Here is a 72,089-nt window from a genome sequence, read left to right as displayed (position 1 = left end):
CCCAAACTTTCGCAGCACAGGCTGGTGCACTGCTGGTGCCGATCACTGTGCTACATCTTTCATCATGCTAAGTCCGCCAATCAAATGCTAATTTTTACGCTAATTCCTTTGTCAAGGCACCTTATTCCCTCTCACACAGCTTAAAGGTGCACTGCCGCGTGCTACACCTTTCATCATGCTAAGTCCGTCAATCAAATGCTATTTTTATGCTAATTCCTTTGTCGAGGCACCTTAATCCCTCTCACACAGCTTAAAGGTCGTAGTCTGAGCTAGGCTCTGTTTCACTCCAGCGCAGTCTTCGAGACAGGCTGGTCCCTTCACCTGATGAAGGCTGCTTGTGTTGTGGCCGAAACGTTTTGATTTTTGTTGTTTTATTTTTTTACCTTCGTGACTTTACCGAATAGAACCAAAGAGTATCTATGGGCAGTGTTGAGTCTATGGGCAGTGTTGAGTCTATGGGCGGTGTTGAGTCTATGGGTAGTGTTGAGTCTATGGGAAGTGTTGAGTCTATGGGCAGTGTTGAGTCTATGGCAGTGTTGAGTCTATGCGTAGTGTTGAGTCTATGGGCAATGTTGAGTATATGGTTAGTGCTGAGTCTATGGGTAGTGTTGAGTCTATGGGCAGTGTTAGTCGTGGACGATCGAAGCATTTTGTTGTAGGATTAGAATCACGTTCTTCGGAGTAGAGAAATAACAGAAAAGCGTAGAACGGATTGTGCAGTGAGAATGAAATGCAAAAAAATATCCGCAGAGTAATCACAGATATTCACACAACCTTTGGCGAGCGAAACTTACTTTAGTGTATCATGATGACAACGTATCCATGATTGATTGGTTTTGTTTATGGGCAAGATGTTTGACGCGATCTAACAAACCCTCTATTTATGAGAATTGATCGTGAGTGCCAACTGTGATGAAATTCTAAGGCGTATTCTTGTAAAGTTGTAGAAAAAAGCAGCAAATTTAAAGTGCTTACCCTCTTCGCGATTCCAACCGGCTGTGGTGGTTGTAACTTCAAGAGCGAGAGGTATTTATACCCTGCCTGGCTGGTTTCAACTTGAACTGTGGCACAAATCCCGGACTTGAACAAACGAGAGATCTTTGTGTGTGAAAGATAAGTCAAAGTCACACACACACCTATGTGTGTGTGTCTTTGTGTGTGTGAAGAATAAAACACACACAGCTGTATATATGTGTGTCTTTGTGTGTATGTCTGTGAAGGATAAGACACACACATACCTGTATGTATGTGTGTGTTTTCGGATGTGTATGTGTGATGGATTAGATACACACACACACCTCTATGTGTGTGATCAATTGGCTCCTCCCCTCATGGCGTCTGTGTCCACCACAGTGGCTAAACGGGGGCTCTGGACGGGTGCGAGGGGCTGGTAACCCCTCCACCTTCAATTAATTACAACTAAACCACGAGTTAAACTGAAATATGTAATATTCTTAGTTCTTTCGGTAAAGTCACGTTGAAGGGAAACAATAAAATAATAAAATATATATAAAACAATAAAAATTCTCACGACGTTTCGACCATAACACAAATGGTCATCATCAGGTGTGTCGGTTTGCATAAATGTATTTATTTTTAAACGGTGTATTTATTTATTTATAAAAAAACGTTAGCGCCACGCGCAGCGATTTGGCAGTTTATTTAGAAGGACTAGTCCATCTATGTTCTGAAAAGAGGAGGGGGGAGACGAAATTTTTTAATGTATGCTGTCTGAAAGCCACTGTAAGCGAGAACAATCAATTAAGACCTGAAATGGTTTAAAACATCTTTCAATGATTGCTAAGCCAGAATCCATCTTCTCGGTTGAAATTGTCTCTGTGCTTGTATATGTGGATAGCCTCATGAACGAATCTCTCATGGTAGCCAGATGGCTTACAAAGAACCTCTGTCTTGGAAAAGTCAATGTCATGTGAGCCTACTGAATTATAACAATGATCTGCCACGGCCGAGGTGTTGGTCCTACCGTGTTTAAGGTCTGCTTTGTGTTCACGAATGCGGTCCGAGACATGGCGTTTGGTTTCTCCAATATAACTACTACCACAGAGGCAACTTAGTTTGTAGACACCAGGGTATTGTATGTCCGGAATCACATCTTTTACAGACGGAACCAGATCACGGATTTTATGTAATGTGTTGAAACGGACCTGATGTAGTTTCCTTATTCACCAAGGTTCCTGTACCTGACACCATCGCAATCAATGAAGACTTGGTTCATCAAGGACTAAACACTGACGTAACGTTTTTTATAAATAAATAAATACACCGTTTAAAAATAAATAAATGTATGCAAACCGACACACCTGATGACGACCGTTTGTGTTATGGTCGAAACGTCGTGAGAATTTTTATTGTTTTATATGTATTTTATTATTTTTTTGTTTCCCTTCAACGTGACTTTACAGAAAGAACTAAGAATATGAATTACTGCAGTCACGAAAGCTTTAAATCAAAATTTAACCGCCTCTACGGGGAGGGTTTTCACATAACTTTAAGATCCTTCAACAAACTCCGGGATAAGAAGGCTCAGCTGATCGAGTCTCTCACCTTTCTGAAGAGATACCGTGACTCTGGAGTAATACCAATCGCATTTACACTGACCTCTGCTGCTGTAACTTCTTCTAATGCGAAACAAATTCTTTTCAAAACTAGCTTAGCTCTTATCTCAGAAAAAATCAGACTTATACGCACCGAACTAGATCAGTTAGACAAGACACTCTACAAATCACACTTATCATTGACGACAACAATGTCCACATCGGATTGGGAACATGTAGACAATATGACTGCCTCTTCAGCTGCTACTATGTCGACCAAATGTAAGGACAACCTGATTTCCAAATTTAACCTCCTCTTCAACAAAAGACCGGACCCACACACCAAAAAGTTAGACGTTAACAAAGTCATAATTAATCGCAGTAACAGTTCTATTTCCGATGGTCTGAAATCCGTTTTAGCTAAAGGTCTAAACTTTGCAGTCACACCTAAACACATACCAGTTAATGATATAATTGCCCAAGTAGACGTTGCTCTCAGGGGCCTGGGTCACATCGCTGCAGACGTAGCAAGATCTGAAATCGCTGCAACCCTCAAAAACGCTAAGATGCCAGCTAGCAACCTCAGCAAAGATAAGCGTTTTGAATTATATAAATTAAAAAAGAGAGATGATATTGTAGTCCTCTCAGCTGACAAGGGCTATGCAACTGTCATCATGGATAAAATAGAATACAACAATAAAATTAAAGAATTACTCGACGATGGTAGTTATACAAAAATAAAAAGAGATCCCACCAACAGCCTCGTCACACAAACCAACAAAATAATGTCTGATTCAACCGCATTAATTGATTAATCTAAACATTTTTCGTTGAAACCTTCTGCTGCCAGGTCACCAAGAGTATACGGCTTACCAAAAATACATAAAGTAGATACACCCCTTCGTCCCATCGTCTCTACTATCAACTCCCCCACCTACAAACTGGCTCGTTTTTTGTCTGAAATCCTGCGTCCTTTCACTGGAAAAACAACCTCTGCGGTACAAAATTCTACTCACTTGGTATCGACAATCAAGGGTATTTCCCTGTCCCCAGACGACCTGCTTGTCAGTTTTGATGTAGTTTCCTTATTCACCAAGGTTCCTGTACCTGACACCATTGCAATCATTGAAGACTTGGTTCATCAAGGACTAAACACTGAGGTACCCCCCCTGGTGAGACACTGTTTAACCAATAAATACTTCACTTGGAATGGAACTTTCTACAAACAAACTGAGGGCACCCCATTGGGCTCCCCCCTATCTCCGGTTATAGCTAACATTTTCATGGAGAAATTTGAGACTGACGCCATCCAGACTGCTACTCTGCACCCAACCTTATGGAAGAGGTACGTGGATGACACTTTTGTCATCTGGCCACATGGCCGGCCTGCTCTAGGCCAATTCTTCGACCACATCAATTCCATACACCCAGCCATCAGATTTACCATGGAAGTCGAAAAAGATGGCAAGCTACCTTTTTTGGATGTCCTAATTAAAAAGAGACCTGATGGTTCAATGAGCCACTCTGTCTACAGGAAAGCTACCCATACGGATGCTTATCTGAAACCGGATTCCCACCACCATCCATCACAGAAGAATTCTCTCATCAAGACGCTGTATCATAGAGCCCAATGCATATCCGACCAGGAACACATAGGCAGTGAACTCAAGCACGTACACCAAGCTCTTAAGGCTAATGGTTACTCCGACTATACAATCCGCAAAGCTATCACTCAAACCATGAAGAAGGACGCTCTTGAGGAGCCTTTCAAAACCACCACTTTACCCTACATTGCGGGGATCACAAAAAAGATCTCCAAAATCTTGAATAAACAAAAGATCCAGGTCCGTTTCAACACATTACATAAAATCCATAATCTGGTTCCGTCTGTAAAAGATGTGATTCCGGACATACAATACCCTGGTGTCTACAAACTAAGTTGCCTCTGTGGTAGTAGTTACATTGGAGAAACCAAACGCCATGTCTCGGACAGCATTCGTGAAGCCATCTGGCTACCATGAGAGATTCGTTCATGAGGCTATCCACATATACAAGCACAGAGACAATTTCAACTGAGAAGATGGATTCTGGCTTAGCAATCATTGGAAAGATTTGATAAACCATTTCAGGTCTTAATTGATTGTTCACGCTTAAAGTGGCTTTCAGACAGCATACATTAAAAAATGTTCGTCTCCCCCCTCCTCTTTTCAGAACATAGATGGACTAGTCATTCTAAATAAACTGCCAAATCGCTGCGCGTGGCGCTAACGTTTTATTTTTTATTATAAATAAATAAATAGATACACCGTTTAAAAATAAATAAATTTATGCAAACCGACACACCTGATGACGGCCGTTTGTGTTATGGTCGAAACGTCGTGAGAATTTTTAATGTTTTATATATATTATTATCTTATTGTTTCCCTTCAACGTGACTTTACAGAAAGAACTAAAAATATGATTTACTGCAGTCACGAAAGCTTTAAATTGAAATATGTAACTAATAAGCTTGTGCCGGAGGCCCCGGGGGGACAGGCGTCTATGACATCTCCTGGCCAAACCCCAATTGGCGGAGCCAGGAGATTGAATCTCTACCCTCGGGGCTCCTCCAGAAACAATGAAAAGCCACTACGGATGGCCACGTGGGAATGTTCGAACACTCACTGCAGAGGAGAGACTGCCACTCCTCTCTCAGGAGCTGGACGGGTACCGCCTGGATCTCTGTGGCATTCAGGAGGTTCAGTAGACTGGTTCTGACTCTTGCCACCATGAGGGGCGGACAGTCCTCTACTCGGGGCAGCAGACTGCCAAACAACAGGGTGTGGCTCTTCTTTTGAACAAAATAATGAAGGGGGCGTGGGAGCGTGGCGGTGAGGTGTGGGAAGCTGTAAGCCCCAGGCTACTTTGGGCTCGCCTTCCCATCAACCGGAGGCGAGGAGTGGTGGTCGTGGTTACTTATTCCCCCATCGAAGACGAACATCCATGGAGGGATGCAGGCAAAGTCGATGAGTCAGATGCCTTCTATGACCTCCTGTCACAGGTGCTGGCTAAAGTGGCACCTCGGGATAGAGTCATCATGTTGGGTGACTTCAATGCCCGAGTTGGTCATGATGCTGGCACCTGGTCTGGAGTGATTGGAGGGCATGGGCCAGATCAGCTCAATAACAACGGTAGGAGGCTGCTAGATTTTTGTGCAGCCCATGGGCTTGTAATTACCAACACGCTGTTCCGGCATCGGCACATCCACAACATCATGGATGCATGCCGGGTCCAAGCAAGAACATCTGCTGGACTACATAGTGACGGACCAGCGGATGCGAGCCCATGTCCTTGACACCAGGACCTACTGTGGAGCTGATCTGCCCTCTGACCATCGACTAGTCATCTGTAAGATGCACCTGCCATTCTTCCACTCCGGTGGTGGGTGTACACCCAGGACCCCATTCCAACCTAAAGTGGCCTGGTCTCCGTTATTTGATGAAAGTTGCAAGCGAGAATTTCATCATCACTTGCGGCTGGGATTGGCATCGTCCCCGACTCCTCCTGATGTCGAGGGTAAATGGGCGAGTTTTAGGACTGTGACTCATGGAGCTGTAATGGCTGCTTTCGGTACGTGGTCCAGACCTCCCCAGAGACCCTGGCTGACAGAGGAGGTGTTCAGGATGGTTGAGGAAAAGCGACAGGCCCACTGTCATCGGCTACGGAATCCCACGTCAGAGAATGAGGAGGCTTACTGCAGCCTTTGCTCGGAGATTCGGAGAACCGTGAGGCACTGCAAGGTTGGGTGGTGGTCGCGGGTTGCTGAGGAGATGGAGTCGGCCTCAGTAGCCCGCGATCACAATTCTCTATTTAACTCCATCAGAAAAGTAACCTGCAGCGCCACACCTATTACCATCATTAGGGGAAAAAACGGTGATCCAATCACCGACCCCCAGGAACAGGTTTGCAGATTTGCTGAGCATTTCCGTGAGGTCCTGGGGGAGGGAAAATCCCTCAGCCAGGAAAACATCGTGGCACAAAGTGAGGATGACCCTACTGAGGCTGCGGTGCCTCAAATATTGAAAGAAGTCACCCCCTGTGAGTGGCTGGCTGAGGTGCCATCTGTTGAGGAAAATCTGAAGGCGATCTGGAGTTTGAGACGAGGAAAGGCAGCGGCAGAGATGATTTCCCAAGGGAAATGCTGAGGGAGGGTGGCGTTTGTGCACAGACTGCCTGGGTGCGGTCAAGGGATGGCTCCCTATTGCTCAACCACGTTATGTATTCTGATGATTCGGTAATAGCTGTTCATTCAGAGGAGGAGTTGGAGACGCTGCTGCTGAGACTGGAGCGTCCACTAAGAGGTGGGGCCTTACCATCAACCCCACCAAAACTAAGCACCTGCCTGAGTATTTTGTGCCATCGCGCAACTCCACCCCCACAACTCACAATCGGTGATGGGGCAGTTGTGGAGAGAGTGGAGAGTTTCCCATATCTGGGCAGTGTGTGCATGACTGGCTCCAGTTTGACAGCAGAGCTCTCACTCAGAATCAGTCGAGCAGCATTATCTTTTCATCGGTTGTATAACCCTGTGTGGAAGCTACCTGGTCTATCGCTTCGCACGAAGTCTTCTCTGCCACGGTCATTCCCTCGCTTCTCTATGCTTTCGAAACGTGGACCCCCCTAATGAAGCATGTTCGCCGATTGGAAACATTTAGGCTCGCCTACCTACGATCCATCCTGGGTTTAACCAGGCTGGATTTTGTGAGTTCACAAATCCTTGAAAGATCCCATCGGTGAGCTCCTCCAGCAGACAAGGCTGCGTTGGCTGGGTCATGTAGCCCGCATGCCCAGTCACTGTATGCCTAAACAGCTTTTGTTCGGCAGGATAGAGGGGGCTAAACGAGCACGGCAAAGGCTAGAGAGGAGATTGACTGATGTGGAACAGGAGGCTTTGGAGCTGAATGGACTAGCTGATGACTGCTACCAGCGGTGTCAAAATCGGCCTCTGTGGAGGAGCCAAGTGAAAGATGCTACTAGGCAGTTGGAGGCAGTCGCCCTCCAAAACAACGGAGGGCTCAGGAGTTATGCTCACAACAACGAGCGGAGTGCCGGGTGGCTAAAGCACAGCAAGTTGGCACAGTAGGGGGCACAAGTGGTGCATCAGCCAGTCATCTCAGTCAGTCGACCCGTGGCACCTGAGTCTGCCCCGTGACCTCCTGCCAGCGGGCGTTCGACACTTCACGTGGCCTCAAAGTGCACATAGCCTGGCACAAGTGTCGTGGTGACGTCACCACCACTTAGTGGCGAATGGCGGTTGTTGTTATTGTTTGAAGGATAAGACACACACATCTAAACTCTTTGGTTCTTTCGGTAAAGTCACGTAGGTAGAAAAAAACAATAGATCATGATGTTTCGATCGCAACAAAAGCAATCGTCAACTACAGCACGAAAAACTGAATGTGTGTGTGTCTTTGTGTCTGTTTGAAGGCTAAAACACACACAAACATTTGTACATGTGTGTGTCTAACGGATAAGACGCAAAAATCTGTATGTGTTTGTGTCTTTGTTTGTGTGAAGGATAAGACACACACACACAAACCTGTTGAACATAAAAAAACAATCCGACACCCGATGACCTCAAGCATGACGGCCCAGAATGACGAACGAGTGGAATGAGCCATCTCACCCGAACAACAACAATAATTTACAACATTAGCCATCACGACTGACCGCAATATAAAAAAACAACAATAATAATCATAATCCAACCGCCCGGGTCACTAACAAGTCCAACTCGAGGTTGCAGAGCTGCTCCCGCCACTCCATCGCCCGTGGCGGATCCCTGTGGCCCCCTGGGCCATGAAGGGTTCCGCAGTCCATGGGCGCCCCAACGCGTTTCCCCCGACGCGCAATTTACTTTGGCTGACTGCTCAGGCACGTCGGACACACCAGACCCCCGGCCATGAAGGGTTCCGCAGTCCATGGGCGCCCCAACGCGTTTCCCCCGACGCGCAATTTACTTTGGCTGACTGCTCAGGCACGTCGGACACACCAGACCCCCGGCCGTACAGGACATGGGGACGAGGGTGTATGGCCGGGGATGTGCGTATGGCTTGAGGCGTGACGGGTGGATGAACCGACGGCGACGCCGTGCTTGTATTGGCAACCACCGCGGCCGCTTCACTTCTATTACCTCCACCGGTGTAACTTGGGGGACGTGCGGCAGCGGCACCTTGCGGGCAACGTAACCATGCCCTGTGCTGGACTGCCCATGGAAGCACGTGATCACCCTGCTCCGTGTTCCTTTCGTCAGCGGAATGCGCCCTGGCAGTGTTTTATCTGGCTGATTCGTGCGCTGCTGATGTAGGATCCAGCGTAACCTGCGGGGGTACGGGCATGGCTACTTTCTTTTTCTCTGAGGTCGTACCCAACTGAGCCTCTATGGGGGGGTTCATTTTCCCAAACATACATTAGAAAAAAAGGGAGAATCCCGTAGAGGCGTGTGGAGTCCTTCTGTACGCCGCCAGGACCCCAGGGATATGCAAGTCCCAGACCGTCTGTGCCTCATTAACCGCTTGACAGAGCGTGGTTGTTACGTTCCTGTTCAAGCGTTCTACCATCCCATCCGTTTGAGGATGGTTTGGCAATGTTCTAATGTTGTTTTTGTACCCAGTGCGTCACACAATTCGCGCGGCAACTTAGACGACAAATTCCGACCCTGGTCGGACAAAGAGTCACAAGGAGACAGCCACAGAGTCACAAGTGTAGTGATTAGGGGCCGTCCATAAATGACGTCACGCACCTAGGGTGGGGGGTGGGGTCAGACATTTGTGACGATGTGTGACGAGGTGGGGGGGGGTTCAGAAATGTGACATCACGTAAAAATATGCAACTTTATAATAAATGTTTTCTCCTACATCAGAGTGCAGCGCCACATTAAATACGCAACTACAATGACAATAGTTTAAATCGATTTGAAGCGTGTTTTTTTCTTTGGAGGGGGGGGGCAGAGCTTTGTGACGTCATATTTGAGGGGGGGTCTGACTTTTTGTGACGCCGTGTGACGAAGGGGGGGGGGCAAAAATCGTCCAAAATCGCGTGACGTCATGTAGTGTAGTGCATAGTGTATGGTAGTGTAGTGTAAAGTGTAGTGCATCGTGTAATGTATAGTATTGTATAGTGTAGTGTATAGTCTTCATTGTATTACATTTTTATTTATTCAATTTAATAACCAGGCTACAGTCTACATTATAGACTGTCAGTACACTCACCCAGCTTAATAACCAGGCTACAGTCTACATTATAGACTATCAGTACACTCCCCACCGGCCCATCGGCCTGCGGCGGAATAAGCACAGGAACACCGGCCCGGTGGTAGGAGCAGTCCAGCAGAGGGCGACAAAGCCGGATCAGCGCAGGTGGCCACGGTGGAACGGCGACATCCTCCAGTCCCGCCATCTTTTTTTTTGTTGCGATCAGAGAGGAAACAAGAAGAAGATGCTCGGTGTAGTCGGCACTTTGCTTCGTTCATCATTTCGTTTTTTTTTAATGATTTGCTTTATGAAACCCTCCCCCCTTTTAACTGAAAGACCCAACAAAGGATTGTATTTTTTGAAAACTACGACAAGTGCTGCATCTGCATGCAGCCCTTCCCACAGTCAAACGGCCTCTCACTCAAGGGCACTGCGAGGAGGCAAAGAAACAGACGTCGGTCTTTGGGTGTGAAGGATAAGTCAAAGTCACACACACACACCTGTATGTGTGTGTCTTTGTGTGTGTGTTTGTGTGAAGGAAAAGACATACATTTGTAAGTGTGTGTTGTCTTTGTGTGTGTCTGTGAAGGTTCAGACACACACACACACCTGAATATGTGTGTATATTTGTGTCTGTGTGCCCAAGCAAGTTGGCATAGTAGGGGGGCACAGGTGGTACATCAGCCAGTCATCTCAGTCATCTCAGTCAGTCAACCCGTGGCACCTGGGTCTGCCCCGTGACCTCCTGCCAGCGGGCGTTCGATACCTCACGTGGCCTCAACGTGCACCTAGCCTGGCACAGGAGCAGCAGGCCGGTTGGCCACGTCAGGCACCGGGATTCCGGGATTTGGAGATGCCGATGGCCCCGCGGGAGCAACAAACGGTTTCAATCGCTGATGGGTGAACGAACCAACGCAGGCGACCGTGACGAACGCGGACACACTGAGGACGCAAGACCTCAGCAATTGTCACTAGGGCCCCTGCCATGGTCTGTGGAGCTTGGGAGAGGTGCCAACTGGGGCACCTGTGGGCAATGGAGCCACGCCACATCCCCAACCGACCATGGCATGTCCGCTTTTTGACCTCCGCGCACAACGCTCATTCCGAGCCTGGGTCCTAGAGGTAGTCAACCTGGCAGCCTCCTGCCCCTCTGAAAACCGACCTAAGGGACTTTCGGATGTGTTCAGCAAGGACGATTTCGACTTGGTTCGGACGTCCTTGTTGTCCCATCACGTAGACACGGGTGACGCCAGCCCCATTCGCTTGAACCCGCATCGTGTGGGGTCGTCAGAGAGAACAAGGGTTGGTGCGTCGTGCTGCCGATGACATGTTGGCTGCGGACATTATTAGCCCGTGGGGCCCCCCAGTAGTTTTTAGGTGGAGAAAAAGGATGGCAACCTCCGGTTTTGTGCGGACTTTCCGCGTCTTAATAAGCTTTCCGTGTAGTGTAGTGTATAGTGTAATGTATATTAGTGTAGTGAATAGTGTGGTGTAGTGTATAGTGTAGTATGTAGTGTAGTGTGTAGTGTATAGTAGTATAGTGTAGTGCAGGGGTCGGGAACCTTTTTGGCTGAGAGAGCCATGAAAGCCACATATTTTAAAATAAATTTCCGTGAGAGCCATATAATATTTTTTAACACTGAATACAACTAAATGCGTGTATTTTTAACTACGACCACCAATTTTAGAATATAATAAGTCTCTGAATGTATCCTTTTTAATAACGTTGTTATACCAACAACCAATAATAAATAAAAGACTTCTTACCATTAATGCGACTTCTGGTGCTGCATGGTTTTGCTGATGGCTTTGTAGTCTGGTTGATACGTGGTGAGGTTAAGCTTCATGCAGGCGTTGAGCCTTCATCCGTTAAACGGGATCGTAGGTTGGTCTTGATGTTTTTTAAATGTGAGAACGACTGCTCATGAATACGTAGAACCAAACATGGTCAATACAGCAATACTCACACGCTGCAGTGTGTGGTATGTGACAGGGAGCGCGTTCCATGTTTTGACAATCAGCTGGTCTGCGGGTTGAAGTTTTTTTTCTCATTTCTGTCCACTCGTGTTTGCTCGCCAGCTCTGCTTGCTGTCGTTCAAGTCTTTCCAAATCTTCATTCAGTGACTTGAACTTATTCAGCCACATGTCTGAGGCCTTCAGGTCAGCAACTTCCAGCTTAAAATCTCTGATGGAGACACCAAGGATGTAACTCAGGTCGGCTTTGTCCACTGCACACTCGTGTGGATGAGTGATGAACTTGAAAAGACGAGTGTGCTCACGAAATTATCCAAAGCGTGCTTTGAATGACTGCTGGAGATCAGATGTGAAGCCAGCTAGCTGTTGGAGATCAAAATGTTGAACGGGGTCACTTGCTGTGCACGCATCTTTAAATTCTCTCAGTTTTTCAAAGCGCAGTAAACGACCTGTTTCAATATCCACGATGAAGAGTTCCAGCTTGTTTTCAAATGCAAACACTGCTTGTTGAAGGGATAAGACTGTATTTCCAATGCCTTGCATTTTCACATTTAGCTGGTTCAGATGTCCAGTTATGTCCACTAGATAGTAAAACTTCAGGAGCCACTCAGTGTTAGCTAGCTCAGGATGCTCGATATCTTTCATTTCAAGAAAAGTCTGGATTTCGCTTAGGCAAGCCGCAAAACGGCTGAGCACCTCCCCTCTTGACAACCAACGCACATTGTTGTGCAAAAGCAGACCGGGATAATGATTCCCAACTTCATCCAAGCAGTGTTTTAAACTGGCGATCATTTCAAGCTCGGGCAACAATAAAGTAGACCACCCGAATGACCAGTGACATCACCTCACCAAGCTGCTCGCCACACATTTGAACACAAAGCACCTCCTGATGTAGAATGCAGTGAAGACGTAGGATTTTTTTTTTCATGTTGACGAAGAAGCGCTACAAATCCTCTGTTCTTCCCCACCATACACCGAGCACCATCAGTACACACCGAAATAAGCTTATCCATCGGTAGATTTTTTTCTTTAACGAACTCAATGAAAGACTTGAATAAATCCTCCCCTCTTGTTGACCCTTTCATTGGTAAAACAGCAAGACTTTCCTCACGCAGTGTGTCACCGGCAGCATACCTCGCAATCACACTGAACTGGGATAAATGACTTACGTCTGTTGACTCATCCAAAGCGAGGGAAAAGTATGGCGCTGCATTTATGTCCTTCACTTGTGTTTTCCTCCACTTGATTTGCCATCATTATGATCGTGAACAGTTTTTGCTGACAGAGGCATGCCTTTCATTCGTTTGATTATCTTGTCTTCATCCGAAATGCCGTCAAAAAGTTCGTTGGCCACATCAAGCATGAATGTTTTGGCATACTCACCATCTGCGAATGGCTTTCCGTTCCCTCACAATTGCTAAAGAACCAGCAAAGCTATCCGAATTCCCGTCACCTTGTCTGGTCCATACACGGAGTTACTGCTGACTAGCTTGCACTCTGGACAGTAGCTCTTGGCATGCCTTCTTTCTGCTGTCCCCCGCTGGATATTTCGATGCAAATGCAGCATGGCGTGTGTCGAAGTGCCGCATTATATTTGACCGTTTCATCGATGAAATTGTATCATTGCATATTAGACACACCGCAGAACCTACTCTCTCCACAAAGGCGAATTCTTCTGTCCATTCCTGCTGAAATGTGCGGTACTCCTCATCTTTTTTTTTTATTTTCGCCATCTTATTCATCAAAAGGGTTTGCTCTGCATAAATTAGCTAGCTGACTATTTGATTAAAAGGACGAAAGTTTACTTCTTGACCTCACAACGACCCGTAGGCTACCGCATTATCCAATAAACATAGAGTTTTGGTGTCGGACAGCTGGGATTAGCTCTAGCCAGCTGCAACCCTGAGCAGGAGCGGTAGAAAATAGATGGATGGATTAAAATGCATGAGAATGTTTTATATTTTAAACGTTATTTTTAACACTGTGATTTCTGTAATGTTTTATTTTAATGTCAGCGGAAAAATTCATTACTGATCATGTTAAGAAATGTCAGCTAAGATTCATTTGTGAGCCAGATGCAGTCATCAAAAGAGCCACATCTGGCTCGCGAGCCATAGGTTGCCGACCCCTTGTGTAGTGTATAGTGTGGTGTAGTGTATAGTGTAGTGTATAGTGTATAGTAGTATAGTGTACAGTGTAGTGTATAGTGTGGTGTAGTGTATAGTGTATAGTGTAATGTATAGTAGTATAGTGTAGTGTATAATGCAGTGTATAGTATAATGTATATTAGTGTAGTGAATAGTGTGGTGTAGTGTACAGTTAGTATATAGTGTAGTGTATAGTGTAGTGTATAGTAGTATCGTGTGGTGTATAGTGTAGTGTATAGTGCGGTGTAGTGTATAGTGTAATGTATATTAGTGTAGTGAATAGTGTGGTGTAGTGTATAGTGTAGTGTATAGTGTAATGTTTATTAGTGTAGTGAATAGTGTAGTATAGTGTATAGTTAGTGTATAGTGTAGTGTATAGTGTTGTGTATAGTAGCATAGTGTAGTGTATAGTGCGGTGTAGTGTATAGTGCAATTTATATTAGTGTAGTGAATAGTGTGGTGTAGTGTATAGTGTAGTGTATAGTGTAATGTATAGTAGTATAGTGTAGTGTACAATGTAGTGTAGTGTACAGTGTAGTGTGGTGTAAAGCGTAGTGTGGTGTAGTGTATAGTGTAGTGTAAAGTGTAGTGTATAGTGTAGTGTATAGTAGTATAGTGTGGTGTATAGTGTAGTGTATAGTGTAGTGTATAGTGCGGTGTAGTGTATAGTGTAATGTATATTGGTGTAGTGAATAGTGTGGTGCTGTGTATAGTTAGTATACAGTGTAGTGTATAGTGTAGTGTAAAAGTAGTATAATGTGGTGAATAGTGTAGTGTATAGTGCGGTGCAGTGTATAGTGTAATGTATATTAGTGTAGTGAATAGTGTGGTGTAGTGTATAGTGTAGTGTATAGTGTAATGTATAGTAGTATAGTGTAGTGTATAGTGTAGTGTATAGTGTAGTGTAAAGTGTAGTGTGGTGTAAAGTGTAGTGTGGTGTAGTGTATAGTGTAGTGTAACGTGTAGTGTATAGTGTAGTGTATAGTGTAGTGTATAGTAGTATAGTGTAGTGTATATATAGTGTTGTGTATAGCGTAGTGTATAGTAGTATAGTGTAGTGCATAGTGTAGTGTATAGTGCAGTGTAGTGTATAGTGTAATATATTAGCGTAGTGAATAGAGTACTCTATAGGATGAACGTTGAGATTTACAAGGGGCACGGGGTCACCAATACGATGTGAATTTGTCTGTAATAAGGTAGGGTACTGATGAGGTGTTGACAGTTATGTAGTAGCGTAGTATATAGTGTAGTGTATAATGTGGTGTAGTGGATAATGCAGTGTATTGTGTAGTGTTAAGTGTAGTGTAGCGTATAGTGTCGTGTATAGTGTAATGTATGGTAGTGTACAGTGTAGTGCATATTGTAGTGTATAGTGTATAGTTTAGTGTATAGTAGAGTATTGTATAGTGTAGTGTATAGTAATATAGTGTATTGTTTGGTAGTGTGTAGTGTATAGTTTAGTGTATCGTGTAGTGTGTAGTGTATAGTGTAGTAGTGTATGGTGTAGTAGTGTGTATAGTGTAGTGTGTATAGTGTAGTAATGTATAGTGTAGTGTATAGAGTAGTGTATAGTGCAGTGTATAGTAGTGTAGTGTATAGTTTAGTGTATAGTGTAGTAGTGTATAGTGTAGTGTAAATTGTAGTAGTGTATAGTGTGGTGTATAGTGTAGTAGTGAATAGTGTAGTGTATAGTGTAATGTATAGTGTAGTGTATAGTGTAGTAGTGTATAATGTAGTGTATAGTGTAGTGTATAGTGTAGTAGTGTATAGTGTAGTGTATAGTGTAGTAGTGTATAGTGTAGTGTATTAGTGTATAGAGTAGTAGTGTATAGTGTAGTGTATAATGTAGTAGTGTATAGTGTAGTGTATAGTGTAGTAGTGTATAGTGTAGTGTATAGTGTAGTGAAGAGGATGAACGTTAACATTCACAAGGGGAACGGTGTGACCAGTAACGTCTCCATTGGCCTGTCATCGGCCAGGGCAGCACCGACAAGGGCTTGACAGGGATCGCGAGGCGTGGGTTGCTGTGAGGACGCTCGCTAGCCTCATGGCGTGGGGGAGGATGCCGCTTTAACGACCTCAAAGTTGCCACGAGCACTCGCAGGGCCGCCAAGCTGGGTGAACCACCACGCGATGCGTTGATAATTTGTGCCGCGATGTCTCCCCCAACTTGTCTGCCATCAGTGTTGCGTGCAATTGTAATACCCTGTCAACCCCTTGTCATCCTATACACGACACTATACACTACATTATTATACACTACATTATACATTACACTGCTATACACTACACTACTATACACTACACTACTATACACTACTACACTATACACTACACTATACACTACACTATACACTACACTACTATACACTACACTACTATACACTACACTACTACACACTACACTACTATACACTACTACACTATACACTACACTACTATACACTACACTACTATACACTACACTACTATACACTACACTACTATACACTACACTACTATACACTACTACACTATACACTTCACTAATATACAATACACTACTACACACTACAATACTATACACTACACTATACACTACACTACTATACACTACACTACTATACACTAATATACACTACACTATACACTACACTATACACTACTATACAGTACACTATACACTACAATACACTATACTATACACTACTATACACTACACTATACACTACTATACACTACACTATACATTACACTATACTACTATACACTCACACTACATGACAACATACCTGTCAACCCCTTATCAGTACCCCTTCTTATTACAGACCCATTCAGACCATATTGGTGGCCCCGTGCCCCTTATGAATCTCAACGTTCATCCTACAAAGCACGCATTGAAAGGGCTGAACGCTGTGTGGGCCTGAACACTCTGCACATGAACACGGGGTCAGCCGTATGGGAATGGTGTGACCAGTAACGTCTCCATTGGCCTGTCATCGGCCAGGGCAGCACCGACAAGGGCTTGACAGGGATCGCGAGGCGTGGGTTGCTGTGAGGACGCTCGCTAGCCTCATGGCGTGGGGGAGGATGCCGCTTTAACGACCTCAAAGTTGCCACGAGCACTCGCAGGGCCGCCAAGCTGGGTGAACCACCACGCGATGCGTTGATAATTTGTGCCGCGATGTCTCCCCCAACTTGTCTGCCATCATTGTTGCGTGCAATTGTAATACCCTGTCAACCCCTTGTCATCCTATACACGACACTATACACTACATTATTATACACTACATTATACATTACACTACTATACACTACACTACTATACACTACACTATTATACATTACACTACTATACACTACTACACTATACACTACACTATACACTACACTATACACTACACTACGACACTTTACACTACACTATACACTACACTACTACACACTACACTATACACTACACTACTATACACTACACTACTATACACTACACTACTATACACTACACTATACACTACACTACTACACACTACACTACTATACACTACTACACTATACACTACACTACGGAACTTTACACTACACTATACACTACACTACTATAGACTACTACACTATACACTACACTACTATACACTACACTACTATACACTACACTACTATACACTACACTACTATACACTACTACACTATACACTTCACTAATATACAATACACTACTACACACTACACTACTATACACTACACTGTACACTACACTACTATACACTACACTACTATACACTACTATACACTACACTATACAGTACTATACACTACACTATACACTACATTATACACTGCAATACACTACACTATACACTACTATACACTACACTATACACTACACTATACACTACACTATACACTACACTATACACTACTATACACTACACTATACACTACAATACACTACACTATACACTACTATACACTACACTATACACTACTATACACTACACTATACATTACACTATACTACTATACACTCACACTACATGACAACATACCTGTCAACCCCTTATCAGTACCCCTTCTTATTACAGACCCATTCAGACCATATTGGTGGCCCCGTGCCCCTTATGAATCTCAACGTTCATCCTACAAAGCACGCATTGAAAGGGCTGAACGCTGTGTGGGCCTGAACACTCTGCACATGAACACGGGGTCAGCCGTATGGGAACGGTGTGACCAGTAACGTCTCCATTGGCCTGTCATCGGCCAGGGCAGCACCGACAAGGGCTTGACAGGGATCGCGAGGCGTGGGTTGCTGTGAGGACGCTCGCTAGCCTCATGGCGTGGGGGAGGATGCCGCTTTAACGACCTCAAAGTTGCCACGAGCACTCGCAGGGCCGCCAAGCTGAGTGAACCACCACGCGATGCGTTGATAATTTGTGCCGCGATGTCTCCCCCAACTTGTCTGCCATCAATGTTGCGTGCAATTGTAATACCCTGTCAACCCCTTGTCATCCTATACACGACACTATACACTACATTATACACTACATTATACATTACACTACTATACACTACACTACTATACACTACACTACTATACACTACTACACTATACACTACACTATACACTACACTATACACTACACTACTATACACTACACTACTATACACTACACTACTATACACTACACTACTATACACTACACTATTATACACTACACTACTATACACTACTACACTATACACTACTACACTATACACTACACTATACACTACACTACGACACTTTACACTACACTATACACTACACTACTATACACTACTACACTATACACTACACTACTACACACTATACACTACACTACTATACACTACACTACTATACACTACTATACACTACACTATACACTATTATACGCTACACTATACACTACACTATACACTACTATACACTACACTATACACTACAATACACTACACTATACACTACTATACACTACACTATACACTACTATACACTACACTATACATTACACTATACTACTACACACTACATGACAACATACCTGTCAACCCCTTATCAGTACCCCTTCTTATTACAGACCCATTCAGACCATATTGGTGGCCCCGTGCCCCTTATGAATCTCAACGTTCATCCTACAAAGCACGCATTGAAAGGGCTGAACGCTGTGTGGGCCTGAACACTCTGCACATGAACACGGGGTCAGCCGTATGGGAACGGTGTGACCAGTAACGTCTCCATTGGCCTGTCATCGGCCAGGGCAGCACTGACAAGGGCTTGACAGGGATCGCGAGGCGTGGGTTGCTGTGAGGACGCTCGCTAGCCTCATGGCGTGGGGGAGGATGCCGCTTTAACGACCTCAAAGTTGCCACGAGCACTCGCAGGGCCGCCAAGCTGAGTGAACCACCACGCGATGCGTTGATAATTTGTGCTGCGGTGTCTCCCCCCAACTTGTCTGCCATCAATGTTGCGTGCAATTGTAATACCCTGTCAACCCCTTGTCATCCTATACACCACACTATACACTACATTATACACTACATTATACATTACACTACTATACACTACACTACTATACACTACACTACTATACACTACTACACTATACACAACACTATACACTACACTATACACTACACTACTATACACTACACTACTATACACTACACTACTACACACTACACTACTATACACTACTACACTATACACTACACTACTATACACTACACTACTATACACTACACTACTATACACTACACTACTATACACTACTACACTATACACTTCACTAATATACAATACACTACTACACACTACACTACTATACACTACACTATACACTACACTACTATACACTACACTACTATACACTACACTATACAGTACTATACACTACACTATACACTACATTATACACTGCAATACACTACACTATACACTACTATACACTACACTATACACTACACTATACACTACACTATACACTACACTATACACTACAATACACTACACAATACACTACTATACACTACACTATACACTACTATACACTACACTATACATTACACTATACTACTATACACTCACACTACATGACAACATACCTGTCAACCCCTTATCAGTACCCCTTCTTATTACAGACACATTCAGACCATATTGGTGGCCCCGTGCCCCTTATGAATCTCAACGTTCATCCTACAAAGCACGCATTGAAAGGGCTGAACGCTGTGTGGGCCTGAACACTCTGCACATGAACACGGGGTCAGCCGTATGGGAACGGTGTGACCAGTAACGTCTCCATTGGCCTGTCATCGGCCAGGGCAGCACCGACAAGGGCTTGACAGGGATCGCGAGGCGTGGGTTGCTGTGAGGACGCTCGCTAGCCTCATGGCGTGGGGGAGGATGCCGCTTTAACGACCTCAAAGTTGCCACGAGCACTCGCAGGGCCGCCAAGCTGAGTGAACCACCACGCGATGCGTTGATAATTTGTGCCGCGATGTCTCCCCCAACTTGTCTGCCATCAATGTTGCGTGCAATTGTAATACACTGTCAACCCCTTGTCATCCTATACACGACACTATACACTACATTATACACTACATTATACATTACACTACTATACACTACACTACTATACACTACACTACTATACACTACACTATTATACATTACACTACTATACACTACTACACTATACACTACACTATACACTACACTATACACTACACTACGACACTTTACACTACACTATACACTACACTACTACACACTACACTATACACTACACTACTATACACTACACTACTATACACTACACTACTATACACTACACTATACACTACACTACTACACACTACACTACTATACACTACTACACTATACACTACACTACGGAACTTTACACTACACTATACACTACACTACACTACTATACACTACTACACTATACACTACACTACTATACACTACACTACTATACACTACACTACTATACACTACACTACTATACACTACTACACTATACACTTCACTAATATACAATACACTACTACACACTACACTACTATACACTACACTGTACACTACACTACTATACACTACACTACTATACACTACTATACACTACACTATACAGTACTATACACTACACTATACACTACATTATACACTGCAATACACTACACTATACACTACTATACACTACACTATACACTACACTATACACTACTATACACTACACTATACAATACACTACACTATACACTACTATACACTACACTATACACTACTATACACTACACTATACATTACACTATACTACTATACACTCACACTACATGACAACATACCTGTCAACCCCTTATCAGTACCCCTTCTTATTACAGACCCATTCAGACCATATTGGTGGCCCCGTGCCCCTTATGAATCTCAACGTTCATCCTACAAAGCACGCATTGAAAGGGCTGAACGCTGTGTGGGCCTGAACACTCTGCACATGAACACGGGGTCAGCCGTATGGGAACGGTGTGACCAGTAACGTCTCCATTGGCCTGTCATCGGCCAGGGCAGCACTGACAAGGGCTTGACAGGGATCGCGAGGCGTGGGTTGCTGTGAGGACGCTCGCTAGCCTCATGGCGTGGGGGAGGATGCCGCCTTAACGACCTCAAAGTTGCCACGAGCACTCGCAGGGCCGCCAAGCTGAGTGAACCACCACGCGATGCGTTGATAATTTGTGCCGCGATGTCTCCCCCAACTTGTCTGCCATCAATGTTGCGTGCAATTGTAATACACTGTCAACCCCTTGTCATCCTATACACGACACTATACACTACATTATACACTACATTATACATTACACTACTATACACTACACTACTATACACTACACTACTATACACTACACTATTATACATTACACTACTATACACTACTACACTATACACTACACTACGACACTTTACACTACACTATACACTACACTACTACACACTACACTATACACTACACTACTATACACTACACTACTATACACTACACTACTATACACTACACTATACACTACACTACTACACACTACACTACTATACACTACTACACTATACACTACACTACGGAACTTTACACTACACTATACACTACACTACTATACACTACTACACTATACACTACACTACTATACACTACACTACTATACACTACACTACTATACACTACTACACTATACACTTCACTAATATACAATACACTACTACACACTACACTACTATACACTACACTGTACACTACACTACTATACACTACACTACTATACACTACTATACACTACACTATACAGTACTATACACTACACTATACACTACATTATACACTGCAATACACTACACTATACACTACTATACACTACACTATACACTACACTATACACTACACTATACACTACACTATACACTACACTATACACTACACTATACACTACAATACACTACACAATACACTACTATACACTACACTATACACTACTATACACTACACTATACATTACACTATACTACTATACACTCACACTACATGACAACATACCTGTCAACCCCTTATCAGTACCCCTTCTTATTACAGACACATTCAGACCATATTGGTGGCCCCGTGCCCCTTATGAATCTCAACGTTCATCCTACAAAGCACGCATTGAAAGGGCTGAACGCTGTGTGGGCCTGAACACTCTGCACATGAACACGGGGTCAGCCGTATGGGAACGGTGTGACCAGTAACGTCTCCATTGGCCTGTCATCGGCCAGGGCAGCACCGACAAGGGCTTGACAGGGATCGCGAGGCGTGGGTTGCTGTGAGGACGCTCGCTAGCCTCATGGCGTGGGGGAGGATGCCGCTTTAACGACCTCAAAGTTGCCACGAGCACTCGCAGGGCCGCCAAGCTGGGTGAACCACCACGCGATGCGTTGATAATTTGTGCTGCGGTGTCTCCCCCCAACTTGTCTGCCATCATTGTTGCGTGCAATTGTAATACCCTGTCAACCCCTTGTCATCCTATACACCACACTATACACTACATTATACACTACATTATACATTACACTACTATACACTACACTACTATACACTACACTACTATACACTACTACACTATACACTACACTATACACTACACTACTATACACTACACTACTATACACTACACTACTACACACTACACTTATATACACTACTACACTATACACTACACTACTATACACTACACTACTATACACTACACTACTATACACTACACTACTATACACTACTACACTATACACTTCACTAATATACAATACACTACTACACACTACACTACTATACACTACACTATATACTACACTACTATACACTACACTACTATACACTACACTATACAGTACTATACACTACACTATACACTACATTATACACTGCAATACACTACACTATACACTACTATACACTACACTATACACTACACTATACACTACACTATACACTACACTATACACTACAATACACTACACAATACACTACTATACACTACACTATACACTACTATACACTACACTATACATTACACTATACTACTATACACTCACACTACATGACAACATACCTGTCAACCCCTTATCAGTACCCCTTCTTATTACAGACACATTCAGACCATATTGGTGGCCCCGTGCCCCTTATGAATCTCAACGTTCATCCTACAAAGCACGCATTGAAAGGGCTGAACGCTGTGTGGGCCTGAACACTCTGCACATGAACACGGGGTCAGCCGTATGGGAACGGTGTGACCAGTAACGTCTCCATTGGCCTGTCATCGGCCAGGGCAGCACTGACAAGGGCTTGACAGGGATCGCGAGGCGTGGGTTGCTGTGAGGACGCTCGCTAGCCTCATGGCGTGGGGGAGGATGCCGCTTTAACGACCTCAAAGTTGCCACGAGCACTCGCAGGGCCGCCAAGCTGAGTGAACCACCACGCGATGCGTTGATAATTTGTGCTGCGGTGTCTCCCCCCAACTTGTCTGCCATCAATGTTGCGTGCAATTGTAATACACTGTCAACCCCTTGTCATCCTATACACGACACTATACACTACATTATACACTACATTATACATTACACTACTATACACTACACTACTATACACTACACTACTATACACTACACTATTATACATTACACTACTATACACTACTACACTATACACTACACTACGACACTTTACACTACACTATACACTACACTACTACACACTACACTATACACTACACTACTATACACTACACTACTATACACTACACTACTATACACTACACTATACACTACACTACTACACACTACACTACTATACACTACTACACTATACACTACACTACGGAACTTTACACTACACTATACACTACACTACTATACACTACTACACTATACACTACACTACTATACACTACACTACTATACACTACACTACTATACACTACACTACTATACACTACTACACTATACACTTCACTAATATACAATACACTACTACACACTACACTACTATACACTACACTGTACACTACACTACTATACACTACACTACTATACACTACTATACACTACACTATACAGTACTATACACTACACTATACACTACATTATACACTGCAATACACTACACTATACACTACTATACACTACACTATACACTACACTATACACTACACTATACACTACACTATACACTACACTATACACTACAATACACTACACAATACACTACTATACACTACACTATACACTACTATACACTACACTATACATTACACTATACTACTATACACTCACACTACATGACAACATACCTGTCAACCCCTTATCAGTACCCCTTCTTATTACAGACACATTCAGACCATATTGGTGGCCCCGTGCCCCTTATGAATCTCAACGTTCATCCTACAAAGCACGCATTGAAAGGGCTGAACGCTGTGTGGGCCTGAACACTCTGCACATGAACACGGGGTCAGCCGTATGGGAACGGTGTGACCAGTAACGTCTCCATTGGCCTGTCATCGGCCAGGGCAGCACCGACAAGGGCTTGACAGGGATCGCGAGGCGTGGGTTGCTGTGAGGACGCTCGCTAGCCTCATGGCGTGGGGGAGGATGCCGCTTTAACGACCTCAAAGTTGCCACGAGCACTCGCAGGGCCGCCAAGCTGGGTGAACCACCACGCGATGCGTTGATAATTTGTGCTGCGGTGTCTCCCCCCAACTTGTCTGCCATCATTGTTGCGTGCAATTGTAATACCCTGTCAACCCCTTGTCATCCTATACACCACACTATACACTACATTATACACTACATTATACATTACACTACTATACACTACACTACTATACACTACACTACTATACACTACTACACTATACACTACACTATACACTACACTACTATACACTACACTACTATACACTACACTACTACACACTACACTTATATACACTACTACACTATACACTACACTACTATACACTACACTACTATACACTACACTACTATACACTACACTACTATACACTACTACACTATACACTTCACTAATATACAATACACTACTACACACTACACTACTATACACTACACTATATACTACACTACTATACACTACACTACTATACACTACACTATACAGTACTATACACTACACTATACACTACATTATACACTGCAATACACTACACTATACACTACTATACACTACACTATACACTACACTATACACTACACTATACACTACACTATACACTACAATACACTACACAATACACTACTATACACTACACTATACACTACTATACACTACACTATACATTACACTATACTACTATACACTCACACTACATGACAACATACCTGTCAACCCCTTATCAGTACCCCTTCTTATTACAGACACATTCAGACCATATTGGTGGCCCCGTGCCCCTTATGAATCTCAACGTTCATCCTACAAAGCACGCATTGAAAGGGCTGAACGCTGTGTGGGCCTGAACACTCTGCACATGAACACGGGGTCAGCCGTATGGGAACGGTGTGACCAGTAACGTCTCCATTGGCCTGTCATCGGCCAGGGCAGCACCGACAAGGGCTTGACAGGGATCGCGAGGCGTGGGTTGCTGTGAGGACGCTCGCTAGCCTCATGGCGTGGGGGAGGATGCCGCTTTAACGACCTCAAAGTTGCCACGAGCACTCGCAGGGCCGCCAAGCTGGGTGAACCACCACGCGATGCGTTGATAATTTGTGCCGCGGTGTCTCCCCCAACTTGTCTGCCATCAGTGTTGCGTGCAATTGTAATACCCTGTCAACCCCTTGTCATCCTATACACGACACTATACACTACATTATACACTACATTATACATTACACTACTATACACTACACTACTATACACTACACTACTATACACTACACTACTACACACTACGCTACTATACACTACTACACTATACACTACACTATACACTACACTACGGAACTTTACACTACACTATACACTACACTATACACTACACTACTATACACTACTACAATATAGACTACACTACTATACACTACACTACTATACACTACACTACTATACACTACACTACTATACACTACACTACTATACACTACTACACTATACACTTCACTAATATACAATACACTACTACACACTACATTACTATACACTACACTATACACTACACTACTATACACTACACTACTATACACTACTATACACTACACTATACAGTAATATACACTACACTATACACTACATTATACACTGCAATACACTACACTATACACTACTATACACTACACTATACACTACACTATACACTACACTATACACTACAATACACTACACTATACACTACTATACACTACACTATACACTACTATACACTACACTATACATTACACTATACTACTATACACTACACACTACATGACAACATACCTGTCAACCCCTTATCAGTACCCCTTCTTATTACAGACCCATTCAGACCATATTGGTGGCCCCGTGCCCTTTATGAATCTCAACGTTCATCCTACAAAGCACGCATTGAAAGGGCTGAACGCTGTGTGGGCCTGAACACTCTGCACATGAACACGGGGTCAGCCGTATGGGAACGGTGTGACCAGTAACGTCTCCATTGGCCTGTCATCGGCCAGGGCAGCACCGACAAGGGCTTGACAGGGATCGCGAGGCGTGGGTTGCTGTGAGGACGCTCGCTAGCCTCATGGCGTGGGGGAGGATGCCGCTTTAACGACCTCAAAGTTGCCACGAGCACTCGCAGGGCCGCCAAGCTGAGTGAACCACCACGCGATGCGTTGATAATTTGTGCTGCGATGTCTCCCCCAACTTGTCTGCCATCAATGTTGCGTGCAATTGTAATACACTGTCAACCCCTTGTCATCCTATACACGACACTATACACTACATTATACACTACATTATACACTACACTACTATACACTACTATACACTACACTACTATACACTACAGTACTATACACTACACTACTATACACTACTACACTATACACTACACTACGGAACTTTACACTACACTATACACTACACTACTACACTATACACTACACTACTATACACTACACTACTATACACTACACTACTATACACTACCACACTATACACTTCACTAATATACAATACACTACTACACACTACACTACTATACACTACACTATACACTACACTACTATACACTACACTACTATACACTACACTATACAGTACTATACACTACACTATACACTACATTATACACTGCAATACACTACACTATACACTATTATACACTACACTATACACTACACTATACACTACACTATACACTACACTATACACTACAATACACTACACAATACACTACTATACACTACACTATGCACTACTATACACTACACTATACATTACACTATACTACTATACACTCACACTACATGACAACATACCTGTCAACCCCTTATCAGTACCCCTTCTTATTACAGACACATTCAGACCATATTGGTGGCCCCGTGCCCCTTATGAATCTCAACGTTCATCCTACAAAGCACGCATTGAAAGGGCTGAACGCTGTGTGGGCCTGAACACTCTGCACATGAACACGGGGTCAGCCGTATGGGAACGGTGTGACCAGTAACGTCTCTATTGGCCTGTCATCGGCCAGGGCAGCACTGACAAGGGCTTGACAGGGATCGTGAGGCGTGGGTTGCTGTGAGGACGCTCGCTAGCCTCATGGCGTGGGGGAGGATGCCGCTTTAACGACCTCAAAGTTGCCACGAGCACTCGCAGGGCCGCCAAGCTGGGTGAACCACCACGCGATGCGTTTATAATTTGTGCTGCGGTGTCTCCCCCAACTTGTCTGCCATCATTGTTGCGTGCAATTGTAATACCCTGTCAACCCCTTGTCATCCTATACACGACACTATACACTACATTATACACTACATTATACACTACACTACTATACACTACACTACTATACACTACAGTACTATACACTACACTACTATACACTACTACACTATACACTACACTACGGAACTTTACACTACACTATACACTACACTATACACTACACTACTATACACTACTACACTATACACTACACTACTATACACTACACTACTATACACTACACTACTATACACTACACTACTATACACTACTACACTATACACTTCACTAATATACAATACACTACTACACACTACACTACTATACACTACACTATACACTACACTACTATACACTACACTACTATACACTACACTATACAGTACTATACACTACACTATACACTACATTATACACTGCAATACACTACACTATACACTACTATACACTACACTATACACTACACTATACACTACACTATACACTACACTATACACTACACAATACATTACTATACACTACACTATACACTACTATACACTACACTATACATTACACTATACTACTATACACTACACACTACATGACAACATACCTGTCAACCCCTTATCAGTACCCCTTCTTATTACAGACACATTCAGACCATATTGGTGGCCCCGTGCCCCTTATGAATCTCAACGTTCATCCTACAAAGCACGCATTGAAAGGGCTGAACGCTGTGTGGGCCTGAACACTCTGCACATGAACACGGGGTCAGCCGTATGGGAACGGTGTGACCAGTAACGTCTCCATTGGCCTGTCATCGGCCAGGGCAGCACCGACAAGGGCTTGACAGGGATCGCGAGGCGTGGGTTGCTGTGAGGACGCTCGCTAGCCTCATGGCGTGGGGGAGGATGCCGCTTTAACGACCTCAAAGTTGCCACGAGCACTCGCAGGGCCGCCAAGCTGAGTGAACCACCACGCGATGCGTTGATAATTTGTGCCGCGATGTCTCCCCCAACTTGTCTGCCATCAATGTTGCGTGCAATTGTAATACCCTGTCAACCCCTTGTCATCCTATACACCACACTATACACTACATTATACACTACATTATACATTACACTACTATACACTACACTACTATACACTACACTACTATACACTACTACACTATACACTACACTATACACTACACAATACACTACACTACTATACACTACACTACTATACACTACACTACTACACACTACACTTATATACACTACTACACTATACACTACACTACTATACACTACACTACTATACACTACACTACTATACACTACACTACTATACACTACACTACTATACACTACTACACTATACACTTCACTAATATACAATACACTACTACACACTACACTACTATACACTACACTATACACTACACTACTATACACTACACTACTATACACTACACTATACAGTACTATACACTACACTATACACTACATTATACACTGCAATACACTACACTATACACTACTATACACTACACTATACACTACACTATACACTACACTATACACTACAATACACTACACAATACACTACTATACACTACACTATACACTACTATACACTACACTATACATTACACTATACTACTATACACTCACACTACATGACAACATACCTGTCAACCCCTTATCAGTACCCCTTCTTATTACAGACACATTCAGACCATATTGGTGGCCCCGTGCCCCTTATGAATCTCAACGTTCATCCTACAAAGCACGCATTGAAAGGGCTGAACGCTGTGTGGGCCTGAACACTCTGCACATGAACACGGGGTCAGCCGTATGGGAACGGTGTGACCAGTAACGTCTCCATTGGCCTGTCATCGGCCAGGGCAGCACCGACAAGGGCTTGACAGGGATCGCGAGGCGTGGGTTGCTGTGAGGACGCTCGCTAGCCTCATGGCGTGGGGGAGGATGCCGCCTTAACGACCTCAAAGTTGCCACGAGCACTCGCAGGGCCGCCAAGCTGAGTGAACCACCACGCGATGCGTTGATAATTTGTGCCGCGATGTCTCCCCCAACTTGTCTGCCATCAATGTTGCGTGCAATTGTAATACACTGTCAACCCCTTGTCATCCTATACACGACACTATACACTACATTATACACTACATTATACATTACACTACTATACACTACACTACTATACACTACACTACTATACACTACACTATTATACATTACACTACTATACACTACTACACTATACACTACACTATACACTACACTATACACTACACTACGACACTTTACACTACACTATACACTACACTACTACACACTACACTATACACTACACTACTATACACTACACTACTATACACTACACTACTATACACTACACTATACACTACACTACTACACACTACACTACTATACACTACTACACTATACACTACACTACGGAACTTTACACTACACTATACACTACACTACTATACACTACTACACTATACACTACACTACTATACACTACACTACTATACACTACACTACTATACACTACACTACTATACACTACTACACTATACACTTCACTAATATACAATACACTACTACACACTACACTACTATACACTACACTGTACACTACACTACTATACACTACACTACTATACACTACTATACACTACACTATACAGTACTATACACTACACTATACACTACATTATACACTGCAATACACTACACTATACACTACTATACACTACACTATACACTACACTATACACTACTATACACTACACTATACACTACAATACACTACACTATACACTACTATACACTACACTATACACTACTATACACTACACTATACATTACTACACTACATACATTACTACTATACATTACTACACTACACTACTATACACTACACTACTATACACTACTATACACTACACTATACAGTACTATACACTACACTATACACTACATTATACACTGCAATACACTACACTATACACTACTATACACTACACTATACACTACACTATACACTACTATACACTACACTATACACTACAATACACTACACTATACACTACTATACACTACACTATACACTACTATACACTACACTATACATTACACTATACTACTATACACTCACACTACATGACAACATACCTGTCAACCCCTTATCAGTACCCCTTCTTATTACAGACCCATTCAGACCATATTGGTGGCCCCGTGCCCCTTATGAATCTCAACGTTCATCCTACAAAGCACGCATTGAAAGGGCTGAACGCTGTGTGGGCCTGAACACTCTGCACATGAACACGGGGTCAGCCGTATGGGAACGGTGTGACCAGTAACGTCTCCATTGGCCTGTCATCGGCCAGGGCAGCACCGACAAGGGCTTGACAGGGATCGCGAGGCGTGGGTTGCTGTGAGGACGCTCGCTAGCCTCATGGCGTGGGGGAGGATGCCGCTTTAACGACCTCAAAGTTGCCACGAGCACTCGCAGGGCCGCCAAGCTGAGTGAACCACCACGCGATGCGTTGATAATTTGTGCCGCGATGTCTCCCCCAACTTGTCTGCCATCAATGTTGCGTGCAATTGTAATACACTGTCAACCCCTTGTCATCCTATACACGACACTATACACTACATTATACACTACATTATACATTACACTACTATACACTACACTACTATACACTACACTACTATACACTACACTATTATACATTACACTACTATACACTACTACACTATACACTACACTATACACTACACTATACACTACACTACGACACTTTACACTACACTATACACTACACTACTACACACTACACTATACACTACACTACTATACACTACACTACTATACACTACACTACTATACACTACACTATACACTACACTACTACACACTACACTACTATACACTACTACACTATACACTACACTACGGAACTTTACACTACACTATACACTACACTACTATACACTACTACACTATACACTACACTACTATACACTACACTACTATACACTACACTACTATACACTACACTACTATACACTACTACACTATACACTTCACTAATATACAATACACTACTACACACTACACTACTATACACTACACTGTACACTACACTACTATACACTACACTACTATACACTACTATACACTACACTATACAGTACTATACACTACACTATACACTACATTATACACTGCAATACACTACACTATACACTACTATACACTACACTATACACTACACTATACACTACTATACACTACACTATACACTACAATACACTACACTATACACTACTATACACTACACTATACACTACTATACACTACACTATACATTACACTATACTACTATACACTCACACTACATGACAACATACCTGTCAACCCCTTATCAGTACCCCTTCTTATTACAGACCCATTCAGACCATATTGGTGGCCCCGTGCCCCTTATGAATCTCAACGTTCATCCTACAAAGCACGCATTGAAAGGGCTGAACGCTGTGTGGGCCTGAACACTCTGCACATGAACACGGGGTCAGCCGTATGGGAACGGTGTGACCAGTAACGTCTCCATTGGCCTGTCATCGGCCAGGGCAGCACCGACAAGGGCTTGACAGGGATCGCGAGGCGTGGGTTGCTGTGAGGACGCTCGCTAGCCTCATGGCGTGGGGGAGGATGCCGCTTTAACGACCTCAAAGTTGCCACGAGCACTCGCAGGGCCGCCAAGCTGAGTGAACCACCACGCGATGCGTTGATAATTTGTGACGCGGTGTCTCCCCCAACTTGTCTGCCATCAATGTTGCGTGCAATTGTAATACCCTGTCAACCCCTTGTCATCCTATACACGACACTATACACTACATTATACACTACATTATACATTACACTACTATACACTACACTACTATACACTACACTACTATACACTACTACACTATACACTACACTATACACTACACTATACACTACACTACTATACACTACACTACTATACACTACACTACTGTACACTACACTACTATACACTACACTATTATACACTACACTACTATACACTACTACACTATACACTACACTATACACTACACTATACACTACACTACGACACTTTACACTACACTATACACTACACTACTATACACTACTACACTATACACTACACTACTACACACTACACTATACACTACACTACTATACACTACACTACTATACACTACTATACACTACACTATACACTATTATACACTACACTATACACTACATTATACACTACAATATACTACACTATACACTACTATACACTACACTATACGCTACACTATACACTACACTATACACTACTATACACTACACTATACACTACAATACACTACACAATACACTACTATACACTACACTATACACTTCTATACACTACACTATACATTACACTATACTACTATACACTACACACTACATGACAACATACCTGTCAACCCCTTATCAGTACCCCTTCTTATTACAGACACATTCAGACCATATTGGTGGCCCCGTGCCCTTTATGAATCTCAACGTTCATCCTACAAAGCACGCATTGATAGGGCTGAACGCTTTGTGGGCCTGAACACTCTGCACATGAACACGGGGTCAGCCGTATGGGTTGACAGGGATAGGTGATTCTATGAGTCTCTTTATTGTGAGTCTATGGGTCTCTGTGTGGTGAGTCTGTGGGTCTCTGTGTGGGTGAGTCTACGGGTCTCTGTGTGGTGAGTCTATGGGTCTCTGTGTGGTGAGTCTATGGGTCTCTGTGTGGTGAGTCTATGGATCTCTGTGAGGTGAGTCTGTGGGTCTCTGTGTGGGTGAGTCTACGGGTCTCTGTGTGGTGAGTCTACGGGTCTCTGTGTAGGTGAGTCTACGGGTCTCTGTGTGGTGAGTCTGTGGATCTCTGCGTGGTGAGTCTATGGGTCTCTGTGTGGTTAGTCTGTGGGTCTCTGCGTGGTAAGTCTGTGGGTCTCTGCGTGGTGAGTCTATGGGTCTCTGTGTGGTGAGTCTATGTTTTTTTGTGTGCTGAGTCTATCGGTCTCTGTGTGGTGAGTCTGTGGGTCTCTGTGTGGGTGAGTCTACGGGTCTCTGTGTGGTGAGTCTATGGGTCTCTGTGTGGTGAGTCTATGGGTCTCTGTGTGGTGAGTCTATGGATCTCTGTGAGGTGAGTCTGTGGGTCTCTGTGTGGGTGAGTCTACGGGTCTCTGTGTGGTGAGTCTACGGGTCTCTGTGTAGGTGAGTCTACGGGTCTCTGTGTGGTGAGTCTGTGGATCTCTGCGTGGTGAGTCTATGGGTCTCTGTGTGGTTAGTCTGTGGGTCTCTGCGTGGTGAGTCTATGGGTCTCTGTGTGGTGAGTCTGTGGGTCTCTGTGTGGTGAGTCTATGGGTCTCTGTGTGGTTAGTCTGTGGGTCTCTGTGTGGTGAGTCTATGGGTCTCTGTGTGGTGAGTCTATGGATCTCTGTGAGGTGAGTCTGTGGGTCTCTGTGTGGGTGAGTCTACGGGTCTCTGTGTGGTGAGTCTACGGGTCTCTGTGTAGGTGAGTCTACGGGTCTCTGTGTGGTGAGTCTGTGGATCTCTGCGTGGTGAGTCTATGGGTCTCTGTGTGGTTAGTCTGTGGGTCTCTGCGTGGTGAGTCTATGGGTCTCTGTGTGGTGAGTCTGTGGGTCTCTGTGTGGTGAGTCTATGGGTCTCTGTGTGGTTAGTCTGTGGGTCTCTGCGTGGTGAGTCTATGGGTCTCTGTGTGGTGAGTCTGTGGGTCTCTGTGTGGTGAGTCTGTGGGTCTCTGTGTCATGAGTCTATGGATCTCTCTGTGTGAGAGAGTCTATGGGTCTCTTTGTGGTGAGTCTATGTTTTCTTGTGTGCTGAGTCGATCGGTCTCTGTGTGGTGAGTCTATGGGTCTCTGTGTGGTGAGTCTATGTTTTTTTGTGTGCTGAGTCTATGGGTCTCTGTGTGGTGAGTCTATGGGTCTCACTGTGTGGTGAGTCTGTGGTTCTCTGTGTCATGAGTCTATGTTTCCCTGTGTGGTGAGTCTATGGGTCTATGTGTGGTAAGTCTGTGGGTCTCTGCTTGGTGAGTCTATGGGTCTCTATGTGTGGGTGAGTCTGTGGGTCTCTGTGTGATGAGTCTATGGGTCACTCTGTGTGATGAGTCTATGGGTCACTCTGTGTGGTGAGTCTGTAGGTCTCTCTGTTTAGGTGAGTCTGTGGGTCTCTGTTAACCGCACGGCTTGACAGGAAAGTTTACACGACGAAGTCTTTGGGCAGTGCGCGTGATGCCCAGACCACAACGTCACCTCTCAGCCTTTTCACTCAGCGTGGCGACGCTCATGATTATTCACCCTTGACTTTGTATTTGTCAATTAAACTCCGTCCACTATTATCGGTCAACGCGTCTTAAACTTAATCATTCTCTTTTGCCCGAAGCCTCGGTGCCTTGATGGGCATCAAATCACCTGGAACGCGCTGACTCACGACTTCTGTCTTCGCTGTTTGCTTCATTTGCGTTGACTTCCATGATAGAGGTTTTTTTTGTTGGGTTAGATCGCCACGTATATTTTTAAATGTTGCGTCGCTAAAACCCACCACCCGACACAGCCAACGAGTAAGGGTTGTGTCACGTAAACAGAACATACCAATTCGTCACTAGTACAGCACTAATGTATAGTGTAGTGTTTCGTGTAGTGTATAGTATAGTGCAGTATGTAGACTATATTAGTGTAGTGTATAGTGTAGTGTATAGTATAGTGTATAGTGAAGTATACTAATATAACTTGGCTCTCCAACACACCGACGTGCTGTATTAGTGTACTACACTATACACTACACTACTTTACACAACACCACCATACACTACACTATACACTACACCATACACTACACTGCTTTACACTACACCACCATACACTACTACACTATACAGGTAGTCCCCGACTTACGATGGAGATGCGTTACGACGACCTCATCGTAAGTCGAAGATGGCATAGCCTACCCAGGAGTCTTAAAGAATAGTGATAAGTTAGCAAAACAGAGCCATTTACAGTACCGTACTGTATAAACTATATACTGTATGCATTATGAATTACAATACTGTATTGCACAGTAAAATTTAAAGTAAAAAACAAGGTTAATTCTTAGCCTAACTATATGAAATGCAATTTAATGGAAAGTTTTTTTCAGGAAACAATCCTATCTGCTATAAAAACTTTCAACATGCATTGAACGTATCGTGGTAACCCTGAAATGAAATCGCTGAAGCTATGTATCATACATGCATTGAACGTATCGTAACGTATCACATTCTACTGTGCTCACAAAGATTCTGTCCGCCGTCTGCATACGTGAACGATGCTAGGTTGTTGATGGCTGCACCAACTTAGTTGTCGGAAGAGGAGGATGGCAATGATAAAGTTACACTATCGTACCTCGTACGCTGCTGCGTTTGCCTGCCGCAGAAAATTAAAATATTTTACAATTTTGCCATACCGCTATCGCCATCGTAAGTCGGACCATCGTAAGTCGGGGACTACCTGTACACTACTATACACAACACTATACACTAATACACACTAAACTACACCACATTCACTACTGCACTATACACTACACTATACACTACGGTACTATACACGACACCACCATACACCACTACACTATACACTACTATACACTACGCTACTATACACTACACAATACACTACAATACACTAAACTATACACTACACTACTACACTATACACTACACTTCTATAGACTACACTATTCACTAAACCACCATACACTACTTACACTATACACTACACTTCTATAGACTGCACTATACACTACACCACCATACACTACTTACACTATACACTACACTTCTATAGACTACACTATACACTACACCACCATACACTACTTACACTATACACTACACTTCTATAGAATACACTATACACTACACCACCATACACTACTTATACTATACACTACACTTCTATAGAACACACTATACACTACACCACCATACACTGCTAACACTATACACTACACTTCTATAGACTACACTATACACTACACCACCATACACTACTTAAACTATACACTACACTTCTATAGACTACACTATACACTACACCACCATACACTACTTACACTATACACTATACTTCTATAGAACACACTATACACTACACCACCATACACTACTTACACTATACACTACAGTTCTATAGACTACACTATACACTACACCACCATATACTACTTACACTATACACTACACTTCTATAGACTACACTATACACTACACCACCATACACTACTTACACTACTATACACTACACCACCATACACTACTTACACTATAAACTACACTTCTATAGACTACACTATACACTACACCACCATACACTATCTCATTAGACCTCCTTTGCCAGTACCAAAATGTAATAATAGGGTTTTTCCACTTTTTTCTGGCCTTTTTACAAGGATTCATGTCTGCATTAACCACAATACCTTTAGTAAAAATGAGCTGGTGTAGTGGTTAGCGTGCTGTCTGTGTGTGTATCTGTGTGTCTGTATGTGTATGTCTGTGTGTGGGGGGAGCGGTAGTGTAGTGGTTAGCGTGCTGTCTGTGTGTGTCTGTGTCTGTGTGTGTGTCTGTGTGTGGGGGGAGCGGTAGTGTAGAGGTTAGCGTGCTGTATGTGTGTGTCTGTGTGTCTGTGTGTGTGGGGGGGGAGCGGTAGTGTAGTTGCTAGCGTGCTTGCGGAGCCCCAATGCGATTTCAGGAAAGGGCGGTCCTGCACAGATGCCATATTTCCTGTCCGTCTGCTACAGCAGAGGTGTAGGGAATTCCAACAGGACCTACATCTCTGCTTTACTGACCTGGTCAAGGCCTATGATACCATCATTAGGCCTGGGCTCTGGGTTGTTCTTCGTGCTTTTGAAGTACTTGACTCTCTGCTCACGATCATTAAGGACCTTCATGATTGTGAGCGGGCCCGGGTAAAACTACGTGGCCGGAAGTCAGAGCCATTCCCTGTACACCTTGGGGTGCGACAGGGATGTCCTCTGGCTCCCACATTATTTAACATCTTTTTTGACCACGTAGTTCGTGAAGCCTTCAATAGCTATACCGGGGGAATCTCCATATGGTACAGATATAATGGGCGGCTGATCGATGCCCGGGTGCGGTCAAGGGATGGCTCCCTATTGCTCAACCATGTTATGTATGCCGATGATTTGGTAATAGCTGCTCATTCAGAGGAGGAGTTGGAGACGCTGCTGCTGGGACTAGAGCGTGCCACTAATAGATGGGGCCTTACCATCAGCACCACCAAAACTAAGCACCTGCCTGGGTATTTTGTACCAATGGACACTCCACCCCAACAACTCCCAATTGGTGATGGAGCAGTTGTGGAGAGAGTGGAGAGTTTCCCATACTTGGGCAGTGTGCTTATGACCGGCTCCAGTTTAAGAGCAGAGGTCTCACTCCGAATCAGTCGAGCGGCAATATCTTTTCATCGGTTGCATAGCGCTGTGTGGTTGCTACCTGGTCTGTCGCTCTGCACTAAGCTTCAGGTCTTCTCGGCCACGGTCATTCCCTCCCCTCTCTACGCTTGCGAAACGTGGACCCCCCTAATGGAACATCTTCGCCAGTTAGAAACATTTAGGCTGGCCTGCCTACGATCCATCCTGGGTTTAACCAGACTGGATTGTGTGAGGAGCTCACAAATCCTTGAAAGATCTGGGCAAGGTCCCATCGGTGAGCTCCTCCGGCGGGCAAGGCTGCGATGGCTGGGTCATGTAGCCCGCATGCCCAGCCAACGCATGTCGAAACAGCTTTTGTTCGGCCGGATTGAGGGGGCTAAGCGGGCGCGGCACGGGCTAGAGAAGAGATGGAGTGATGTGGTACAGGAGGACGTGGAGCTGAGTGGACTTGCCGATGACTGGTACCAGCGGTGTCAAGATCGACCTCTGTGGAGGAGGCTCGTGAAGGATGCTACTGGGCAGTTGGAGGTATTCGCCCTCCAACAACAACGGAGGGCGGAGGAGCGACGCTCACAACAACGAGCGGAGTGCCGGGTGGCTAAAGCACAGCAGGTTGGCACAGTAGGGGGCACCGGTGGTGCATCAGCCAGCCATCTCAGTCATTACAGTCAGTCGACCCGTGGCACCTGGGTCTGCCCCGTGACCTCCTGCCAGCGGGCGTTCGACACTTCACGTGGCCTCAGGGTGCACATGGCCTGGCACAAGCGTCGTGGGGACGTCACCGCCACTTAGTGGTGAATGGCGGTTGTTGTTGTGTCTGTGTGTGTGTCTGTGTGTGTCTGTGTGTATCCGGCAAAACAACCCCCTACCTCCTCGCGGTGCCGGATGGGCAACTCTGTCGTGGACAGTGCTGTGGGGGGAGATCCAATTTTGATTGGCTCCTCCCCTCATGGCATATGTGTCCACCACAGGGGCTAAACGGGGGCTCTGGACGGGTGCGAGGGGCTGGTAACCCCTCCACCTTCAATTAATTACCACGAAACCACGAGTTAAACTGAAATATGTAACTAATAAGCTTGTGCCTGAGGCCCCGGGGGGCCAGGCATCTATGACGTCTCCTGGCCAAACCCCAATTGATGGAGCCAGGAGATTGAATACCTACCCTCGGGGCTACTCCAGAAACAACGAAAAGCTACTACGGGTGGCCACTTGGAATGTTCGAACGCTCACTGCGGAGGAGAGGCTGCCACTCCTCTGTCGGGAGCTGGACCGGTACCGCCTGGATCTATGCGGCATTCAGGAGGTCTGGTGGACCGGCTCTGGCTCCTGCCACCATGAGGGGTGGACAGTCCTCTACTCGGGGCAGCAGACTGCCAAACAACTGGGTGTGGCTCTTCTTTTGAACAAAAGAATGAAGGGTGCGTGGGAGCGTGGCGGTGAGGTGTGGGAAGCTGTAAGCCCCAGGCTACTTTGGGCTCGCCTTCCCATCAACCGGAGGCGAGGAATGGTGGTCGTGGTTACTTATGCCCCCACCGAAGATGAACATCCGTGGAGGGATGCAGGCAAAGCCGATGAGTCAGATGCCTTCTATGACCTCCTGTCACAGGTGCTGGCTAAAGTGGCCCCTCGGCATAGAGTCATCATGTTGGGTGACTTCAATGCCCGAGTTGGTCATGATACTGGCACCTGGTCTGGAGTGATTGGAGGGCATGGGCCAGATCAGCTCAATAACAACGGTAGGAGGCTGCTAGATTTTTGTGCAGCCCATGCGCTTGTAATTACCAACACGCTGTTCCGGCATCGGCGCATCCACACAACATCATGGATGCATGCCGGGTCCAAGCAAGAACATCTGCTGGACTACATAGTGACGGACCAGCGGATGCGAGCCCATGTCCTTGACACCAGGACCTACCGTGGAGCTGATCTGCCCTCTGACCATCGACTAGTCATCTGTAAGATGCGCCTGCCATTCTTCCACTCCGGTGGTGGGTGTACACCCAGGACCCCATTCCGACCTAAAGTGGCCTGGTCTCAATTATCTGATGAAAGTTGCAAGCGAGAATTTCATCATCGCTTGCGGCTGGGATTGGCATCGTCCCCGACTCCTCCTGATGTCGAGGGTAAATGGGCGAGGTTTAGGACTGTGACTCATGCAGCTGCAATTGCTGCTTTAGGTACGCGGTCCAGACCTCCCCAGAGACCCTGGCTGACAGAGGAGGTGTTCAGGATGGTTGAGAATAAGCGACAGCCCCACTGTCATCGGCTAAAGAATCCCACGTCAGAGAATGAAGAGGCTTACCGCAGCCTTCGCTTGGAGGCGCTGCAAGGTTGGGTGGTGGTCGCGGGTTGCTGAGGAGATGGAGTCGGCCTCAGTGGCCCGCGATCACAATTCTCTATTTAACTCCATCAGAAAAGTAACCTGCAGCGCCACACCTACTACCATCAATAGGGGAAAAAACGGTGATCCAATCTCCGACCCCCAGGAACAGGTTTGCAGATTTGCTGAGCATTTCTGTGAGGTCCTGGGGGAGGGAAAATCCCTCAGCCAGGAAAATATCGTGGCACAAAGTGAGGATGACCCTGCTGAGGCTGTGGTGCCTCAAATATTGGAAGAAGTCACCCCCTGTGAGTGGCTGGCTGAGGTGCCATCTGTTGAGGAAGTACTGAAGGCAATCCGGAGTCTGAGACCAGGAAAGGCAGTGGGCAGAGATGATCTCCCAAGCGAAATGCTGAGGGAGGGTGGCGTTTGTGCACAGACTGCCCGATATGACATCATAACAACAGTCTGGATCACTGGACAGGTTCCGCAGATTGGAAGGATGCCCTGGTGGTCCCCCTTTTTAAGAAGGGGGACCGCACAGACTGTAACAACTACAGGGGCATCTCACTCCTCAGTGTGCCGGGAAAGGTCCTGGCAAGGATTATTCAGCATCCCCTTTCCAGGCACGCTGAGGAGAGGCTTGCGGAGCCCCAATGCGGTTTCAGGAAAGGGCGGTCCTGCACAGATGCCATATTTTCTGTCCGTCTGCTACAGCAGAGGTGTTGGGAATTCCAACAAGACCTACATCTCTGCTTTATTGACCTGGTTAAGGCCTATGATACCATCAGTAGGCCTGGGCTCTGGGTCGTTCTTCGTGCTTTTGGAGTACCTGACCCTCTGCTCAAGATCATTAAGGACCTTCATGATGGTGAGCGGGCCCGGGTAAAACTACGTGGCCGGGAGTCAGAGCCATTCCCTGTACACCTTGGGGTACGACAGGGATGTCTTCTGGCTCCCACATTATTTAACATCTATTTTGACCACGTAGTTCGTGAAGCCTTCAATAGCTGTACCGGGGGAATCTCCATATGGTACAGATATAATGGGAGGCTGATCGATACCCGGGTGCGGTCAAGGGATGGCTCCCTATTGCTCAACCACGTTATGTATGCTGATGACTTGGTAATAGCTGCTCAGTCAGAGGAGGAGTTGGAGATGCTGCTGCTGAGACTGGAGCATGCCACTAAGAGGTGGGGCCTTACCATCAGCCCCACCAAAACTAAGCACCTGCCTGGGTATTTTGTACCAACGGACACTCCACCCCCACAACTCCCAATCGGAGATGGGGCAGTTGTGGAGAGAGTGGAGAGTTTCCCATACCTGGGCAGTGTGCTTATGACCGGCTCCAGTTTAACAGCAGAGGTCTCACTCCGAATCAGTCGAGCGGCAATATCTTTCATCGGTTGCCTAACGCTGTGTGGAAGCTACCTGGTCTGTCGCTCTGCACTAAGCTTCAGGTCTTCTCGGCCACGGTCATTTCCTCCCTTCTCTACGCTTGCGAAACGTGGACCCCCCTAATGGAACATCCTCGCCGGTTAGAAACATTTAGGCTGGCCTGCCTACGATCCATCCTGGGTTTAACCAGACTGGATTGTGTGAGGAGCTCACAAATCCTTGAAAGATCTGGGCAAGGTCCCATCGGTGAGCTCCTCCGGCGGGCAAGGCTGCGATGGCTGGGTCATGTAGCCCGCATGCCCAGCCACCGCATGCCGAAACAGTTTTTGTTCGGCCGGATTGAGGGGGCTAAGCAGGCGCGGCACGGGCTAGAGAAGAGATGGAGTGATGTGGTACAGGAGGACGTGGAGCTGAGTGGACTTGCCGATGACTGGTACCAGCGGTGTCAAGATCGGCCTCTGTGGAGGAGGCTCGTAAAGGATGCTACTGGGCAGTTGGAGGTAGTCGCCCTCCAACAACAATGGAGGGCGGAGGAGCGACGCTCAGAACGAGCGGAACGCCGGGTGGTAAAGCACAGCAGGTTGGCACAGTAGGGGGCACAGGTGGTGCATCAGCCAGTCATCTCAGTCAGTCGACCCGTGGCACCTGGGTCTGCCCCGTGACCTCCTGCCAGCGGGCGTTCGACACTTCACGTGGCCTCAAGGTGCACATGGCCTGGCACAAGCGTCGTGGTGACGTCACCGCCACTTAGTGGCGAATGGCGGTTGTTGTTGTTGCTGTGTGTATCTGTGTGTGTGTCTGTGTGTGTCTCTGTGTGTGTGGGGAGCGGTATTGTAGCGGTTAGCGCTACGCTGCGCTATGAACCTGGCGACCCGGGTTCGATTCCCCCCTCACGGCCAACACCAGTGACGATTATCTGAACCGGTCCCGGGCCTCCCCTAGGTCGACTCAGCCTCAAATGAGTACCTGGTGCGGTGTGTGAACATCGCCACTGGGGAGACAAAGGCGGCCGGGCGTGGTGAATCCATGTCCCGGGTAGTTAAGCTATTTACAAATTACTCACCACCCCCCCACACCCCCCTCGACTCCCACCCCCCACATCGGACCCCCCCCCCCACAACGTCGCCTTCACCGCAGCAACAGAAATAAAAACACGTGGAGAAAAATGATAGACGGAAGGGAAGAAAAAGACAAGGAAAAAAAATATTGGGGAAATAAGGAAAAAAATTAATAGAAAGAAAGAAAGGGAAGGAAGAAAAATGAAATTAAAATTTTACGGAAAAGAGGAAGGACAATTTTAAGAAAAGAAAAAAGATAAAAGAAGTCTAACGAAATAAAAATATTTAATGAAAAGGAAATAAAAAAGTACTAAAAGAAAAGAACGAAAACAAAAAAAAAACTTTAAACATTAAAAGGAAAGAAATAAGAAAGAAAAAGAAAAAAATTAACGAAGTCAAAATATATTCTTGGTTCTTTCTACGTGGTGACTTTACCGAAATAACCAAGAATATGAATCCCTGCAGTCACGAAAGCTTTAAATCAAAATTCAAAATTTGAAGTCAAAATATAAAAGTGAAACGGAAAGAGAAAATAAAGAACAGAAATAAAAAAATAATCTAACAAAGTAAAAATATTTAAGTGAAAAGGAGGAAAGAAAAGAAATAACAGGAATAACAAGAGAAATCTAACGAAGAAAAAATGAATTTTAAAATAAATAAATGAAGAGAAAACCTCACACCTGTTCTGACGTCAGCGGTGGGTGGCACGCGCCGGTGGCCCACGCGCGTCGGTTGACCACGTGGGCCACGCGCGTCGGTTGACCACGTGGGCCACGCGCGTCGGTGGCTATAAAACTGCGAGAGGTTCCAGCGAGAGAGGAGGGAGGAGGATTGGAGACTGACGTCGATTCTCTGTCAAGAGTTGAGCCCCTTGTGGTGAGTGGTGAGCGAGTGGTGAGTGGTGTGAGTGGTGAGTGTGCGAGATGATTGTGAGGTGTGAGTGGTGAGTTATGAGAGGTGAGTGGTGAGCGAGTGGTGAGCGAGAGTGGTGAGTGGTGTGAGTGGTGAGTGTTGAGTATTGTGCGAGATGATTGTGAGTGGTGAGTGGTGTGAGTGGTGTGAGTGGTGAGCGAGAGTGGTGAGTGGTGTGTGGTGTGAGTGGTGAGTGGTGTGCGAAATGATTATGAGGTGTGAGTGGTGAGTGGTGTGAGTGGTGAGCGAGAGTGGTGAGAGTGGTGTGAGTGGTGAGTGTTGAGTGGTGTGCGAGATGATTGTGAGTCGTGAGAGGTGAGTGGTGAGTGGTGTGAGTGGTATCAATCAAAATCAAATTAAAATCTTTATCCTGGAGAAATCTGATCAGCTACGAAGCTCTTTTTCACAGATGTCCAGTCTCTGTGTGTGTCCTGGGTCTCTGCGTGAGTCTATGGGTCTCTGCATGAGTCTATGAGTCTCTGTGCGAGTCTACGGGTCTCTGTGTTAGCCTATGGGTCTCGACAAGAGTCTATGGGTCTCTGTGTGATGAGTCTATGGGTCTGTGTGTGATGAGTCTATGGGTCTTTGTGTGAGTCTAACGCCAGCCAGTGGAATGAGACTCTCAGGGCAGACCTTTCAGTTGGCTGTGAGTCGACTCTGCAGCAGCTGCGGGATCTGGCAGAGGGGAGAGAACGCGTTGGCGATAAGGTGCGGTGGTAGTGGTGGTGGTGGTGGAGATGGTGGTGGTGATGGTGGTGGTGTCATCAAAAGCTGTGGCCACGATGACAACTCGATCCGGGGCTTGGTGCCGGGTTATTGGGCTTACTCAGATTTATTTCATTAAGCAAATTACTTCCATCACCCCAGAGTTTTTGTTGGAACCGCCTAACACCGCCTAACACACCCTCATTATTCTTCGTCCAGACACACATCATGAGTGGTGAGTGTGCATTGTGAGTGTGAGCGAGTGAGTAGTGAGTGTGTGGTGAGTGTGCGAGGTGAGTGATGAGAGGTGACATGATTGTGAGTGGTGAGAGGTGAGTGTGCGTGGTCAGTTGTGAGTGGTGAAAGTTGTGAGTAGTTAGTGGTGAGTTGTGAGTGGTGAGTGTGAAAGGTGAGTGGTGAGTAGTGAGTGGTGAATAGTGAGTTCTGAGTGGTGAGTTGTGAGAGGTGAGTGGTGATTGTGAGTTGTGAGTGGTGAGTTGTGAGTGGTGAGTTGTGAGTGGTGAGTTCTGAGTGGTGAGTTCTGAGTGGTGAGTTGTGAGAGGTGAGTTGTGAGTGGTGAGTTGTGAGTGGTGAGTGTGCATTTTGAGTGTGAGTAGTGAGTGGTGAGTTCTGAGTGGTGAGTTCTGAGTGGTGAGAGGTGAGTGGTTTGAGAGGTGAGTTGTAAGTGGTGTCAGTTGTGAGTAGTGAGTGGTGAGTTGTGAGTGATGAGTTGTGAGTGATTGTGAGAGGTGTGAATTGTGAGTGGTGAGTTTGAGTGGTGAGTTGTGAGAGGTGAGTGATGAGTTGTGAGAGGTGAGTTGTGAGAGGTGAGTGTGAATTGTGAGTGGTGGGAGAGGTGAGTTTTGAGTTGTAAGTGGTGAGTTGTAAGTGATGAGTTGTGAGTGGTGAGTGTGAGAAGTGAGTTCTGAGTGGTGAGTTCTGAGTGGTGTATGTTGAGTTGTGAGTGTTGAGTGGTGAGTGATTATCGCCAAAGTAAATGCTCGAATTATTGTTGTTTTCTTGATATAAACGAATTACATATAAGTCCATGCTCACAACGGCGTCACGATTTGCACCGCTGTGCCTTTGCTGTTCACATCGTTGCAGCCTTGCAGCCTCTGGGTGTCTTAGAGGGCCGCATGAAGCTCTAAGTGCGGTGCCTGATGCATTTGTTGCTATAAAGGGGCCTTAAATTCAAATAAAAATCACACTTAAATATTAAAACACAAATTGTTTAACTTGTAGAGTGAAGTAATTGTATTTTTCCATTTGCTCTACAGCCAGATAATGCGACAAATCGCGAACCTTAAACACCCCCAGTAGTTCGTAAAAGTTGAAGGCGGTGTAGTACTATAGTAATAGAGCAAGTGCAGAATCACGGAACTGGAATTGATAAGCTTGAAAGCATTTAGCACGGGGGCCTTGCTACCAGTAGCTACATAAGTAGTACTACATTTGATGTACACCTGTCATACATTTATTGACAGACTGGGCATATTTGATTTGGAATATTCCAACTGTTTATAACCCCCCCCCCCCCCCCCCTGTGGTGAGACGCTCCGTTGGTTGAACCAACGTCACTTCCGGTCCGAGACTAAACGGGAAGTGACGAGGAGAGCCGGGCGGGGAGCGCGTGGACAGGCGAAGATGTAACTTTAGAAATCGCTCGTTTTTGTGCAACTAAGAAATAAAGAACCAGTTTGATTTAAGGCACCTCAAACACGCGGCAGCCTTATTGCTCCAAGTTAAGGCGGAGCTTATTTTTTGGTATAAGAAAGCTGCGCCTACAGTAGTAGCTACATAAGTAAATGTAGCTACATAAGTAGTAGCTACACCCCACCTACCACCTACCCGACCCACCCCACCCATCAGTGACTCCGCACTGAACTTTGCATCTCCACCGCTGCCCTCAACTACCGTTGCCTAATACCCGCTCATCCATCTGTCCCTTATCATCACCCCCAATCTCCCGTCTCCCCGAAGCCAACCTCCTGCCTCAACGTGCCCACCTGCTCGACCTCGTTTGCACCCGCTTCCCCCCTTAATTACCGGCGGTTTGTCGGTGCAAACCTCGTGTTGCAACGCGGACACACCTGTTCGTCCTCAGTTGCACCCGCTTAACTGCGTGCACCGCGTACATCTCTCCTCTACACCAGTAACGAATTGGCCACGTTCTGTTTGCGTGACAAAACCTTACCGGTTGGCTGTGGCGCGTGGTGGCGGGTTTTAACGACGGATTTATACATTCACGTGGCGATTTAACCCAAAACAAACCCCTCTATCATGGATGACGTTGGTCGCAAAAGCCGTCCTGCGGGTTAAACGGAGCTGTAATTCTCGTGGACGAGGGTTTCTCTCGCCCTCAAAACAGCGATGCTCGCCAATGCTCAAACCTTTCCGTCGTCAAAGCTTGAATTCCTTTTTCGACGCCAGATATTTTACCGGTCGATAATTATCCGACCCAACGTCTACTTCCTTTTTTGGCAATAACGACGTCCGCTAATGCGAATCTGTCAAAAACATCGCCGAGATCGAAGCGGAACTTGCGGGTGACCGTCGCGTCGTTCGCGCGTGCGTCTTGCGACGAGCAGGTCGAGAGAGGAGAGAATGCCGTACCCACTGGCCATACACACGTGCGGAGGACAAGGCGGCACCGACTTCACCTTCGATGGCAGGAGCAACGGGGCGACGCTTGAGAAGATCTGGGTGTGGGTTGGCGGGTGGCAGGTGAAGTGCGTGAAGGCCTGGCTGACCAACGGAACGTCCGCGCAGTACGGCAGCCCGTTAGGATCTCACAGCGAGTTCGTCTTCCAGCCCGGCGAGCTCTTCTCGTCGCTGTCGCTGTGGGGCAACGGCGCCGGCACGCGCCTGGGCGCCATCAAGTTCAAGACCAGCAAGGGGCGGGAATTCTTCGTGAAGATGACCGACTGGGGGCTGAAGACGGAGTACCCCATCGACATCGGCTCGGGGATCTGCCTCGGCATTGTGGGCAAGGGCGGCTCGGACATCGACTGCATGGGCTTCGTGTTCATCAATTCGGTGAAGCGGTCCGAGTTGATCAACGTGACGTACCCGACGCTGCACCGGGAGCTCCCGAAGGTCCAGATGGAGGAGATCAAGTCCATCAGCTACAAGAACCGGGGCTCCGTCCCGCAGACCTACAAGGTGGAGACCTCCAAGACGGTGACCAAGACCTCGTCGTGGTCGATCGCGAACAAGCTCGAGGCGACCGTCAGCATCAGCGTCACGGCCGGCATCCCCGACGTCGTCGAGGTGTCGAGCGGCTTCAGCTTCACGGTGGGCACCGAGAGCACCCGCGGCGTCGAGAACTCCGAGTCGAAGACCGAGCTCCTCTCGTTCGACGTCACCGTGCCCCCGGGCAAGACGGTGGCCATCGACGTCAACATCGGCCGCGCGGAAATCGACCTCCCCTACAAGGGCACGGTGCGCATGACCCTGTTGAACGGCGCCACCTTCGACATCCCCATGGAGGGCGTCTACAAGGGCCTCGCGTACACCAAGGCGACGGCCGAGACGCGGGAGAAGTGACGAGGGCCGGCGCCCGCCCCCCTCCCCGCGAGGGCCTCCGCGCTTCTTCCGAGCTTCGCCAGCGGCGCCGCCGCCGCCGCATGCCGCCGCCTACCTGTTCCCTGCGGAGGCCGAGCGTCGCAACAAAACGGTGCTGAGGGAGGGAGGGGAGTTTGTTCGATGGGCTGCTGGAGGAGGAGCCGAGGAAAATTCCCCCGTGGCAAAAAAGCGAAAATGAAGAGAAAGAAGAAAAGCGACGACGCACGTTGACGACGACGTTCGACCGAAATCGGACAGCGACGACCACCACCACCACCGCCACCGCCCCCACCACCACCGGCAGGTCACGTGTGTGCGCGAGTGTGCACGTGTGTGCGAGTGTGCGTGTGCGAGTGCATGTGTGCGCGTGTGTGCGAGTGTGCGTGTGCGCACGAGTGTGCGCGTGCGAGTGTGCGAGTGTGTGTGTGCGCGAGTGTGCGGGTGCGAGTGTGCGTGCGAGTGTGTGCATGGACTTGCCTTCAACTTCACACCGCGAAGCGCAAATCAGGAGGTGGTGGCCTCGAATTGGCGACAGCTCCTACAACGTTGACGTCCAACCACCCCCCCCCCCCCCCCCCCTTATCGTGTCCGCCGCCACCAATTCACGTCACGAGTCGCGTGCTCTTTGAATCGTGGGAAAGTGCATGCAAGCGGAAAGGGAGTCGCGCGCGCGTTTGACTGCGCATGAGTCGGTGCTACGGGATGGCTGTGCAGGGTGAAAAATAAAATAAAACGTCTTCGAAAAAGAACGCCGGAACCGCGGTCGCGTGCTCAGCCGTCGCCGGCGACGTCAACACGCGGAGCGAGAGGTCGCCACGCTCTGGGGGGGAAGTGCGGCATCGTCCGAAGAAACCCCCCAAAAAAAACCACCACCACCCGGGTTCGAGTCCGGACGCGGTTAGGCCGGGACTCTCGGCCGTGGCGAGTTGGTGGCCATGGGAATAAAAAAAAAATTATAGAAATTTTAATAAAAATGTATAAAAAAATATATTTTTAAAAACCTGGTTAGCTGTGGCGGAGAACTCACGTGGCGCCGCTGACGTCCCGGGTTTTGCATTTTTTTCTTTATTAGATTTTCAATCGCACGTGATTAAGATGGAATCCTCGATTCTCCGTGTCTCTCCCGAGTCATCGACACCGTCGCTTTGAAGGGCAAAATGCGGGCTCAGAAGTCACACTTACGACGAACCGCTTGCACAGCGCGCGTGCTTGACGTACGTTGATGACCGTACGAGGAACCCACGCGGAAATGGATACTCACGGTCATTTATTGGCATTAATCCCCTCCCAACTCACCTAAAGAAGCGCTCACAAGTGGTGCCATCACGTCTATCCCCTCTTATTCATTCAACAAAGCAGAAGGATTTCTCCACAAATCCGCAGCTGTCGCCTGATGGAGCCGGTCGTTATTACCGGCGAAACGTCACGGTGATCGGATTGTAAAAGTCGTGGCTTTGCTCTCAAACATACAACCGGTGTGCTGTACTAGTGTACTACACTACACACTACACTACCATACACTACATTACCCTACACTATACTACTATACACTACACTATACCATACACTATACCACTACTATACACCAATATACACTATACACTACACTACTATACACTATACTACTGTACACTAAACTATACACTACTTTCCACCAATATACACTACACTATAAACTAGTGTATACTACACTATACACCACTATACACTCTTATACACTATACCCTACACTATACCATAAACTAGTATACACTACTCTACATGACACTATACACTATGATACACTACACTATACACTACCCTATAAACTAAACTACACACTACACTATAAACTATACACTACACACGACTTCTTGTTCTTGGGTAGTAATTGTTACTTTGTAATTGCTTATGCCTCAAAAGTATAGACAATGGCTATTACTAAACACAAACTTTGCTGGTGTGCTGTACTAGTATACTACACTATACACTACAATACCATATGCTACACTATACACTACATTACTATACACTACACTATACACTACATTACTATACACTACTATACACTACACTTCTACACACTACGCTACGATACACTACACTATACACTACGATACACTACACTATACACTACACTATAAACTACACACTAGTGCTGTACTAGTCACAAACTGGCTGAGCTCCATTCCCGTGACACCAAACCTTACCGATTGGCTGTGTGGTGTGCGGTGGGCGGGGCTCTAACGACGTCGACGCGTTCACGCGACCTGAACTTGATCTTAGCGTGACGACAAGAGAGCGACGACAGTGGTGGTGCTGGTGTAGTGGTGGTGGTGTAGTGGTGGTGGTGCTGGTGTAGTGGTGGTGGTGGTGGTGTAGTGGTGGTGGTGGTACGGACGTCGAGATTCGTCCCGAGGGATTTGCCGGTCGGCGAGCGTTGGCCGTGAGAACGCGTGTGAGTAGCAAGACTGTGTGTTTGTGTGTCTGTATGTTTGTGTGACGGTGGGTGTGTGTGTGTATGTTTTTGTGACTGTGTGCGTGAATATGTATGTATGACCGTCCCGTGATCACAAAATCCTATTTAATTCCATCAAAAAAGTAACCTGCAGCGCCACACCTATTACCATCAATAGGGGAAAAAATGGTGATCCAATCTCCGACTCCCAGGAACAGGTTTGCAGATTTTCTGAGCATTTCTGTGAAGTCCTGGGGGAGGGAAAATCCCTCAGCCAAGAAAACATCGTGGCACAAAGTGAGGATGACCCTGCTGAGGCTGCAGTGCCTCAAATACTGGAAGAGGAAGTCACCCCCTGTAAGTGGCTGTCTGAGGTGCCATCTGTTGAGAAAGTACTGAAAGATATCCAGAGTCTGAGACCAGGAAAGACAGGGGTCAGAGATGATCTCCCAAGCGAAATGCTGAGAGAGGGTGACGTTTGTGCACAGAATACCCTACATGAAATCATCACAACAGTCTGGACCACTGGACGGGTTCCGCAGGACTGGAAGGATGCCCTGGTGGTTCCCATCTTTAAGAAGGGAGACCGCACAGACTGTAACAACTACAGGGGTATCTTACTCCTCAGTGTGCCGGGAAAGGTCCTGGCAAGCTGAGGAGAGGCTTGTGGAGCCCCAATGCGATTTCAGGAAAGGGCGGTCCTGCACACAAGCCATATTTTCTGTCCATTTGCTACAGCAGAGGTGTAGGGAATTATAACAAGACCTACATCTCTGCTTTATTGACCTAGTCAAGGCCTATGATACCATCAGTAGGTCTGGGCTCTGGGTTGTTCTTCGTGCTTTCGGAGTCCCTGACCCTCTGCTCACGATCATTAAGGACCTGTGTGTCTATGTGTGTCTGTGTGTGTGTCTTTGTGTGTGCGCGTCTTTGTGTGTGCGTCGTTGTGTGTGTGTGTCTTTGGGGGGAGCGGTAGTGTAGCGGTTAGCGCTCTGCGCTATGAACCCGGCGATACGGGTTTGATTCCTGCTCACGGCCAACACCGGTGACAATTATCTGAACCGGTCCCGGGCCTCCCCTAGGTCGACTCAGCCTCAAATGAGTACCTGATGCGGTGTGTAAACATCGCCACTAGGTAGACAAAGGCGGTTGGGCGTGGTGCTGGCCACCCATCCCCTCGTGTACCGTTCCGGCCTTCATAGGTGCTCGCTAACAGCACTTGCCCCTACAGTCTGTCCAGGCTATTTGGGGGATCTCTTGTGTGTCGTTGTGTGGGTCTTTGTGTGTGTGTCTGTGTAGTGTTTGTTTGTCTGTGTGACTGTGTATCTATGTGTGTGTGTGCGTACCGATGTCTGTGTGTGTGTCTATGTGTGTGCGCGTGTGTGTCGACGACGATGACGTCACTGGCGGGGGGGGCGAGCGCAGCTGGGACGAGCACGGCCGTGACGTTGCCGGCCACGTTGTCGGTGACGTCACCGGCGACGACGTCACTGCGCGGGGGGACGTCACCGGCGATGACGTCACTGCGGGGGGGGGGGCGTCACTGGCGATGACGTCACTGCGTGGGGGCGGGGCGTCACCGGCGATGACGTCACTGCGGGGGCGGGGCATCACCGGCGATGACGTCACTGCGGGGGCGGGGCATCACCGGCGATGACGTCACTGCGGGGGCGGGGCGTCACCGGCGATGACGTCACTGCGGGGGCGAGTGCAGCTGGACCAGCACGGCCGTGACGTTGTCGGCGCTCCCCCGGCGCACCGCCTCGGTGGTCACGCGGACGCACGAACTCGCCCAGCGCTCGGCACGCGCAGACGAGGACGACGAGGACGACGAGGAGGACCCCTCGGGAACCTGAGACAACACAGAGACACAGACACACAGAGACACAGAAAGATAAAGAGACAAAAGATCCTCCGTGTAGCCTGTAACCAGACTGTAGGGGACAAGTGCTGTTAGCGAGTAGCAGCACTATGAAAGCCGGCACTGTGGCACACGAGGGGGTGGGTGGCCAAGCACCACGCCCGGCCGCCTTTGTCTCCCCAGTGCTAGCGATGTTTACTACACACTGCTGCTATACCAGGTAGTCATTTTAGGCCGAGTCGACCTAGGGGATGCCCAGCACCGGTTCAAGTAACTGTCACTGCTGGTGGCCGTGAGAAAAACTGCTGAAGTAGGTTTTTTTTCTTGCTGTGGTTGTCCCACTTGATGACGATCGCTTGTGTTGCGATCGAAACATCGTGAACTGTTATTTTCCTACCTACGTGACTTTACCGAAAGAACCAAAGAATATGGATTCCTGCAGTCACGAAAGCTTCAAATCAAGATAGAGTGAGATGTGTTTGCACCTCCAGGCTCTTGTTGATGAAGGAGACCGCCTCGTCAGCGGTGAACGCCTTGAAGAGACCATCACACGCCAGCAGAAGGAACCTGGGACACACACACAGACACACAGACACACACATACACAGACACAGTTACACACAGACACATACAAAGACACACAGACACACACAGACACACACAGAAAGACACAGACACACACACAGAAAGACACAGACACACACAGACACACAAAGACACACAGACACACACAGAAAGACACAGACACAGACACACACACAGAAAGACACACACAGACACACACAGACACACAAAGACACACACACAAACAGACACACAGACACACACACAGAAAGACACACACAAACAGACACACACAGACACAGTTACACACAGACACACACACAGAAAGACACACACAGAAAGACACACACACACAGACACACACACAGAAAGACACACAGACACACAAAGACACACACACAGAAAGACACACAGACACACACAGACACACAGACACACAAAGACACAGACACGTCTGATCAGCACGACTGGACCACGTACGGCACAATAATCAGTTCAACGTACGCACACAAATAAAAACTGCGGTTCCAGTACGCGTATGTGCTGTGTGTCTCTGGGTATCTGTATGTGTGCTGTGTGTGCTGTGTGTCTCTGCGAGTCTGCGTGTGCTGTGTGTCTCTGCGTGTCTGCGCGTGCTGTGTGTCTGTGAGTGTCTGCGCGTGCTGTGTCTCTGCATGTCTGTGCATGCTGTGTGTCTCTGCGTGTCTCTGTGTGTCTGCGCATGCTGCGTGTCTGCGCATGCTGCGTGTCTCTGCGTGTCTGCGTGTGCTGTGTGTCTCTGCATGTCTGTGCGTGCTGTGTGTCTCTGCGTGTCTCTGTGTCTCTGAGTGTATGCGCGTGCTGCGTGTCTGCGCATGCTGCGTGTCTCTACGTGTCTGTGCGTGCTGTGTGTCTCTGCGTGTCTCTGAGTGTATGCACGTGCTGCGTGTCTGCGCATGCTGCATGTCTCTGCGTGCTGTGTGTCTCCGCGTGTCTGTGCGTGCTGTGTGTCTCTGCGAGTCTGCGAGTGCTGCGTGTCTCCGCGTGTCTCTGCGTGTGCTGCACCTGTCGTTGGCCGTGAGCTGGCATCGCCTGATGTCGGGCGTCGAGATGACACCGCACCGCTTGTACTGCCCGTCGCCGATCGACCGAGACACCTCGAGCACGCCCAGCACTCGACCGTCCCTGCGTTCACCGCCGTTGGCAAGGACACGCGCACAGTACGCAACGCTCGCCCCACTCCACAACCTCAACATAGAGGGCAGCAGCGGTGGCCTGGGAGATGTTGACTCCCTCGCTTGGTACGCGGGAGGTTCGTGGGTTCGATCCCGGACCCTGGCGATGCCTTGCTGCTGTATATGAGGAGTTTGCATACACAACGACAACAATGACCGCCATTCGCCACTAAGTGGCGGTGACGTCACCACAACGCTTGTGCCAGGCCATGTGCACCTTGAGGCCACGTGAAATGTTGAACGCCCGCTGGCAGGAGGTCACGGGGCAGACCCAGGTGCCACGGGTCGACTGAGATGACTGGCTGGTGCATCACCTGTGCCCCCTACTGTGCCAACCTGCTATGCCAACTTGCTGTGCTTTAGCCACCCGGCGCTCCGCTCGTTCCCTGTTGATTGGTAGTCTTCTGCCACGAGTAGAGGATTATCCACCCCTCATAGTGGCAGGAGCCAGAGCCGGTCCACTGGACCTCCTGTATGCCACAGAGATCCAGGCAGTACCAGTCCAGCTCCCGACAGAGGAGTGGCAGCCTCTCCTCCGTAGTGAGCGTTCAAACATTCCACGTGGCCACACTCAGTGGCTTTTTGTTGTTTCTGTAGGAGCCCCGAGGGTAGAGATTCAATCTCCTAGCTCCGCCAAATGAGGTTTGGCCAGGAGACGTCATAGACGCATGTCCCCCAGGGGCCCTCCGGCACAATCTTATTAATTTGATATTTTAGATGTGGTTTTGTGGTAATTAATTAAAGGTGGAGGGGTTACCAGCCCCTCGCACCCCATTTGGCCACTGTGGTGGTTACCAACGCCATGAGGGGAAAGGCCATCTCAGTTGGCCCTCCCCCCACAGCATTGCCCACCACACCGTTGCCGTCCGGCACCACCAGGAGGTAGGGGGTTGGTTGTTTTTGCCGTACTACACACACATACACACACACGTACACACAAATACACACATACACACACGTACACACGTACACACATGTACACACAACAACCGCCATTCGCCACTAAGTGGCGGTGACGTCACCACTACGCTTGTGCCAGGCCATGTGCACCTTGAGGCCACATGAAGTGTCGAACGCCCGCAGGCAGGAGGTCACGGGGCAGACCCAAGTGCAACGGGTCGACTGACTGAGATGACTGGCTGGTGCACCACCTGTGCCCCCTACTGTGCCAACTTGCTGTGCTTTAGACAGCCGGCGCTCCGCTCGTTGTTGTGAGCGTCGCTCCTCCACCATCCGTTGTTGTTGGAGGGCGACTGCCTCCAACTGCCCAATAGAGTCCTTCACGAGCCTCCTCCACAGAGGCCGATCTTGACACCGCTGGTACCAGTCATCGGCAAGTCCACTCAGCTCCACGTCCTCCTGTACCACATCACTCCATCTCTTCTCTAGCCCGTGCCGCGCCCGTTTAGCCCCTTCAATCCGGCCGAACAAAAGCTGTTTCGGCATGCGGTGGCTGGGCATGCAGCCTTGCCTGCCGGAGGAACTCACCGATGGGACCTTGCCCAGATCTTTCAAGGATTTGTGAGCTCCTCACACAATCCAGCCTGGTAAAACGCAGGATGGATCGTAGGCAGGCTAGCCTAAATGTTTCTAACCGGCGAAGATGTTCCATTAGGGGGGTCCACGTTTCGCAAGCGTAGAGAAGGGAGGGAATGACCGTGGCCGAGAAGACCTGAAGCTTAGTGCGGAGCGACAGACCAGGTAGCTTCCACACAGCGTTACGCAACCGATGAAAAGATATTGCCGCTCGACTGATTCGGAGTACACACACACACACACGTACACACACACACGTACACACACGTACACACACATGCGCAGACACGTACGTCACCGGAGGTCAAGATTGAAACCACCCCCGCCACCACCACCACCCCCTTCACCACCAACACCCCCGCGACCCCCACCCCCACCACCACCCCCCCCCCCACCACCACCACCACGTGAAGCTCCTCTGCCCAGGCCATACCTTACCGTGGCGCCGGCGCGCTGGAGCCGCATGCGCTCCTCGTACTGCACCGCGCTGTGCTCGCGGCTCAGCGGCACGGCAAGCACGGCCTGGGAGCCCGGCAACGCCGCGGCGCGGCACAGCACGGCCTGGGGGGGGGGGGGGCGCCGCACACACACAGACACACAGACACACACACATAGACACACAGACACACACACACAGACACACACACAGACACACACAGACACACACACACACACAGACAGAGACAGACACACGTAGACACACAGAGACACACATACATACATAGAAACACATAGACACACACATAGACACAAAGACACACACACAGACACACACACACACAGACAGAGACAGACACACGTAGACACACAGAGACACACACACATACATAGAAACACATAGACACACACATAGACACAAAGACACACATAAATAGAAAGACATAGACACACACATAGACACAAAGACACACACACATACATAGAAACACATAGACACACACACACACAGACACACACAGACACACGTAGACACACAGACACACAGAGACACACACAGACATACATAGAAACACATAGACACACACATAGACACACAGACACACACACATAGACACACAGACACACACACAGACAGACACACACACACACGTAAACACACAGAGACACACACACACACATACATAGAAACACATAGACACACACATAGACACATAGACACACATAGACACACACAGACACACATAGACACACACAGACACACACAAAGACACACATATAGAAACACAGACACACACACACAGACAGACACACACACAGACACAGACAGACACACGTAGACACACAGACACACAAAGACATACATAGAAACACACAGACACACATAGACCCACAGACACACACACATAGACACACAGACACACACACAGACACACACACAGACACACACACAGACAGACACACGTAGACACACAGACACACAGAGACACACACAGACATACATAGAAACACATAGACACACACATAGACACACAGACACACACACATAGACACACACACATAGACACACACAGACACACATAGACACACACAACACACACACAAAGACACACACATATAGAAACACATAGACACACACACACGGACACACACACAGACACACAGACGGAAACACATAGACACACAGACACAGACAGACACACATAGACACACAGACACAGACAGACACACATAGACACACACACATACATAGAAACACATAGACACACACATAGACAAACAGACACCCATAGACACACACACACACACATAGAAACACAGACACATAAACACACAGACACACACACACACACAGACACATAGACACACACACAGACACACATAGACACACACACAAACACACACAAAGACACACACACAGACACACAGACACACACACAGACACACACAAAGACACACACACAGACACACAGACACACACACAGACACACATATAGACAGACAGACACACATAGACACACACAGACACACACACAGACAGACACACACAGACACATAGACACACACACAGACACACATAGACACACAGACACACACAGACACATAGACACACACACAGACACACACACACAGACAACAACAACAACCGCCATTCGCCACTAAGTGGCGGTGACGTCACCACGACGCTTGTGCCAGGCTATGTGCACCCTGAGGCCACGTGAAGTGTCGAACGCCCGCTGGCAGGAGGTCACGGGGCAGACCCAGGTGCCACGGGTCGACTGACTGAGATGACTGGCTGATGCACCACCTGTGCCCCCTACTGTGCCAACCTGCTGTGCTTTAGCCACCCGGCGCTCCGCTCGCTGTTGTGAGCGTCGCTCCTCCGCCCTCCGTTGTTGTTGGAGGGCGACTGCCTCCAACTGCCCAGTAGCATCCTTCACGAGCCTCCTCCACAGAGGCCGATCTTGACACCGCTGGTACCAGTCATCGGCAAGTCCACTCAGCTCCACGTCCTCCTGTACCACATCACTCCATCTCTTCTCTAGCCCGTGCCGCGCCCGCTTAGCCCCCTCAATCCGGCCAAACAAAAGCTGTTTCGGCATGCGGTGGCTGGGCATGCGGGCTACATGACCCAGCCATCGCAGCCTTGCCTGCCGGAGGAGCTCACCGATGGGACCCTGCCCAGATCTTTCAAGGATTTGTGAGCTCCTCACACAATCCAGTCTGGTTAAACCCAGGATGGATCGTAGGCAGGCCAGCCTAAATGTTTCTAACCGGCGAAGATGTTCCATTAGGGGGGTCCACGTTTCGCAAGCGTAGAGAAGGGAGGGAATGACCGTGGCCGAGAAGACCTGAAGCTTAGTGCGGAGCGACAGACCAGGTAGCTTCCACACAGCGTTACGCAACCGATGAAAAGATATTGCCGCTCGACTGATTCGGAGTGAGACCTCTGCTGTTAAACTGGAGCCAGTCATAAGCACACTGCCCAGGTATGGGAAACTCTCCACTTTCTCGACAACTGCCCCATCACCGATTGGGAGTTGTGGGGGTGGAGTGTCCGATGGTACAAAATACCCAGGCAGGTGCTTAGTTTTGGTGGGGCTGATGGTAAGGCCCCACCTCTTAGTGGCACGCTCCAGTCTCAGCAGCAGCGCCTCCAACTCCTCCTCTGAATGAACAGCTATTACCGAATCATCAGCATACATAACGTGGTTAAGCAATAGGGAGCCATCCCTTGACCGCACCCGGGCATCGATCAGCCTCCCATTATATCTGTACCATATGGAGATTCCCCCGGTACAGCTATTGAAGGCTTCACGAACTACGTGGTCAAAATAGATGTTAAATAATGTGGGAGCCAGAGGACATCCCTGTCGCACCCCAAGGTGTACAGGGAATGGCTCTGACTCCCGGCCACGTAGTTTTACCCGGGCCCGCTCACCATCATGAAGGTCCTTAATGATCTTGAGCAGAGGGTCAGGTACTCCAAAAGCACGAAGAACGACCCAGAGCCCAGGCCTACTGATGGTATCATAGGCCTTAACCAGGTCAATAAAGCAGAGATGTAGGTCTTGTTGGAATTCCCTATACCTCTGCTGTAGCAGACGGACAGAAAATATGGCATCTGTGCAGTACCACCCTTTCCTGAAACCGCATTGGGGCTCCGCAAGCCTCTCCTCAGCGTGCCTGGAAAGGCGATGCTGAATAATCCTTGCCAGGACCTTTCCCGGCACACTGAGGAGTGAGATGCCCCTGTAGTTGTTACAGTCTGTGCGGTCCCCCTTCTTAAAAAGGGGGACCACCAGGGCATCCTTCCAATCCTGCGGAACCCGTCCAGTGATCCAGACTGTTGTTATGATGTCATATCGGGCAGTCTGTGCACAAACTCCACCCTCCCTAAGCATTTCGCTTGGGAGATCATCTCTGCCCGCTGCCTTTCCTGGTCTGACTCCGGATCGCCCTCAGTACTTCCTCAACAGATGGCACTTCAGCCAGCCATTCACAGGGGGTGACTTCTTCCAATATTTGAGGCACCGCAGCCTCAGCAGGGTCATCCTCACTTTGTGCCACGATGTTTTCCTGGCTGAGGGATTTTTCCTCCGCCAGGACCTCACAGAAATGCTCAGCAAATCTGCAAACCTGTTCCAGGGGGTCAGAGATTGGATCACCATTTTTTCCCCTAATGATGGTAATAGGCATGGCACTGCAGGTTACTTTTTTGATAGAGTTAAATAGAGATTTGTGATCGCGGGCCACCGAGGCAGACTCCATCTCCTCAGCAACCCGCGACCACCACCCACCCTTGCAGCGCCTCACGGCTCTCCGAACCTCCGAGCGAAGGCTGCGGTAAGCCTCCTCATTCTCTGACGTGGGATTCTGTAGCCGATGACAGTGGGCCTGTCGCTTTTTCTCAACCATCCTGAACACCTGCTCTGTCAGCCAGGGTCTCTGGGGAGGTCCTGACCGCGTACCCAAAGCAGACATTGCAGCCGCATGAGTCACAGTTCTAAACCTCGCCCATTTACCCTCGACATCAGGAGGAGTGGGGAACGATGCCAACCCCAGCCACAGGCGATGATGAAATTCTCGCTTGCAACTTTCATCAGATAACCGAGACCAGGCCACTTTTGGTTGGAATGGGGTCCTGGGTGTACACCCACCACCGGAGCGGAAGAATGGGCGGCGCATCTTACAGATGACAAGTCGATGGTCAGAGGGCAGATCAGCTCCACGGTAGGTCCTGGTGTCAAGGACATGGGCTCGCATCCGCTGGTCCGTCACTATGTAGTCCAGCAGATGTTCTTGCTTGGACCCGGCATGCATCCATGATGTTGTGTGGATGCGCCGATGCCGGAACAGCGTGTTGGTAATTACAAGTCCATGGGCTGCACAAAAATCTAGCAGCATCCTACCGTTGTTGTTGAGCTGATCTGGCCCATGCCCTCCAATCACTCCAGGCCACACATAGACACACATAGACACACACATAGACACACACATAGACACACACACACATAGACACACACACAGACACACACACATAGACACACAAACACACATAGACACACACACACGCAGACAGACACACAGACATACACAGACACACATAGACACACACACGCACAGACAGACACACACAGACACACATAGACACACACAGACACACATAGACACACACACACAGATGACACACACACATAGACACACAGACACACATAGACACACACACACGCACAGACACACATAGATACACATAGACACACAGACACACACATAGACACACAGACACACAGACACACAGACAGACACACACACGCACAGACACACATAGACACACACACAGACACACAGACACAAACACACATGCACAGACACACATAGACACACATAGACACACACACACGCACAGACACAAATAGACATACAGCCACACACATAGACACACAGATACACACATAGACACAAAGACACAGAGACACACACAGACACACAAAGAAGACCAAAGAACCCCCGTGTAGCCTTAACAGACTGTAGGGGCAAGTGCTGTTAGTGAGCACCTATAAAGGCCGGAACGGTACACGAGGGGGTGGATGGCCAGCACCACGACCGACCGCCATTGTCTCCCTAGTGGCAATGTTTACACACCGCACCAGGTACTCATTTCAGGCTGAGTCGACATAGGGGAGGCCCAGGACCGGTTCAGATAATTGTCAGTGGTGTTGGCCAGGAGCGGGAATCGAACCCGGGTCGCCAGGTTCATAGCGCAGCGCGCTAACCGCTACACTACCACTCCCCACATAGACACACAGACACACATAGACACACACAAAAACACAGACACACATAGACACACAAAGATAACAAAGATCCCCCATATAGCCTTAACAGACTGTAGGGGCAAGTGCTATTAGCGAGCACCTATGAAGGCCGAAACGGTACACGAGGGGGTGGGTGGCCAGCACCACGCCCGACCGCCTTTGTCTCCCTAGTGGCAATGTTTACAAACCGCACCAGGTACTCATTTGAGGCTGAGTCGACCTAGGGGAGGCCCGGAACCGGTTCAGATAATCGTCACAGGTGTTGGCCGTGAGCGGGAATCGAACCCGGGTCGCCAGGTTCATAGCGCAGCGCGATAACCGCTACACTACCGTTCCCCACGACATAGACACACACACACACACACAGACACACACAGACACACACACGGAGACACACACAGACTATGCTGTGTTTAGTCCGTGCCGTGTGTACTCCGTGCCGTGTGTACTCGGTGTCGTGTGTACTCGGTACCCTGCTGTCCCCCAGGTTGGCCACGTAGGCGACGTTGTCGACGATTAAAGCACAGATGGCCGTCGTGCCGTCCTTCCACACCGGCTTCCTGCGGGCAGAAAACGCAACAAGAACAACAACGGAACGTCACCTCCATGCACGCACACGCACGCACGCGCACAAACACAATCTTAAACACGCTCACACACTCACACACACTCACAGACACACACACACACACTCACACACACAAACAATCTTAAACACGCTCACACACTCACACAGGAAGTCTCACTCTCTCTCACAGACACCCTCACGCTCACACACACACTCACACGCTCACACACACACTCACAGACACCCTCACACTCTCACACACACTCACAGACACGCACGCATGCGCATGCACACAAACAATCTTAAACACGCTCACACACTCACACAGGAAGTCTCACTCTCTCTCACAGACACCGTCACTCACACACTCTCTCACTCTCTCACACTCTCTCTCACACTCTCTCACACACACTCACACACACACTCACACACTCTCACACTCTCTCACACACACTCACACACACACTCACACACTCACACTCACACACTCTCTCACACTCACACACTCACACACGCACACTCACACACGCACACACTCACACTCACACACGCACACTCTCTCACACACACACTCACACACGCTCACACGGAGACTCACTGGCTGGATGCCAGCTTGAGGAAAGCGGCGTCCGTCTGCTTGAATGCATCCCTGAGGCTCCTCCGGATCTCCTTGTCCAGGTCGGACACCGCTCCTGCAACTCAGCAAGAGACCCACAGAGACACAGCGAGATCCATAGAGACACACAGAGACACATAGAGACATACAAAGACACATAGAGACACAGCGAGATCCACAGAGGCACATAGAGACACATAGAGACACACAGAGACACTGCGAGATCCATAGAGACACACAGAGAAACAGCGAGATCCATAGAGACACACCGAGACACATAGACACACACAGAGACACATAGAGACACAGCGAGATCCATAGAGACACACAGAGACACATAGAGACATACAGAGACACATAGAGACACAGCGAGATCCACAGAGACACATAGAGATACATAGAGACACACAGAGACACAGCGAGATCCATAGAGACACACAGAGACACAGCGAGATCCATAGAGACACACAGAGAAACAGCGAGATCCATAGAGACACACAGAGACACATAGAGACACACAGAGACACATAGAGACACAGCGAGATCCATAGAGACACATAGAGACACACAGAGACACATAGAGACCCACAGAGACACATAGAGACACATAGATACCCACAGAGACCCACAGAGACACATAGAGACACAGAGACCCACAGAGACCCACAGAGACACATAGAGACCCACAGAGACATATAGAGACACATAGAGACCCACAGAGACACATAGAGACCCACAGAGACACATCACATAGAGACCCACAGACACAGCGAGATCCATAGAGACCCACAGAGACACATACAGACCCACAGAGACATCATATAGAGACCGACAGAGACACAGCGAGATCCATAGAGACCCACAGAGACACATAGAGACCCACAGAGACACATAGAGACCCACAGAGACACAGCAAGATCCATAAAGACCCTAGAGACGCAGCGAGATCCATAGAGACCCACAGAGACCCACAGAGACAGAGCGGGATCCATAGAGACCCACAAAGACTCAGCAAGATCCAGACACCCACAGAGACCCAGCGAGATCGATAGACACCCACAGAGACCCATAGAGACCTACAGAGATGCATAGAGACCCATAAATTAACATAGAGACCCATAGAGACGCATAGAGACACAGAGATACACAGAGATACATAGATACATAGAGAGATGCATAGAGACCCATAGAGACCTACAGAGACCCAAAGAAACCCATAGATAAACATAGAGACGCATAGAGACACAGAGATACACAGAGAAACATAGAGACCCATAGAGATGCACAGAGACCCATAGAGACCTACAGAGACCCATAGAGACCTACAGAGACCCACAGAGACCCATAGAAAAGCATAGAGACCCATAGAGACCCATAGAGACACAGAGATACACAGAGATACATAGAGATGCATAGAGACCCATAGAGACACAGAGATTCACGGAGATACATTGAGACCCATAGAGATGCATAGAGACCCATAGAGACCTACAGAGAACCATAGAGATCCATAGATAAACATAGAGATACATAGAGACGCACAGAGACACAGAGATACATAGAGACTCTAAAAACACGTGGTGGACGGTGATTCTAAATGTGGAGGGAAAAACCGGAGGACCCGGAGACAAAATCCACAGAGAGAGACGCAGACTCCAAATCTTCAGCAGCAGCAGCAGCAGCATCGTCAGGGTCGGGATAGAACACACAACCTCCTGTAGACCTGGCGAGGTAGTCAACATCTCCTAGCCACCGTTATGATGATGAGAGAGAGAGACGCAGACTCCAAATTTACAGCAGCAGCAGCATCGTCAGGAACTGGGATCGAACCCACGACCTCCTGTAGACCTAGCGAGGTAGTCAACATCTCCCTAGCCACCGTGATGATGATGAGAGAGAGACGCAGACTCCAAATCTACAGCAGCAGCAGCAGCATCGTCAGGGTCTGGATCGAACCCACGACCTCCTGTAGACCAGGCGAGGTAGTTAACATCTCCCTAGCCACCGTGATGATGATGAGAGAGAGAGAGAGATGCAGACTCCAAATATACAGCAGCAGCAGCAGGCATCGTGAGGCTCTGGGATCGAACCCACGACCTCCTGTAGACCAAGTGAGGTAGTTAACATCTCCATAGCCACCGTGATGATGATGAGAGAGACGCAGACTCCAAATATACAGCAGCAGCAGGCATTGCCAGGGTCGGGATTGAACCCACGACCTCCTGTAGACCAGGTGAGGTAGTTAACATCTCCCTAGCCACCGTGATGATGATGAGTGACGCAGACTCCAAATATACAGCAGCAGCAGGCATCGTAAGACTCTGGGATCGAACCCATGACCTCCTGTAGACCATGTGAGGTAGTTAACATCTCCTGGCCACTGTGTTGATGATTATTCATATTCGTATTATTCTTAATATTATTCTTACTATTTTTTTTCGTATTATTCTTAGAATTATTATATTCTTAATATCATTTTACTCATTATTTTTATTATTTTTATTATTCTTATTATCTTTGTTTTTTTTTTAATTCCGTAGTGGCCGTGCGTGGGCCTCACCCTGGGGCAGGCACAGCAGCAGCTGCTGGTGGAGGTGACGGGCGGCGAAGGAGGAGGCACGGGAGCCGCCGTGGCCGTCAAAGACGGCGAAGTAGGCGAGGCGTGAGCTGGGACGGGGGCGGCGTGGGCAGCGTCGTCATCGTCATCATCGTCATCATCATCATCGTTATCATCGTCATCATCGTTATCATCATCGTCATCATCATCGTCGTCATCGTCATCATCATCGTCGTCATCGTCATCATCGTCATCATCGTCATCACGTACATCATCGTCATCATCATCGTTATCATGTACATCATCGTCGTCATCGTCATCATCGTCGTCATCATCGTCATCATCGTCATCATCGTCGTCATCGCTATCATCGTCGTCATTGTCATCGTCGTCATCATCGTCATCGTCATCATCGTCTTCATCGTCATCGTCGTCATCATCATCATCGTCAGCGTCGTTATCGTCATCATCATCATCGTGGTCGTCATCGTCATCATCGTCATCATCATCGTTGTCATCGTTATTATCGTCATCATCGTCATCATCGTCGTCGTCAGCATAATCGTCGTCACCATCATTATCGTCGGCATCATCGTCATCATCATCATCATCGTCATCATCATCATCATCGTCATCATCATCGTCATCGTCGTCATCGTCATCGTCGTCAGCATCATCATTGTCATCATCATCGTCGTCGTCATCGTCATCATCATCGTCATCATCGTCATCATCATCATCGTCGTCATCATCATCATCGTCTTCATCGTCAGCATCATCGTCAGCATCATCGTCGTCATCATCATCATCATCGTCATCAATCATCACTATACTACTATACACTGCTATACACTGCATTACTACACACTACACTATACACTACACTACACACTACACTCTACACTACACACTACACTCCACTACACTATACACTCCACTACACTATACACTACACTATACACTACACACTCCACTACTACACACTACACTACACACTACACTATACATTACACTACACTACACACTACACTATACATTACACTACACACTACACTACACAACACTACACACTACACTACACACTACTACACACCACTACTACACACTACACTACACCCTCCACTACTATCCTATACACTACACCATATACTACACTATACACTACTTTACACTACACTACACACTACACTACTCTCACACTCCGCGGGGTAGTCGCTCCGTGAGAGATGGGATGACCGTGTGGGCGTCCTGCATCTCGTCGCGTTCGCCCCTCCGCTCCGACACGAAGGCTCGCAGCTCCAGCAGGGCCGGCTCTGCTAGGGGGGTGGTGGGGTCGGTGGGGGGTTGGGTAGGGTGGGTGGGGTGGTGGTGGGGTCAACACTATACACTACACACAACTTATACACTACTCTATACACTAAACTATACTACTATACACTACACACGACTTATACACTACCCTATACACTACACACGACTTATACACTACCCTATACACTACACAATACACTATACTACTATACACTACATCATACACTACACACGACTTATACACTACCCTATATACTACACTACACAATACACTATATACACTACACACCTATACACAACACTATACACTACACACAACTTATACACTACTCTATACACTACACTATACTACTATACACTACACACGACTTATACACTACCCTATACACTACACAATACACTATACTACTATACACTACATCATACACTACACACGACTTATACACTACCCTATACACTACACAATACACTATACTACTATACACTACATCATACACTACACACGACTTATACACTACCCTATATACTACACTACACAATACACCACTAGACTACAATACTATACACTACACACCTATACACTACACTATACACTACTATACACTACACTACTATACACTACACGACTATACACTACACTACTATACACTACACTACTATACACTACACGACTATACACTACACTACTATACACTACACTATACACTACTATACACTACACTACTATACACTACACTACTATTCACTATACGTGACACACTACGCAATATACTACACTACACTATACACTACACGACTATACACTACACTACACATTACACAACTCTATAGACTAACACACCAAACTGCGACTGCACACTACACCACACACACACGTACCTGTGTGGGGTTCGGGCTCGTCATGATCGTCAGCGTTGGGCTCCGCTTTCCTCTTCGCTCCGCGCTGATCTTCCCGGGGTTCCGCGTCTTCGGCGGCGGGCGGTTCCTTAGCCCCCTCTAGCCCACCCAGGCAGAGACATCGTTAGCGTCACCTGATACTAAACACTGCACTATAAACTACACTATAAACTACACTACTATACACTACACAATACACTACACTATACACGACTATACACTATACTATACACTACACTATACACTACACACTACTATACACTACACATTACACTACACTATACACTACTATACACTACACTACACACTGCACTATACACTACACTATAAACTACACTACTATACACTACACTACTACTACACTATATACTACACTATACACTACACTATACTACTATACACTACACTACTACTACACTATACACTACACTAAACACTACACTAAACACTACACTAAACACTACACTATACACTACACTACTATATACTACACTATACACTACACTATACTACTAAACACTACACTATACTAAACAATACACTATACATTAAACTATACATTACACTATACACTACACTACCATAGACTATAAACTATACTTTCCACTACACTATACACACAATCCACTACACTATACACTACTATACACTACACTATACACTATTATACACTACACTACTAAACACTACACTATACACTACTATACACTACACTACTATACACTGCACTATACACTACACTATACATTACACTACTATACACTATACTAAACACTACACTATACACTACACTAAACACTCCACTATACACTACACTATACACTACACAATACTACACTATACACTACACTACCATTGACTATACAATATACTATACATTAAACTATACATTACACTATACACTACACTATACACTACACTACCATAGACTATAAACTACACTTTCCACTACACTATACACACAATCCACTACATTATACAGTACAATACACTACACTATACACTACTATACACTACACTATACACTACTATACACTACACTATACACTACTATATAAGTGTAAATGCTGCAGTGGGCTGTTGCTCTCCAACACACCGGTCTAGTGCTGTACAAGTAACGAGTTGGCACCGGAGCTCGATTCCCTCGTCCCCTAGGTCGACTCAGCCTCAAATGAGGTGGTGGTGTCGTGGTGTTGATGTATGGTGGTGGTGTAGTGGTTGTGGTGGTGATGTATGGTGGTGGTGTAGTGGTGGTGGTGTAGTGGTGGTGTAGTGGTGGTGGTGTAGTGGTGATGTAGTGGTGGTGGTGTAGTGGTGTGGTGGTGGTGTAGCGGTGGTGGGGTAGCGGTGGTGGTGTAGCGGTGGTGCAGCGGTGGTGGTGTAGTGGTGGTGGTGTAGTGAACATCGCTAGCACTGGGGGAGAGACAAAGACGGCCGGGCGTGGTGGTGGTGGTGCTGGTCACCCACCCCCTCTGTGTGTGTAGCCACAGTGCCGGTAGCCTTCATAGGTGATGCTGCTACTCGCTACTAGCAGCACTTGCCCCTACAGCCTGCTAGAGGCTACCTGGGGGAGCTTTGTCTTTGTGTCTGTCTATGTGTCTGTGTGTGTGTCTGTCTATCTGTGTGTGTGTCTGTGTCTGTCTGTGTATCTGTGTGTGTGTCAGTGTGTCTGTGTGTCTGTCTGTGTATCTGTGTGTGTGTCAGTGTGTCTGTGTGTGTCTGTGTGTGTCAGTGTCTGTGAGTGTGTCTGTCTGTGTCTGTCTTTGTGTCTGTGTCTGTCTATGTGTCTGTGTGTGTGTGTCTGTGTCTGTCAGTGTGTCTGTCTGTGTCTTTGTGTCTGTGTCCTTGTGTCTGTGTGTGTGTCTGTGTGTCCGTGTCTTTGTGTCTGTGTGTCTGTGTCTTTGTGTCTGTCCGTGTGTCTGTGTATGTCTGTGTGTGTCTGTCTGTGTGTGTCTGTGTGTGTCAGTGTATGTGTGTATGTCTGTTTGTCTGTGTGTCTGTCTGTGTCTTTGTGTCTGTGTCTGTGTGTCTGTCTGTGTCTTTGTGTTTGTGTGTGTCTGTGTATCTGTGTGAGTGTCTGTGTGTGTCAGTGTGTCTTTGTGTCTAGTGTGTGTCTGTGTGTGTCTATTGTGGATATTGGTCGCGAAAGTCTCTTACTACGTGTTAAATCAACGCTAAATCGACGATAATTGACGTTAAATTAACGTTAAATCGATGATAAATTGACGTTAAATTAACGTTAAATCGACGTTAAGCCTTTTGGCGTTCTCTGTCGTACCGTAAGGCGCCGGCACTTAACAGTTTTATAAAATACATATCTAAAATGGTATCGTGGAAAGGGGGAGTTAAACATATATATTGTAATTTTAATAGTTTCACGATTTGCATTTTTTTGTTTCAATAAAAAAAATATTTAAAAAAAAGTAATGTGCTAGGCCGAAACCTTCGGCCTCGCCTGGCCACCTCGGGCGGGCAGTGGAGTCACTGGACCCCGGCCGGGGGGTTCTATCCGAGCACGGTGACCTCGAGCGCGAGGCCTAGTCAACTTGGCAAAATAATCTAAAATATTTCTTCGTTGTCGTCGTTTCCTTGCGATAACTGCACCTCACAGTCATCAAAGTTACCAACAAAAAAACCCACCGTGACTATTCGTTGTTAGCGTTATTGTTTAGAAAAAAATACAAATTATAACTGTACCTGCAGCTGGCTCTGGTAAGTCTCCGAACAGATCCATGCTTTGTATTCTTTATTTATTTTTGTTATTAGTCAGCTTAAAGGCGCCGGTTCCGGAATCGGGTTTGCACCGCGTTCGTTTTACACCCAGGGCGCTCTCTCTCTGAGACTCTTTCTGCCGCGTTCTAGAACTGGGTCCGGTGTAGTGGTGGGTCGGACCCGAATTCTGGTGCAGATCTCTGTTCCAACGTCCAATAAAGTCACTCACTCATCCACACATTCATTCATTCATCCACTCACTCATTAACCCACTCACTCATTCATTAACCCACTCATTTATTACTCTTTGGTTCTATTGGGTAAAGTCACGTAGGTGAAAATAAAATAACAAAAAATCACGACGTTTCGGCCACAACACAAGCGGCCTTCATCAGGTGAAGGGACGAGACTGTCTGGAGGACAGCGCTGGAGTGAGAAAAGCCACGCTTAGATCACGACCTTTAAGCTGCGATCACAAGGCGCTTTGTTTTTTTCTCACACAGCTTAAAGGTCGTGATCTAAGCGTGGCTTTTCTCACTCCAGCGCTGTCCTCCAGACAGTCCCTTCACCTGATGAAGGCCGCTTGTGTTGTGGCCGAAACGTCGTGATTTTTTGTTATTTTATTTTCACCTACCTACGTGACTTTACCCAATAGAACCAAAGAGTATGGATCCTAGCAGTCACGAAAGCTTTAAATCTAGAACACACATTCATTCATTCATCCACTCACTCACTCATTAATCCACTCACTCACTCATTAATCCACTCACTCATTCATTCATTCATACACTCATTCATTCACTCATTCATCCACTCACTCATTCATGCATCTACTCACTCAAACAAAGACAAAGATCCCCCGTTAACAGACTGTAGGGGCAAGTGCCGTTAGCGAGCACCTATGAAGGTCGGAACGGTACACAAGGGGGTGGGTGGCCAGCACCACGCCCGACCGCCTTTGTCTCCCCAGTGACAATGTTTACACACCGCACCAGGTACTCATTTGAGGCTGAGTCGACCTAGGGGAGGTCCAGGACCGGTTCAGATAATCGTCACAGGTGTTGGCCGTGAGCGGGAATCGAACCCGGGTCGCCAGGTTCATAGCGCAGCGCGCTAACCGCTACACTACTCACTCATCCACTCACTCATCCAATCACTCATTCACTCACTCATCCACTTACTCGCTCATCCACT

General features: G+C 47.2%; 2 protein-coding genes across 4 annotated transcripts; one reads left to right on the top strand and one right to left on the bottom strand.

Annotated features, from left to right (window-relative positions):
- The first annotated feature begins 44,384 nt into the window (after window positions 1-44,384).
- LOC116956978 (aerolysin-like protein) lies at window positions 44,385-49,616 on the top strand. Its single transcript, XM_032978889.2, has 2 exons — window positions 44,385-44,558; window positions 47,891-49,616. The coding sequence occupies exon 2, from the start codon at window positions 47,907-47,909 to the stop codon at window positions 48,846-48,848; it is 942 nt and encodes a 313-aa protein (XP_032834780.1). The 5' UTR covers window positions 44,385-44,558; window positions 47,891-47,906; the 3' UTR covers window positions 48,849-49,616.
- Window positions 49,617-50,120: 504 nt separating this feature from the next.
- Window positions 50,121-71,356, bottom strand: ILKAP (ILK associated serine/threonine phosphatase). 3 transcript variants are annotated; one of them, XR_012930394.1, is made up of 11 exons: window positions 70,881-71,356; window positions 68,166-68,282; window positions 67,174-67,291; window positions 65,979-66,085; window positions 63,401-63,494; window positions 62,707-62,794; window positions 56,912-57,039; window positions 54,773-54,892; window positions 53,650-53,731; window positions 52,884-53,155; window positions 50,121-52,826 (listed from the first exon to the last, which is right to left on the bottom strand). XR_012930394.1 is itself a non-coding variant. In XM_032978871.2 (10 exons), exons 1-10 carry the CDS (start codon window positions 70,915-70,917, stop codon window positions 52,997-52,999), a joined length of 1,050 nt encoding a protein of 349 aa, XP_032834762.1. In that variant the 5' UTR covers window positions 70,918-71,356; the 3' UTR covers window positions 50,121-52,996. The 3 variants fall into 3 exon arrangements, 2 of the variants coding, with proteins under 2 accessions (XP_032834762.1, XP_032834764.1); XM_032978871.2 differs by having other exon boundaries at window positions 50,121-53,155; XM_032978873.2 differs by having other exon boundaries at window positions 50,121-53,155; window positions 67,174-67,288; window positions 70,881-71,354.
- Window positions 71,357-72,089: the final 733 nt, after the last annotated feature.

The sequence above is a fragment of the Petromyzon marinus genome, chromosome 68 (genome assembly GCF_048934315.1).
Source record: "Petromyzon marinus isolate PM22_M1 ecotype Great Lakes invasive population chromosome 68, UKy_Petmar_22M1.pri1.0, whole genome shotgun sequence".
In the NCBI taxonomy this organism is placed as follows: Eukaryota; Metazoa; Chordata; class Hyperoartia; order Petromyzontiformes; family Petromyzontidae; genus Petromyzon; species Petromyzon marinus.
This window is presented reverse-complemented; position numbering and strand designations above follow the sequence as displayed.

Coding starts and splice junctions, on each gene's coding strand:
- LOC116956978 (XM_032978889.2), top strand. CDS start 47,907: ATGCCGTACCCACTGGCCATACACACGTGCGGAGGACAAGGCGGCACC.
- ILKAP (XM_032978871.2), bottom strand. CDS start 70,917: ATGGATCTGTTCGGAGACTTACCAGAGCCAGCTGCAG. Junction 54,893..56,911: donor CGCGCCGGCGCCACGGTAAG/GTATGGCCTGGG, acceptor CGGTGAACGCAG/GGACGGTCGAGTGCTGGGCG. Junction 53,732..54,772: donor CAGCTCACGGCCAACGACAG/GTGCAGCACACG, acceptor TGTGTGTCCCAG/GTTCCTTCTGCTGGCGTGTG.